Source organism: Bombina bombina, chromosome 2, assembly GCF_027579735.1.
Source record: "Bombina bombina isolate aBomBom1 chromosome 2, aBomBom1.pri, whole genome shotgun sequence".
Classification (NCBI taxonomy): domain Eukaryota; kingdom Metazoa; phylum Chordata; class Amphibia; order Anura; family Bombinatoridae; genus Bombina; species Bombina bombina.
The window spans coordinates 3168653-3240741 of NC_069500.1; the positions used below are offsets into that span (position 1 = coordinate 3168653).

At 37.5% G+C, this 72089-nt stretch overlaps 1 long non-coding RNA gene across 1 annotated transcript; it reads right to left on the reverse strand.

The window, feature by feature from the left end:
* Positions 1-25270: 25270 nt before the first annotated feature.
* Positions 25271-31750, reverse strand: LOC128647626 (uncharacterized). The gene is made up of 2 exons (XR_008400366.1): positions 31700-31750; positions 25271-25444 (listed from the first exon to the last, which is right to left on the reverse strand). It is a non-coding gene; the product is annotated as an uncharacterized LOC128647626 (long non-coding RNA).
* Between the last annotated feature and the right edge of the window lie 40339 nt (positions 31751-72089).

Sequence of the window (72089 nt, forward strand, 5' to 3'; positions counted from 1 at the left end):
AAAGAAAGGTTTTATTCGGCCTTCTACATCTTCAGCTGGTGCAGGGATCTTTTTCGTGAAGAATAAAGATGACAGTCTCAGGCCTATAATTGACTATAGACAACTGAACAACTGTACAATAAAAAATAGATATCCTTTACCTCTTATTCGAGAACTCATAGAGAGGTTACAGGGTGCTACCATTTTCACCAAACTGGATTTAAGAGGTGCATATAATTTAATTAGAATTCGCAAAGGTGATGAATGGTTAACTGCCTTTCGTACTAGGTATGGTCTCTACGAGTATTGTGTCATGCCTTTTGGTTTGTGCAATGCACCTGCAACTTTTCAGTTTTTCATTAATGACGTTTTCAAAGATTTACTTGACACATACATTGTCATTTATTTGGACGATATTCTCATTTATTGAAATTCCAAAGAGGATCACATACAACATGTCAGAACAGTTCTTTCAAGATTAAGACAGAACAACTTATATGTTAAGGCAGAAAAATGTATATTCAATTCTGATACTATTTCTTTCCTGGGGTATCATATTTCACCAAAAGGAATATCCATGGAGGACAACAAAGTACAAGCTATCACTAACTGGCCTATTCCAAAAAATAAGAAAGAGCTCCAGAGGTTCTTAGGATTCTCAAATTTTTATAGAAAATTTATTAAAGGTTTCTCTACTATCGCAAAACCTCTCACACTACTCACCCGAAAGAACCACAAATACCACTGGAACCAACAGGCAGATGATTCTTTTAATGCTCTCAAACAAAGTTTCATTACTGCTCCAATCCTACAATTCCCAGATCCATCGAAACAATATACACTAGAAGTAGATGCATCCGAATTTGCAATAGGAGCCATTCTGTCTCAAAGAGATTCTTCTACCAACATGCTTCATCCTGTCGCATATTATTCTCGGGTTATGAATTCGGCCGAAATTAATTACCCAATTGGGGAAAAAGAACTTCTAGCCATCAAGGCTGCATTCGAATTTTGGAGACATCTACTAGAAGGGGCAAGATTTCCAATCATCATATTTACAGATCATCGTAATCTACAATATCTAAAAACGAATAAAAGTCTTTCTTCCAGACAAGTCAGATGGAGTTTATTCTTTACTAGATTTGATTTTCTAATCACTTATCGTCCAGGAGTAAGAAATACAAAGGCAGATGCTCTATCTAGATATTCAACTCCATTAACTGAGAGTTCTGAACTAAACTCAATAATACCACCAGAAAAATTCATTGGCCTCTTAGTGGGGAAAACATCTATTCTCAAAGAACAACAACAGAATGATCCATTGATTAATGATTCTAGGATTCATAAAGGTAATGATGGATTTTTCTACCATGGTCATGCACTGTATGTTCCAGAATCTCTTAGGAATGACATTCTAGCTATGGCACATGATATTCCACTATCAGGACATCCTGGTTTCAAGAAAACTCTTCATTTAATTCAAAGGGATTTCTGGTGGCCACATATGATTCAGTCTGTAAAACAATACATACAAGGGTGTGCTGTATGTACCAAATGTAAATCTCAAAGAATTCACCCTTATGGTTTACTTTTATCTCTTCCAATCGCTGACAGACCTTGGCAAGATATTGCCCTAGACTTCATTGTCGATCTACCTCCCTCTTCTAACAACACAGTCATCCTGGTTGTTGTGGATCTCTTTTCAAAAATGGCACATTTTATACCTATTCACACTTTGCCAACAGCTTCAGAAACAGCAGAATTGTTCATCAAACATATTGTCAGATTACATGGGTTACCTAAGTCTATTACGACTGACAGGGGTACACAATTTACCTCTCGATTTTGGACACAACTCTGTTCTAGTTTGCATATTGATCGCCGTTTGAGTTCAGCTTACCATCCTCAAACAAATGGTCAGACCGAAAGGACTAATCAGAGTTTAGAGCAATATCTAAGATGCTACTGTACATTTCAGCAAGACAACTGGTCTTCTATTCTACCTACTGCTGAATTCTCCTATAATAACACCATTAATTCATCTACCAATACAACTCCATTTTTTATTAACTATGGGTTTCATCCCTCTTATCATCTTCTTCAAAGATCAGAAAGTTCTTGTCCTTTGGTAAATGACACTGTGAATACGATTGCTGAAGGATTCATTCAACTAAAACAGATTTTACTACAATCTCAAGAAAAGCAAAAACGTTATTATGACTTAAGGAGAACGAAACCTCCTGATTATAAGGTGGGAGATCTAGTTTGGTTGTCTTCTAAACATTTGAAGCTTCACATTCCCAGTAAAAAGCTTGGTTCTCGGTTTATTGGTCCTTACAAAATTATTAGGATTGTTAATGCTAATGCTGTCACTTTACAACTACCAAATTCTTTTAAGATACATCCAACATTCCATGTATCCCTTTTGAAACCTTATGTTCCAGTCAGAGATCAAGCCTTGACAACTCAAGTTCTGACACTCATTGAGGATGAAGTATCATATGAAGTTGATTCCATTCTGGATTCTAGATTCTATAAGAATTCTCTACAGTATTTAGTCCGGTGGAAAAATTATACATCAGAAGAGGATTCTTGGGAACCATCCACTAACTTATCAGCCCCTAGATTGGTATCTCTGTTTCATCGCAGACATCCAGACCGTCCCAAACCCTGATCTGCGGAGCAGATCGTTAAGGGGGGTGTCCTGTCATATCACAGTAATTCTCAATCTCTATACTTCATGTTTTCCACGTTTGACTGTCCCTTTAAGCATAATATCACATGACCGTTATGCCTTTATAAGCCCTCCTCTCAATTTCAACTATGCTTGGTAATTTGATTCGCATGAGGAGTGATCATAACTTTCAAGAAGCTCTCTCTATTTTCATCAAGTTGTTTGCTAACCTTATATTTGTAAAGTTCTTTTCAATCACAGGACAGCATACCTTATTCTGAAACGCTAACTGACATACAGCGTGTCTGCAGTAGTTCGGCGTCTGACGTCATCAGCACTCCGGGAGTCAGTGTCGCAGCTCCTCTCTGTTGCCGGATTCTGCACTGCTTCTCAGGACAACTTATTGCTAGCTAGCAAAGACTCCACAAGTACACGCTGGTCATGAAGTGATGGGTATCGTACTTAACATAAAGTTATTGCCGAAGTTACGCTAATATCATATGTTCCAAAGACTGTATAGACTAACAATTCAATCTGATACATATACGTTACTAATGGAAAGTTTGCATGCTTAACATCTTCTGCATATAACCAGGTTATTTCTGCATACAATATAATGCCATAACAATCCTGCTATATTCATAAATAAGTTTGCATATGAACTATACTAACCTGAACATTCAAGCATTGTATCTGAGTGGTAATCTACATTCTATTTAAAGAGATACTAACAGAGCTTCAATTACATAAAGTTATAATATATTCAATCTCCAAAGAGATTATTTATTGTTTAGCAATAGCTATTATATTAATTAGGAGAGTATTAGCACATTGTGCATATCTCCAGCAACTAAAGTTAGTTGTAATTTACTTTTGACCTAAACAGGTCACCCTCAGTCAATGAGCAGAATAAGGTTCCTAGTTTATCAAGGTACCTAGGTTTGGTGTGAGACTGAGTGGAGTAGATACAACTGGGTTCACATTAATCATATAATAAATCCTCACAAATATCCCCAATTTTGAAATTCTGAGGTGAAATTGAATCTGTTGAGAAACATTGGAAACTGGATATCGATTGGTTTATTTTGTAAAGTATATAAGGTTATTGATAAGACTATAGTTAAATTATAAGTCACTACAGTTTAAAGTACAGTTGAAAGATTAAAGAAGCAGTTTGTATTTCATAAGCCTAGGTATTGTTTAAATTTGTATCTGGTAGACTAAGTAACTTATCTGTGCAAGTTCTGATATTTTAAATTAATATTGTATTGGGGTAAATTGCAGTTAAACAGCAGAATATATATATTATCCTATTGATTATAAGCACTGTTAGAATTGTATTGCTTGGATGTTAAAAGATAAAGATTTTAGTCTCATTGTGTAAACTGAATGAAAGGCTATTTGTAAATAAGGCTGGTTTTAAAGGTAAATGTGTATGAACTTTGCATAGCATATTTAAATAGTTTTCAAACGCATATAATATTGCGTCATATTCTGGTATTGCAAATATATTTCAAAATGTTCATGAATATTAACTAAATAAAAGAATGCAGGTATTTATATTAATTGTGTGGTTTCTAGTAGATGCATATCGATTGAGGGTTTATTTTAAAGGATAATTATTTAAATATATTGTGTTATAACCCTGCCATAAGCTGATATATTATTTGGAGAGCACTACTGAAAATTCTTATCATAAATACTGACAGGAGATTGGATGAATCTTTATTGAAACATACTCCCACACATCATAAAATCCTCCAAACTATCCAAGAATACTTTCAACACAATACCCTACTGGACATATCTCCCTTAACCCTCTGGGATGCACATACAACTGTAGTTAGAGGGGAATACATTAAACAAAGAGCCAGATTGAGGAAGATCTTTAATCAAGCTATATCACATGGCACAACCAAATTAAATACTCTCGAACTGCAACATAAACAACACCCTAACGACCGGAGGATCCAGTTTGATCTTCTCCAAGTCAGGAAATAATTAAATTCCCTTCTCACAAAAGAAGCCCAGAGAAAAGCCCTTCACTTAAAAAAAAGTATATTTTCAGGAAGGAAATCATGCAGGCTCGTTTCTGCCGAGAGCTCTCAGAGAGAAAACAGTCAAAACACATTTATAAATTAAAGAAAAACGATGGGACACTAACACACGATAGAAAACAAATAGCAGACCAATTCAGCAATTATTAAAATCAACTTTATAACCTCCCCAAAGATACGTCACCTACACATATGACACAAATGAGGGATTTCATCAAAGGGGCGCGGTTAAATACTCTGAGTACCTCACAAAAAATAAATTGGAAGAACCAATATCCCTGACAAAGATTTTACATGCCATTAATGACCTCCCTCATGGGTAAAGCCCTGGCCCAGATGGTTTTACTAACGGATACTATAAACAATACAAGACCTTATTGGTTCCTCACTTATTAAAAAACTTTCATTGTATGGATGATAACATTTCGTTGTCCCCCACAATGCAAGAAGCACATATAGAAGTAATCTTAAAGCCCAATAAGAACCCAGAGGACACTGGCAGTTATAGGCCAATCTCACTACTTAATTCTGATCTGAAAATATTATGGAAAATCCTGTCCAAGAGAGTGAATTCCATAATTCAAGACCTAATCCACACTGACCAAGTTGGTTTTGTCCCACGTCATGAGGCACGAGATAATACCATAAGAGCCCTACAATTGGCATCATATGCCAAATTCCATAAAATTAAGGCGGTATTTATCACAGTCGACGCGGAGAAAGCTTTTGACCGCATAAGTAAGAACTTTCTCAGAGCTACCCTGGAGTCGTTTGGCTTTGGAAAGAAAATTATATCCAGAATGTTTGGCCTTTATTCCTCTCCCTCCGCTCGCATCAAAGTCAATAACATTTTATCTAACCCCTTCCAAATTACCAACGGTATACGCCAAGGCTGCCCATTATCTTCACTTTTATTTATTTTATCTATGGCGGTTCTTGCCTCATATCCGAATGAACCAAAACATTAAAGGAATATCAATTGGCCCCCATGACCTCAAAATCGCTCTGTACGCGGATGATCTTCTCTTCTCAATAACTTCTCCAATTAACACAATTCCAATTCTTCTAGAGGTCCTTCAAACATTTGGCAATTATTCAAATTTCTCGATCGATCTTCAGAAATCAGAAATCTTAAACGTCTCTATGACTCCCACTGACTTCCAACAATTAGATGCAATTAGCCCCCTCAAACTTCAGAAAGAATCAGTTAAATACTTGTGTATTAACCTTTCGTCCAATCCCTCTATACTTTTTGATAGAAATTAAAAACTCTTATTACACAATACGCAAAAGGAATTATCAATGTAGTCCTCTAAAACTCTATCCTGGTGGGGTATGATTCAGTCTATTAAAATGACTCCACTTCCAAAAATTATTTATATTCTGCAAGCCATCCCAATATCCCTTCCTGGGTGGTATTTATCTCAATTACAAGCGATTATAAACCACTTTATTTGAGGTAAACACGAGCCACGTATAAACAAAAATATGCTTTATAGAGCTAATGATATCGGCGGATTGTGCCTTCCTAACATTAAAGATTATTATATCGCCGTTACTCTTCAAAGAGTTTTAGACTGGCATGGGTCAGCCGATACCAAAACCTGGGTTTCATTAGACTCCCACCTATTACGGATCCCAGAGGTGGGTACAGTTTGTTGGGTTCCTAGTTATTTGAGGCCACCCCAATGCACAACACTAGAAATACACAGACACCTTTTCCACATTTTGAACATGATTGTTTCTGCAAAAAATAACATTACCCACATCCGCTCACCTCTTTTTCCAGTTCCGCTAAATGCAGAATTAGTAGGCGGGTTGGATAACAAAATCTTGTGAATAGGACCACACCCTACCATTAGCTAGATTCACGGAACATGGGAAATTAATTGACAGAGACAGATTTAGTACTCTCTATGAGGGACGACCGAGGAATTGGTTGCGACATGCACAACTCTCAAGCTTTGTCTAGAGCTGAAGGGCACATGTAATGTTACTATATGTGTACGTGTTTTATCAGGACTTTGAATAAACTTTTCGTGTTTTAAGTTGCTGCCACTCCAAACTCTTTTTTATAATACCTATTCTCATGCCCTCACAAAACTGACTTATTAAGACCCACAACCCCCTTTGAAAAATTATGTTTAAACAACACTCCAATCCAACACCCACTATCAACAGCCCGTAAATTACTACAAGCATCAGTTTCTTTATCTCTTCAAAAATATGCTAAAAAATGGCAGCATGATCTACATTTAAATATTGACAAATAGGAATGGGCTAAACATTTTTGTAATACACGCAAATCTTCAACTTTCCCACAAATATTGGAACTAAACTAAAAAGTACTGATGAGGTGGTACCTAACCCTTACAAGGTTATACTCTATTTACCCGGGAGCCTCCCGGCTTTGCTGGAGAGTCTGCAGAGCTCATGGTTCCCTGTTACACATTTGGTGGCAATGCCCCAAAATTACCCCACTATGGCAAGTAGTAGAGTCACATTTTCGCACAAATATTTCACGTGATGCAGTTCTAACTCCAAGAATTGCATTACTCAATGATCTCTCCAAAATTAATTGCAGGTTACGTTTCCGCCTCATGCAAATATGCACCCTCCCTGACACCCTCTAAAACAGCCTGGGCAGACAGAGTATCTGAACTTTAAGATTTGGAGAACTACGGCTATTTGAAATATAATGCCTTCACTTCTTTCCCAGAAGTCAAATTTCTATAGGAAGAATCAATACATGCCTCTTAACATATTAATCTATCCTACAACACTAATGTTACAACAACAGCATCACCAAAGATCGATATCCCTCCTCCTTCTCAACTACTCTCTTCCTCCTCCTCTCTCCCTCCAATCCTCTACCCCCTCCTAGGTACCCTTCTCTTTTTTCCTCTAACTGGGTATGCTCTGCCTGGTAATCCCTTCAAGCACCAATGGTTGTCCATACCCGGGCCTCCTAAGGGAGGCATAATGTGGTCTTTTCTGTCTACTTTGCCGGAATTGATTCTATATACTTGTTTCAAGACGCCACAATGATCTTAATTCCTAGCTCCATAGAAGGGACCTTAGTCTATATGGACACACGGATACATGGTTTTCCAACGAAAAAGTGAACATGGTTAATGTTTCAATTGTTTTGTTAAGTTAGTTTTACTTTGTTATGAAAAATACAAAAATAGGAAAGTATCTGTAAACATTGGTATTTGTTTCGATCAGTCTCTGTATAATTTCATATTGCTGGCAAACGATATGTGTTAACGATTAATGTATGCAAACTTTCCTTAATAAATAAAAAAATGAAAAAAAAATAAAAAATTGGTAGCTGGACAGGTGAAGGGGAAAGCTGTGCCCACAGCAGGAGGGGAGTTGGTTCCTTTTAGACAGGTCAGGAGTGGGGGTTCTCCCACAAAGGGGGCATTCGCAGTAGGGAGGAAAGTAGCATCTCATGGTGATACATACCCATGTTTAGTGCATTCCTTGTACGCACATTTAAAAACAAAAGTCGTGAAAAAGATTCAGGATGGGCGCTATGTGAACATATGTGAACTTTCACCTGAGGCTTGTAGGGCAAAAGAGAGGGCAGCAAATGGGACGGGCCCAAAGAAAGTACAGCGGCCAGAGACCTAGGAGGAATGGCAGTGGTGCTTCAGGGTGATGGCGACATGCTATTTGGATAAATGGCAGTCTCAGGGGCACAATATGTTCAAATATGAATATACCATAGATGATATACATTCTAGGTACAAGGAGGGCACGTGGCAAGAGTGTCACATGGCCTTCCGCAGGAAAATGGTGGGCAACCCTCTACTCCATTTTGGGACTCAGGATTTACACCTTTGGTCCAAGCTGGGTTTGGAGGGTGCTTTGGTTAATCCTACCGTGCAATGACAAGGCACAGCATGTCCCTCGCCAGGTCCCAAGCGTTGTGGCCGGGAATGCTGGAAGTTCCAGGATAAGCAATGTGACAGGGGGGCCAGCTGCTCCTTTCTTCACATTTGCTGATACTGCAGCGGGCCACATGCAGGGGCCGATTGCAGTAAAAAAAGAGAGACAAAACTCCAGAAGGAGGGGTCCTGTCAACAAGGACGCCAATGGACTTCCGGTGGGCGGGGCTTTGGATAAGCAGCAAAAAAACGGAGCTCCGTAACTAGATCCTTAAAAAAGCTCCAAAAGCTGGTTTTTCAGTTTACCCCTGTGCCTTAATCTTGCCGAGTGAAGGATCGGACTCTTACCGCCACACTTTGGGCCGAAAATAGAGTTTAGCTCTTGCACGCAGGACTTTGCCATCAGTCCTGGCCCACGGAGGGAACAGAGAAGAGGCACTGACGGCGCCATATTAGGAGGAAGCACCACAGACCTCCCCGCATCCTGAACCCATATGAATCTGGCCTCTTCAGTTTTGCATAGTAGAAGCAAAGGCTCCGCTGGCACCCACAATTGCATCGGCAGGCCCTGCATATCCCACACTGGTTCAGGTGAGCTGCTACATAAACGGGGCATAATCTATGCGAGATACGCAGGATGACCTAATTTGGGAGCCTGAAATAGGGTCATTTCAGCTAAACATTTGCCATTGTCCACTCCACTATTGACTGCAAGCTTTATTGATGCTTCAAATTGTTCAGGCATCTTATGGATTGGTATTTACCGTGTACTTTTGAATAAATTGTGGACTGCTTTTTGCATACTATTCATGTGCGTAGTGCCTGCCAGTTTTCTACTCCTTTAAAGGGACAGTAAACCTTAAACTTAATGTTATATAATTCTGCACATAGCACTTTACTTGTTTGTCAAAATCACATAACTCGCTGTCAAGGATTGACTATTTCCTAACCTCTCAGACCCTCACTCCTCAGATCCCCCACACATCTATAGGCCAAGTAACAATCTCAGATCATGCTCCAATTGCCTTGATACTATAGCCAGCTCCTATTGTGGCCTTTGACAGAACGTGGAGATTTCCCTCTTACCTCTATGGTAATGTAGACTTTCACCAACACCTTAAATCCTCTTGGATACACTACACATCAGATAACACACAACACCTCAATGACCCTGATTTGTTTTGGCATGCCTCGAAGGCGGTGATGAGGGGGTGTATAACTTCCTTCACTGCTCATTATAATAGAAATCTCAAACGGATAGACAATGAATTTCTTTCTAAACTCACAGATGCTTACAACAGTTATCTATCTGACCCTACGCCCTTGACTAGAAGTCACTATTATGACCTCAAACTGGCCAGAGACACTTTCTTGACACAACGGGACTATAGAATCAATATATGTAGACAAGGTCGATATTTTCGACACAACAATAAATCAGGTAAGCTTTTGTCGAATATAGCTTATAAACCGAAATCCTACATCTCAGCCATTACTTCCCAGACCCAATTAATTTCAGACACTAAGGAAATTATGACAGAATTTGTGAATTATTACACTTCTCTCTTTTCTAGTCAGGAAGTAGACTTGGACAAAAAACAACAGTTCTGGAGTTCTACACAGCTCTCTAGTTTATCAGAAGAGCAAAAAGCATTTCTTAATGACAAAATAACTGTGCAGGAGGTCATTAGAGCTATACGCAATGTCAAGCTGGGGAAAATAGCAGGGCCATATGGCTTACCCTCAGAGTATTACAAACTTTTAGGTGAAGACATAGCGCCCATTCTACAAGGAACCACGTCAATAAATTGTAGATTTTCTGAAGCTAATATCTCTTCACTGCTCAAGTCTGACAGTGTCAGATATTCGCCTGAGTAGACGATACTTCCTATTTCCTAGAAGAGAGTGTCAGTATATTTATAAAATCTTAGCAGTATTCTCCAAACAATGTGTGAGTATATGGCAGGGAATATATTTAACAAACTTTCTTTAGACTGAACCCACAATCAATATACTTCTACTAAGACAACGAAATTAATATAAATATCTGAATTCTTTATTATTAGTAAATAACTATGAACATGTTGATACATAAATATTTGTGAGAATTAGAATATGAGTCGACACTATATGCGTTTAAAACCGTTCAAATAGGCTATGCAACATTCATAAAAATCTATCTTATTCACAGTAAAAGTTCACCGTTAGTACAATGAGATTTTAAGATCTTTAACAGCTAAATACCCAAGCAATACAATTCTAACAGCGCTAATTTAAACAATAGGACAGTCTATACTTTTTTACCAAGCTCATAAAAGTTTACCTTTAAAGCTCGCCTGATTTACAATATCCTTTCATTCAAAATTAACACAATGAGACTAAAATATCACAGCTACTAATCTCCAGCAATACAATTCTAATTAGGGTACTAAAGTACATATATTCTTACAGTGGACAAATGCTTTAAATGAATTCCTTAGCATACAAAAATAAACTTTTAATACTACACAGGCTTATGAAATACTAACTTGAAATACAAACTGCTTCTTTAAATCTGCTTAACTACAATTTGACTATGATATTATCAATAACCTTTGTTTAAAATATTAAAGTTAGAAATCATACATCACCAGTCTGAACCAAATTGTAATTCAATATTTTCCAAATATCTTAGATCTCTTCATTTGAAGGAAAAGTTATTTTGCATAGATCAGGGTTAGTATTTCAGCTCCTTGCTTGAATGACTGTGTCCCAAGTATGCTCGCCAGTTCTCAGTCACCAGGGTAAGCAAATCACCAAAAACTCTCCTCTCTTGCATTTAACCTTCCTGTTTTATAATCATTAGAGATCTGGTTTGGTTACGCCCACACGGAAACCTTGTCTCGGATTGGCCCTTTGAAATTTCATTTTTAAAACAGCCAAAAAGCCTTCTGGCTGTAGTTCTCACATTGCAACACCGGGGGGCAGTATGACAATACATACAGATTCACATTTAACCAACATTTCTAGCATTTAAAATATTTCCTTAAAATGAGTAATAACTGTCATAATTTCCTTACATTATTAAGTTATATGTTATATGTATTGTATTATATCACATTTTTTATTCTGATCAATTTGATATGAAACACAGTATGCCCTTAACATTATTATATTAAAGCAATTTAATACTGCTAATTATTTTGAAACTAGTGGCATTTAATATTTGTTATACATGCATTTACACATGTTTCCCATTTTACAATTTCTGCATATATGAATTGATGCCTTCAAAAGAAATGGAAACAATTGTTAGAAATGATTTAAGCATTTATATGTCTATTTGTAACATTATTAATGTAGTTAGTATTCAATACAACAATTAATTATTTAATATAATGTGTTTCAGTTCAACATATATATACATATATGGGTTATTTGGATTATTTCAAACATACTTGAAACTAGTATTGTTCTCTTTGCAAAAATGTATTTATTTTTATCTGTGTTACACAGGGGTTGTAAATGTTAATTCTTCAACCCACACTGCTCTCAGTAATTTTAAGTTTACACCATAGCATTTGTCTTTGTTGGCTAAGGTCTTCACTGCCCCACCCACATAGCATGGTTTATTTGCATTTGAAATGCACAGAGTTACTTTCTCACAAGATATGTCACCTGAGTCAGACTCTTAGGCACATTGTGAGGGGTAATAGATTTTATCTCACATTCCCAGGCAATCACACATATGGTTTCCTGAAATTGTTGTTAACTTTTAATTAAACCAAATGCTTTATTGTTCTCACTTGTATGCCCTTTTAACTTTTGCATCCTGAGTGGGGGAGAACTAAACATGATTGAAGTCAGCCCTTCTGAATGAAATGAATCATTTTCTACTGACCAGCCAAATATCTGATTAAATATATATATTTATTAACCTTAAAATATAAGATTAAAATATATATTTATTAACCTTATATATACCTTGACAAGAGAAATACTTATGTACTAGATTTGAATCCAACTGTAGGTATAGATACAAAGTATATATTGTTAGAAATGTTTTAACCCTTATCAAAGGTTTGTGGGAGATTTGTTGCTTTGATAGGAGATGGCACCATATGATACAGATGATCATATAATAAGCAACAAGTCTAGCTTTCATATAAGGTGTAAGAGGTGTTCAGGTACATCTATAGTCAAAAGGAGGCAGCAATTACAACAGATGTACTGTGAACACAACACCAGGATAGCGGAATGATAGTGCAGCACAAGGCAAACAGTATTAAGTAAATAACTAGCTTAAGATTTAGCAGGTAAAGGTTCAATTAAGTATGCATACATAACATGAGTTGTAACGATAAAAGTCCTTACTGTTTATAGTGTGATAGTTGGAGCTCCCAGCTGCTGCGATCCGTTTGGGAGATAGACTCGGTCTGTGTGCAGCTTCGGCGTGTGACGTCACCGCTGCGGTCCTGAGATGAAACAGGAAGTGACAGGCTGTCAGCTGTAGAGAGACCGCAACGAGAGGAGGAGACTTTGAAGTCTCTAGTGGATATCCTCCGGTGTTGAAGTAGAGATCCGGCAGGTAAATTACTTAGAAGTATGCAGGTGAAAAACATGAACGATATAGCTTGTAGGTACTGGATTAAGCTGGACGATTCAGGAACAGGAACCAGAATAACCAAGCACTGATAGAACTGTGGGAGGTACATTTATACCGGTGTGTGAAGATTAGGTACACCTCCTATTTAAAGGGGAAGTTGTTGTTATGAGGAGATTATACATGACAGACAGAGACCCTACTAACACCTCTTCTTACCGCCCAATCTCCTTATTAAATGGGGACTATAAGTTATTAACTAACATCCTGGCAGACAGACTATCTCAGGTTTTGCCTTCCATTGTACATTCAGAATGGGCCGTCTTTAATATTGACTGGACCCTGGGCAAAAAATTTCTTGGGCCCCCCCACGCAATTTCGCTCTCCACCCCAACATCCCAAAAAACAACTAAACCAATTTTTTTTTTAAATTATTAGCCCAGCGGTGGATCATCCACTGCTGGGCTAATCATTTAAAAAAAATGAAATAAATTGCAATATGTGAAACTGGACCTAAGCAGTACTAATAAGTAAATAAATATATAAATTCCTCCACTGTGGATTCATTTAATATTCTTTTGAATGTGATTCTGGTGTGAGGTTAGCTGGTTAAAGAGATTTAGGGCAGCCAACAGGAGCAAAGCAAGGTAAAGACTGAGGAGGAAGCATGGAGGTGCAGACAAATATAAGTTTACTGACTGGAACAGCAGAACTACTATCGGAAGTTGTAAAATCTGAGACAGAGAGAAAATAAAAACTATAAAAATAAACCTTACATTAATGTGTGAAGTATCAGCATGACACTATACATCAGCCACAGCAGCACATGTCTCTTCTTTGCTAGGAACAAGTTCCATCTCACTCTGCACTAGACAATGCTGCATGGGGAGGGGCGTGTGTGCACTCACTTATTCTTCCCACTGACACCTTTCTACAAAGCACTGTTCCCCTAGCAAACTTCAGTTAGTTGATCTTAGTGCCACAGCAGAAAGAGCAGGGCTAAGGGGACCAGTAGACTGGATGCTGTCTGTCCAAGGCTGCATGGATACAGTGTGAGATGAGTCACACAGCCTCAAGACTGAAGAGTGCAGTGTATGCAGCTGCACAGATGCTCAAATCCTCACGTGCCTGCCGCTCCAGCTTTCTGCTGCATGCGCCTACAGTCATCCCTACCCAGAAACAATCCCCACAACTAGAGCAGTTACCTGGTAACAGTGGTAACCCCAGTAGGACCTTTTCTGATGCAGTGGAGATGGCTGGATGCTGAGTTAGGGCTTTGCATTCAGTGCTGCACAGTGCACATCTAAAACAGCACATGGCAATAGCTTGGCATGTCACATGACACTGGCATGGTCTGGCACATTTAAAAAAAATATATAAGCAGAGTACTTTTGACTGTGACAGTATTAATACTGAATGTTTGTGTTCCTCATGTCACATCAGCAGTCTGGTATGAACTATAAAATAAATATAAGCAGAGTACTTTAGACTGTGACAGTATTAATACTGAATGTTTGTGTTCCTCATGTCACATCAGCAGTCTGGTATGAACTATTAAAAAAAAAAATTTTTTTTTTTTTTTTTAGGACTCTTGGGCCCCTCAAAAGAGACTGGGCCCTGAGCAGCTGCCCCTTTTGCCCAGTGTTAAAGACGGCCCTGATTCAGATCAAACGGGTTTTGTTAAAGACTGTACATCTGTAACTAATATACGTAAGACTTTAGCAATCACATCTCATTACTGGTATAACACTCATTCCTCTAAGCCATTTAACCTTCCTGATGTCTGCCTCTTAGCGCTTGATGCGGAGAAGGCTTTTGATAGGATTGAGTGGGATCACCTACATACTACTTTGGAGCGGTTTGGTTTTACAGGGCATTTTTCAGAGTTTCTTCAAAGACTGTATAGAGCTCCTAGGGCGGCTCTGATAGTTAATGGAGGGCTCTCTCCTTCCTTTATGTTACAGAGAGGTACGAGGCAGGGTTGCCCACTTTCCCCCCTGTTGTTCGATCTGGCTATAGAACCTCTGGCCTGTTACATTAGACAAAATTGTGAGGGTCTTAAATTGCTGGATCATACAGAACATCTGTCGTTGTATGCAGATGACTTGTTGCTTTTCATAGGTAACCCACACATTAATTTGAATAAACTCTTAAAACTTATTGAGGAATTTGGCACCTTCTCAGGCTATAAGGTGAACATTGATAAATCAGAGATCACCTGGCTACAAAACACACAAAATACTGTACTGCAACATAAAGACCTTAAAATTACAGATGGTTCTTTCAAGTATTTAGGTATCCGCGTACATGTCAACCCCAATAAAATATATAATCTTAATTATGGGGAAGTTATTAAACATATCAACCAGATGTTTGGGGGATGGGCGAAGTTGACGATCTCCCTCTCAGGCAGGGTTCATCGTTTTAAAATGGTGGCGTTGCCTAAACTTCTTTATCAGTTGCAGATGCTCCCCCTTCTCCTTTGACTGCCGGGCGTTAAATCTCTGCAAACAGCTTTGGGGCGCTTTATATGGAAGGGGAAAAAGCATAGAATAGGGAAATCCTTTCTTTTTATGCCAATGAACAGGGGAGGGCTTAGGCTCCCAAATATTGTATGGTACAATTGGGCGACTCTAGCTAAATTGATATTGGGCTGGTTGGTGGGGAACAATCATTTCATGATTCCTGCTCTCGAGGCATGTCTAGTCAATCCAATAAATATTGCGTTTCTCCCGCATTGCAGACTCTCTGGCTAGGTTTAAGTGGGATCAATTTAGACAGGCAGCTCCCAAGGCAGAACAGACAGGTCTAACCTGCTCACATTTTCTTTGGCAGATGGCGGAGGCTGGGAGAATATTATCCCCCTAGTCAGGGCATCTCTGGCTCCCAAGACGTGGAGAACCTACAAAAACCAGTGTAAGGGATGGGAAAGTTTTGCCAGGCAGAGGGGGTTATTGGTACATAATTTGGTTGGCATGCTTTCGAAAAGAGGGAGTTACTAGATTAGCAGCGCAGAGTAGGTTAGCCACAGTCTCATTCTTTAAGAAGACATTTGAATTGCAGATTTCTCAGGGACATTCCTGGTTAGGCAGGTCCTGAAAGGGTGGGGCCCCATGGACCCACCTTGTAGGGATCATAGAAAACCCATCACGCCTCTACGTTTACGTGAGCTAGTGGGGAAGTTGCAGGTAGTGTGCTCATCGAATCTCAAGGTCTTGCTATTCCACACTGCATTCTTATTTGCGTTCGCTGGAGCGCTGAGGCTTGGGGAACTAGCGGCTTCCTCCCGGGCTGGTGTTGTGGGTGGAATTAAGATTGAAAATGTAAGGCCTGCAGAGAACGGTCTTATGTAACTGATCAAGACAGTAGAGGGGCTTGGCTGCCATTATTCAGGCACAAAATTCCAGAATGTTGCCCGGTTAGGAATTTCAAGGATTACTGTAAAGTGAGGCCGGTTGGCTCGCAACAGTTGTTCATACATAAGGATAGCACCTCTTTGTCTGTGTTTAGGTTCCGCAAGGTTCTTACCAAGACCTTGGCTGAGTTGGGCTTTGACCCTTCAAAGATCACCCCTCACTCATTCAGAATAGGGGCGGCTACGAGCGCGGCGACAAGTGGGTCATCTAGCACAGAAATAAACGGCTAGATTACGAGTTGTGCGCTAGGGTAAAAAAGTAAGCGTTAAGAGGTCCTAACGCTGCTTTTTTAATGCCCGCTGCTATTATGAGTCTTGAAGGTTTAGGTGTACCACACACTTCTTGGCCTTACCGCAAAACGACTTACGTAAACTTGGTAAAGTCTTTTTTCTATGGGACTTCCATAGCGCTGATATTACGAGTCTGTCCTGGGAGGCCAAAAAGTGAGCGGTACAGCCTACCCCGTCAAGAGTCCTAACGCATTTAAAAGTCAGTTTTTATGGTACAACGCCGTAACATAAAACTCATAACTAAAGTGCTAAAAAGTACACTAACACCCATAAACTACCTATTAACCCCTAAACCGAGGCCCTCCCGCATCGCAAACACTAAAATAAAAATTTTAACCCCTAATCTGCCGCTCCGGACACCGCCGCCACCTACATTATATTTATGAACCCCTAATCTGCTGCCCCCAATATCGCCGACACCTACATTATATTTATTAACCCCTAATCTGCCGCCCCCAATGTCGCTGCAACCTACCTACACGTTTTAACCCCTAATCTGCCGCCCCCAACATCGCCGCCACTATAATAAACATATTAACCCCTAAACCGCCGCACTCCCGCCTCGCAAACATTAGTTAAATATTATTAACCCCTAATCTGCCGTCCCTAACATCACCGCGACCTACCTACATTTATTAAGCCCTAATCTGCTGCCCCCAACGTCGCTGCCACTATATTAGAATTATTAACCCCTAAACCTAAGTCTAACCCTAACACCCCCTAACTTAAATATAATTAAAATAAATATAAATAAAATTCCTATCATTAACTACATTATTCCTATTTAAAACTAAATACTTACCTATAAAATAAACCCTAAGCTAGCTACAATATAACTAATAGTTACATTGTAGCTAGCTTAGGGTTTATTTAGAGTTTACAGGCAAGTTTGTATTTATTTTAACTAGGTGCAATAGTTATTAACTATTTAATAACTACCTAGCTACAATAAAGACAAATTTACCTGTAAAATAAAACCTAACCTAAGTTACAATAACACCTAACACTACAATATAATTAAATAAATTAACTAAATTAAAAACAATTAGCTAAATTAAATTAAATTAGCTAAAGTACAAAAAAAACCCACACTAAATTACAGAAAATAATAAACAAATTACAAGATCTTTAAACTAATTACACCTAATATAATAGCCCTATTAAAATAAAAAAAGCCCCACCAAAATAAAAAAAAACCCTAGCCTAAACTAAACTACCAATATCCCTTAAAAGGGCCTTTTGTGGGACATTGCCCCAAAGTAATCAGCTCTTTTACCTGTAAAAAAAAATACAAACAACCCCCCCAACAGTAAAACCCACGACCCACACAACCAACCCCCCAAATAAAATACTATCTAAAAAACCTAAGCTCCCCATTGTCCAGAAAAGGGCATGTCGCTCTTTTGCCGCCCAAACCCTAACCTAAAAATAAAACCCACCCAATACACCCTTAAAAAAACCTAACACTAACCCCCTGAAGATCGACTTACCGGGAGACGTCTTCATCCAAGCCGGGCCGAAGTCCTCAACGAAGCCGGGAGAAGTCTTCATCCAAGCCGGGCCAAGTGGTCCTCCAGCCGGGCAGAAGTCTTCATCCAGACGGCATCTTCTATCTTCATCCATCCGGCGCGGAGCAGGTCCATCTTCAAGACATCCGACGCGGAGCATCCTCTTCATCCGGAGTCTTCTTACTGAATGAAGGTACCTTTAAGTGACGTCATCCAAGATTCCGAATCGGAATTAAGGTAGAAAAAATCCTATTGGCTGATGCAATCAGCCAATAGGATTGAACTTCAATCCTATTGGCTGATCCAATCAGCCAATAGGATTGAGCTTGCATTCTATAGGCTGTTCCAATCAGCCAATAGAATGCGAGCTCAATCCTATTGGCTGATTGGATAAGCCAATAGGAATTTTTTTTAGACTTGTGCATGGCCGAAAAATTTGTTTCGGTTCGGTTCGGATCGATTCGGATGTTTTCGAATTTCGGTTTGGATCGATTCGAGTTTGGGAAAATTCTAATGAATTCATTTCGGATTCGTTTCGGATTAATTCAGATTTGAATAAATTTGGCTGGATTCGGTTCGGTTCGATTCGGAAATTCAGAATTTTGGTATGTGTTAGGTGGGATGTGCTGTGTATTAGACTAGTATTATGTACTGTATATTAGGTGTAACCCATAGCAGAGTGATATAACCTAATATACTGTACAATACTAGTGTAATCCATGGCCATCCGAATGTAACGAATAAATCCAAATTAATTCGGATTTATTCAGTAGATTCGGTACTACCGTAATTCGGAAATTCGAATCGATCCGTATCTCCGAATTTAACAAATTCGTCCGAATTTCAATTCGGAACAAATCGAAACGTTTTTTTTAATTTTTGTAATTTTAGGTTTTAGTGTAAGGCAGCTTAGGTTTTACTTCACAGGTAATTTTGTATGTATTTTAACTAGGTAATTAGTAAATAGTTAATAATTATTAACTAACTAGTCTACCTAGTTAAAATACATACAAACTTACCTGTGAAATAAAAATAAAACCTATGCTAGCCACATTATAACTTCTTAGTTATATTGTAGCTAGCTTAAGTTTTATTTAACAGGTATTATTTAGTTAATAATTGTAAATTTAATTTAGATCTATTTTAATTATGTTAAAGTTAGGGGGTTTTAGGATTAGGTTTAGGGGTAGGTGTAAGGGTTAATAGTATAATTTAGGTTGTTGCGATGTGGGGGGCTGGCGGTTTAGGGGTTAATAGGTTTATTTAGTGGTAGTGATGTGTGAGGCGAGAGGTTTAGGGGTTTATAACTTTATTTAGTTGCGGCGATGTCGGGGAGTGGCGGAATAGGGGTTAATAACTTTAATATAGTGGCAGTGATGTTGGGGTGCGGCGGAATAGGGGTTAATAACTTTAGTATAGTGGCGGCGAAATCTGAAGCGACAGATTAGGGGTTAATGCCTTTATTTAGGAGGCAGCGATATAGGGAGCGGCAGATTAGGGGTTAATAACTGTAGGCAGGCGTCGGTGAAGTCGGGGGCAGATTAGGGGTGTTTAGACGTAGGGTTTATGTTAGGTTTAAACGTTATTTTCTTTTTCCCCATAGACATAAATTGGGCTGCGTTACAGAGCTTTTGTTTCCGTCAGCGCAGGTGTTAGACTTTTTTCTGACCCGCTCTCCCCATTGATGGCTATGGGGAAAGTGTGCACGAGCACGTCAAAACAGTGCTTGTTTTTGGTGCGGTATGGAGCTTAAAAGCATCATATCGCCCGCACATGCTGGGTTTTGAAAAACTTGTAATGACAGCGCTATAGGGGATTAAATAACTCCAGTTTTGTTGCGTTCGTTAATTTCCCTATAGCGCTCAAAACTTGTAATCTAGCTGTAAGTTATCTTATATAAAATTAAATTCTTTCAAATTGAATTCTGTTCTATACACTCTTATATCGAATCACAGAAAACACTCAAATCAAAGTCAAGATTTAACCCTTTGCAACTCAAAAATTCATGTTGCCTCTAATTTGAGCAGTTCCCTATGAGTGTCTGGTTTAACCTGATCAATAATTGTAGATTTCCCTTATTGAAACTTTTAAAATGACTGGGAACAGGAAGCTCTTTATTTCTATCACTATCCATATTCTCAATTGAATTTAAATCCTCTCTCTGACTGGCCTTTCTGATTCCCCAATGTATTGAACCCTGCATAAACATTCTATCAGATACACTACATTTAAATCTGAGCATCTATAAGTAACTTTATTTTCCTTTCCTGTTGTTTTTGAAGAGAAAACTTTCAGTTTTTTCAAATATTTACCAGCTTTACAGCTTAAACTTGGATAAAAGCCACTCAAAGCATTTCCTGCAATGTCTGTATCTTTCTTTATATTGTTATCCCTCCTCTATTCATGTCAGTAGGTGCTAGGATTGTTCTTACACTTTTTATATACCACTTCAGGATGGGAGGGTATTAGTGGCCCAAGAATGTAATCTGCTTTTAAAATATGCCAGTGCTTTTTTAAAACCTTTTCTAACTTATATTTTTCATCATTATATTGAGTAACAAAAGGCACATATAGTTCCCCTTCCTTATATTTCTTTCCTTTTTTGCTGGATTTTGGTACCACCAATAGGTCTTTTCTATCCACTTTAAATACGTCATCTTTAGCCTTTTGAATTAAATCCTGTTTATATCCTCTCTCCAAAAATGTTTTCTCTAATATATCAGAAAGATTAAAGAAGTCAGAATCTGTTTTGCAATTTGTACTGATCCGCATAAATTGACTCTTGGGGATATTTTTCTTCCATTTGTCCAATCGGCAACTACTAGCGTGAATGTAACTGTTAGCGTCCACAGGCTTAAAAAAGGTCCTATTTAGTATTTCACCCTTTTCTATTGATTGTCATGGATACCAGGCTGCCAAGGCTACCCCATCCGCTACTACATGGCTCACTCCTTTTTACTGCAGATTTGGCCCTTTATGCAATCTCCCAGACTCTTCCTTTTGCTTGTTTTGTGGTTTGTACATCCTCACAGAAGAGCTGATCTCTTACCGCCTAACCCCACTCCGGCTGGCCGGGCTCCTGGAACTGCAGGTCAGCCGCATCACCCCGGACACCTGCTAACCTATACCCCAGGTTGCTTCAGCTGTCCTTTGCCCCAGAGCTCTGCTCTTTTGGGGATTGGTACCCCCTAGGGAGGGCAAGAGGTGGGGTGATTGGGAGCTCCCTTGGGAACTTGGGGTTTTGGACCCCCCTACAACCCCTACTTCCCCTGGCTTTCCCGGTGTACTTTGATCACCTGCAGCTCCAGCAATGGATCATCCAGCTTTTTGGACTGTGGCATCTGGGGACTGTGGGATTTCCAACGGAGTGCTTCCGCTACCCCGGAATCACCACCTCTGTACTACTGGGACTCTATGGGCTATGGACACTATGGGGGGGCGCCAGTCTGTCTGGAGGGGTGGGAATGGCGGGAGATCTGGGGGTCAGATAATACCTTTATCAAGATGAGCGGAGTGTATATAAATGTGTGTTTCACAATAAAGTTGTTCTTGTTCCACCTGAATACTGGTCCTGTCTGGTTATTTGGGTGGGCTCCGGCTTTAATCACTTCTCTCAGCTCTATAGCTGTAAGTTCCAGGGACATGAAGTACCCTCTTGGCGGAGCTACCCAGTCGGGGTAGCCGGAGTCAGTCACAACTGGTGGCAGCATCGGGATGCTTCCGTCTACCTAGAACATCCAAACCACCAACTGAAGCTCTCTTCGGATGGAGCAGCAGTACTCTGAGCTCAGGAAGAGTACGCTCAAAGACCTGTTGGAAGCTCTTGGGCAAGTCGCCGGCAACAAGTCAAAGGCAGTGCTCCCCCCTGAAAAGTCCGGCAGACCCGGCTAGATCCATACATGGGTCGGCCTGGTGCTGTCCGGGAAGCTATTCCAATTCGGTTTACCGGAAAGTCTATCAGCATTACCATTGCCCTTTCCCGGCCGGTATTGGATAGTGAAGTTGAAGGGCTGCAAGGCTAACCTTCACCGCAACAAGCATCTATTGTCCGTAGAAACCCGGTTAAGCCAGACTAGAGGTTTGTGATCCATGAGGACAGTGAAGGGCCTTCCATAGAGGTACGGTTGAAGCTTCTTAAGGGCCCATACCAGTGCCAAGCACTCTTTTTCCACCACTGCATAGCCTACTTCTCTGGGCAATAGCTTCCTGCTGATGTAGGCTACGGGGTGCTCATGGCACTCCTCATCCACCTGGCTTAGTACTGCTCCCAACCCGAACATGGAGTCATCTGTATGGACACAAAAAGGCTGTTTCACACTCTGGGGACCACAGAACTTGTTTGGCTAACTGTTTGCGGGTCAGGTTGGTCAAGGGTTTGGCCAGGGTGCTATAATTAGGGATGAACTTGCAGTAGTACCCTGCTGTCCCTAGAAAAGCTTTGACCTGGGTCTTGATCGTGGGGGTTGGCCAGTTGGCAACTGCCTCATTCATGGGTGGCTCCGGCCGCTGCACCCCGCAGCCTACCCGGTGCCCAAGATACTGGACCTCCGAGCACCCTACCATATATGGCCAAATGGGGTGATGAAGGCCAACTTCGGAATAGATTCTGGCTCCAGGGGGATTTGCCAGTACCCCTTGCAGAGGTCTAGGGTGGTCAGGAAGTTGCCATGGTCGATGCGATCTAGGAGGTCATCCACCCAGGGCATGAGGTAGGCATCAGTCATGGTTCTGTCATTGAGCCTACAATAGACTACACAGAACTGGGTGGTTCCGTCCCACTTGGGGACCAGGACCACTGGGGATGCCCAGGGACTTTTGGATGACTCAATAATGCCTAGGTCCAACATTTCCCTGACCTCACTGTGCATACTTTCCCTAACTTACTCGGGGACCCGGTACGCCGGCTGCCGGAGGGATGCCTGCCCCAGGGTATCCACTTGGTGCATCCCCAGATAGCAAGGATAACTTGGCACAAACTTGTAGCACATTTTCACTTTAAGTCTGCTTAACTTGCTGCAAATTTGCACTGGCAAGTGTGTTTACTTGCAGCATAATTACTGCACAAATTCTAGTTGACACTTTTTCAACTTGCAGCAATTTTGTGTGGAAAGTCTCTAGCAAGAGGTATTTTGTAATTTTTAGACAAGTTAGCAGCAAGAGCTCTACAAGTCTCCTGCAAATATTTGTGAAGTCAACATCAAGAGCTCTGCATGTATGCAGCAATTTTCTGGCAAGTAAACAGCAAGAGCTCTCCAAGTCTCTTGCAAATGTTTGACAAGTCAACAGCAAAAGCTCTGCAAGTCTCCTGCAATTTTCTGACAAGTCAACATCAATAGCTCTGCAAGTCTCCTGTAATATGTTGACAAGTTGATAGCAAGGGCTCTGCAATTCTGTTGCAAATCTCAGACAAGTCAATATTAAGAGTGCTGTAAGTCTGTGGCAAATTTCTGGCATGTATGTCACAATTAAGTGCAGTGTATGTTACAAGTGTATGCCACAAGAGCACTGCAAGTTTACTGTTATATGTGTAAATTATAATTACAAATAATGAATACCTTAATATTAAATTGTTTTTTCTTCAAAAGTTAGTTTATGCAAGTTATTTATATGAATTTAATTAATTTCAGAGTTGTAGCTATATATTATCTGAGAGAATATACTATGTCAGGTAATATATTACTTGAAGTATTCTAATATTAGTTTTATAACACAAATATCAGTTACAGTAGGATAGGCCTTAAGTCATTCTGCTTGTCAGTTCTGCCCATGTTCGATATGTTAAATGCTTGCACCTCTATTTCAGTGGTTTATGACAGCAATCTGTGTACTGTATGTGTATAAGGCCTAGTTTTATTGTGCACATATTATATGAAAATGCAAACATCTCATTGTCGGCAATATTACAAGTTGCGCGCTCGATATGGTTTCTGTTTAGGCTCCCTCAAGGATCTTCAGCCTCGCTAGCCTCACCAGTCCTTATGTTATTAAATTACATAAGGACTGGTGAGGCTAGCGAGGCTGAAGACCTTTGAGGTAGCCTAAGAGAAACCATATCTCGCACGCACTGACTTGTAATATTGCCGTATGTTTTTATATTAATTTACAAATAAAAAGTCTATGGGGCAGATTTACTACATATTACAGATCATGTCCGCCACACATCGGTAAATGCCGACAGCGTATGCTGTCGGCATTTATAATTTCACCAGCAGTTCTTGTGAACTGCTGGTGCAATGCCACCCCCTGCAGATTCGCGGTCAATCGGCCGCTAGCAGGGGTTGTAAATCAACCCGGTCGTATTCAATCGGGTGATGTCTGTCCGCCTCCTCAGAGCATGCCGACAGGTTATGGAGCAGCGGTCTTTAGACCGCTGCTTCATAACTTGTGTTTCTGGCGAGCCTGAAGGCTCTCCAGAAACACAGGGCTTCAAGCTCAGTTCGGAGCTTAATAAATGGGCACCTATGTTTCTGTGTTCCACTTACAGCGATTTTCCTTTATGGTTGGGGTCTGGAATCTAACCTGCTATATGAGTTGGGCCCTGCTTTAATATATTAAAACTTGGAAAATAATGTTTTTACCTTATTTGTTTTACTTCTTTTTGAATATTAGTTTTGCAATTTTTTCCTTATCTATTTCTGTTACAGTTATATAAAAAAAAATTTATCATTGTATACAACTATTGAAGTAGTCTGGAAATCACCTAACCAGAATGTAAACTTTGACAATCATATACATTTTTTCTTATTCAGAATTGAATTCATTTTGCCTTTCTGGTTAATGTGAGGGGGTACCCTTAATACTATATGAAGATAAAACATATTAATGAAAAAGGGTTTTAAAAATCACTAAAAAAAAACAGCATTAACTCTTACACAAGTAATTCAAAAACATTTATTAATTGAACATTTACCAATGATTATAAAATTTTAAACATGGCATTATCAAAAAACAAAATAACGGCTTAGGTTACAAGCCAAACAATTTTAACTGATCAAAAATAGAAGATGATGTCCTCTGCTATGATGTTTCATTTTGCACCGGCCTGTAAAATAAAAAAATATATACATATAAATGTGAGCACTTTGTCTTGATTGTTTATCCTAAAGCAGAACTAGAATTTCTATATCTAAAAAAGTGAATTTGACAGATGGTACAACACATAGCAGTATTTCAATTTCATGGTTGTGAAGAATAATAAAAAAATTTATTTTTATGTATGGTCAGATTTATATCTCACGTTAATTAAATTTTCCACAGTTACAAACTTTATTTTTTTATAAACTTTAATTTAAATTGAATGTCAACTTTCAAGAATGAGTGCCCGGTTTTTAAAAATACAATTAAAAACAGGGGCACTTTTATTTATGAAAGTTTAAATTTCCCCAGTTTTGTTAAAATACTTACCTTTTCTTCTTAAAGCCGGATAAGCGATTCCCCCTCCTGCTGCTCGTCACTTCATACGTCAGCAATGACGAATCCAGTAAGTATTTTAACAAAACCGGTGAAATGAAGTAAACTTTCATGAATGAAAGTGCCGCTGTTTTTAATAGTATTTTTAAAAACCAGGCACTCATTCTTGAAAGTTGACATTCACTTTAATAAAATGTATATTTTACTTCTCTATGAATCAATTTTTACTGGTTTGCTGCACTCTGTTGTGATTTAGATTTTCATTTTTTTTTTCTTAATTTTTAAAGCAGTAAGTGGGAAAGTCACAGTGTGATGTTTATTTCCTTTTATTTATTTATTTTGCAAAAAATAAAGCAATGTACTATCCTGCATTGCCATGCATGAAAAAAAGGTCTTCATTTGACCAATTTCCTTCCCAAAGATATCTGATATATTAGAGTACCATTTTCGAAGAGAGTGTTTTATTCACTTCCACAATGTGGTTGCTTATTTAAAGGGACAGTCAATTTTTGTTGTTTAAAAAGATAATCTCTTTATTACCCATTCCCCAGTTTTGCAAAACCAACACTGTTATATTAATACACTTTTTACTTCTGTGACTAACTTGTATCTAAGCATCTTCTGACCGCCCCTAATCACATGACTTTTAGTTATTATCTATTGACTTGCAGTTTAGCCAATTAGTGCAGTGTCTGCCATTAGCCACGGGCCTGATCACAATGCTACCTATGTGGCCTACAAGAGCTTGCTCTCCCCTGCTGTGAAAAGTAAATAAAATAGAGGCGGCCTTCAAGGGCTTAGAAATTATCATATGAGCCTTCCTAGGTTTGCTTTCAACTAGAATACCAAGAGAACAAAGCAAAATTGTTGATAAAAGTAAATTGGAAAGTTGTTTAAAATTACATGCCCTATTTGAAAAATGAAAGTTTTTTTGGACTTGCCTGTCCCTTTAAAAAAATATATAGGGCTAGATAACAAGTGGAGTGATAAATTATTATAAGTGGCTAACAATTAGTGCTCAGTAAATTAACCCCAAATGCACTCAAAATAAAGGGCTTTTTATTTTTTATTTAAAAAATATATATACATTTTTAAAAAAAAATAAAAAATAACTGCATTAGGCGGTTTTAGGGCTTTAAAGTTGGTGGGAGCATAGTATTAGAAAAAAAACGACACTGAAAAGTGCCTTTACATTGTGGTTTATAGGAACTGTGTGTTCTTATAGACAGCAATGTAAATATATATGTACAGGTACTGTATATGCTTATATACATATATATTTATGTGTTAGTATGTGTATATAAGCATATACAAATATGGGCTTGCATTCAAGTGATATTTAGCGCTCCCCTTGCAAACTAGCCCTAATTGTTTAATCTTTAGTTGCATGTTATTGAAGAACTGAAAATACCAAAGGGGACAGTCATGTTTAGTACCACTTATTGTTCTTTTGACAGGGATGCTTCTTTTTTACAGGATTTCCCATTCATTAAAATTTTAATTGACATTACTTGATAATTCAATAAAATCCAACCATCCTCCAGGATCAATTATGTCACAAAGGAGTACCCCTGTTTAGATAGAACATTCTTGTCAAAAGGTCAACTCTATCCAAGCACAGAGATAACTTCAACATGGCTGCTCTCTTTATGATCTCCAGTGCTGTAGCAAAAAGCATCTACAATATGTTTTTAAGTGAAAAGACCAACATGTCACACAGCACGAGGAGTATTCAGGAAGTGAAAAAAACACTCTGCTGTATAATATCCATATTAATTTGTTGTATAAGCAGAAATAAAATAAATTTGAAAATACATTACTAAGACCTAGATTTGGAGTCACTCAAAATAGGGTCTAACGCTCACTTTTCAGCCGCGACTTTTCCATACCGCAGATCCCCTTACGTAAATTGCGTATCCTATCTTTTCAATGGGATTTTTCTAACTCCGGTATTTCGAGTCGTTTCTGAAGTGAGCGTTAGACATCTAACGACAAAACTCCAGCCGCAGGAAAAAAGTCAGTAGTTAAGAGCTTTCTGGGCTAATGCCGGTTTATAAAGCTCTTAACTACTGTACTCTTAAGTACACTAACACCCATAAACTACCTATGTACCCCAAAACCGAGGTCCCCCCACATCGCCGCAACTCGATTAAATTTTTTAACCCCTAATCTGCCGACCGCCACCTACGTTATACTTATGTACCCCTAATCTGCTGTCCCTAACACCGCCGACCCCTGTATTATATTTATTAACCCCTAATCTGCCCCCCTCAATGTCGCCTCCACCTGCCTACACTTATTAACCCCTAATCTGCCGACCGCAAAGCGCCGCCACCTACGTTATCCTTATGTACCCCTAATCTGCTGCCCCTAACACCGCAGACCCCTATATTATATTTATTAACCCCTAATCTGCCCCCCTCAACGTCGCCTCCACCTGCCTACACTTATTAACCCCTAATCTGCCGACCGGACCTGAACGCTACTATAATAAAGTTATTACCCCCTAATCCGCCTCACTAACCCTATAATAAATAGTATTAACCCCTAATCTGCCCTCCCTAACATCGCCGACACCTAACTTCAATTATTAACCCCTAATCTGCCGACCGGAGCTCACCGCTACTCTAATAAATGTATTCACCCCTAAAGCTAAGTATAACCTTAACACTAACACCCCCCTAAGTTAAATATAATTTACATCTAACGAAATTAATTATCTCTTATTAAATAAATTTTTCCTATTTAAAGCTAAATACTTACCTGTAAAATAAATACTAACCTAAGTTACAATTAAACCTAACACTACACTATCAATAAATTAATTAAATAAACTACCTACAATTGCCTACAATTAACCTAACACTACACTATCAATAAATTAATTAAATACAATTCCTACAAATAAATACAATTAAATAAACTAGCTAAAGTACAAAAAATAAAAAAGAACTAAGTTACAAAAAATAAAAAAATATTTACAAACATAAGAAAAATATTACAACAATTTTAAACTAATTACACCTACTCTAAGCCCCCTAATAAAACAACAAAGCCCCCCAAAATAAAAAATGCCCTACCCTATTCTAAATTAATAAAGTTAAAAGCTCTTTTACCTTACCAGCCCTGAACAGGGCCCTTTGCGGGGCATGCCCCAAAGAATTCAGCTCTTTTGCCTGTAAAAAAAAACATACAATACTTCCCCCCCCCAACATTACAATCCACCACCCACATACCCCTAATCTAACCCAAACCCCCCTTAAATAAACCTAACACTAAGCCCCTGAAGATCATCCTACCTTGTCTTCACCTCACCAGGTATCACTGATCCGTCCTGGCTCCAAAATCTTCATCCAACCCAAGCGGGGGTTGGCGATCCATCATCCGGTGGCTGAAGAGGTCCAGAAGAGGCTCCAAAGTCTTCATCCTATCCGGGAAGAAGAGGCGATCTGGACTGGCACCCATCTTGATCCAAGCGGCATCTTCTATCTTCATCCGATGACGACCGGCTCCATCCTGAAGACCTCCACCGCTGACCCATCTTCTTCCGGCGACGTCCAACTGAAGAATGACGGTTCCTTTAAGGGACGTCATCCAAGATGGCGTCCCTCGAATTCCGATTGGCTGATAGGATTCTATCAGCCAATCGGAATTAAGGTAGGAATATTCTGATTGGCTGATGGAATCAGCCAATCAGAATCAAGTTCAATCCGATTGGCTGATCCAATCAGCCAATCAGATTGAGCTCGCATTCTATTGGCTGATCGGAACAGCCAATAGAATGCGAGCTCAATCTGATTGGCTGATTGGATCAGCCAATCGGATTGAACTTGATTCTGATTGGCTGATTCCATCAGCCAATCAGAATATTCCTACCTTAATTCCGATTGGCTGATAGAATCCTATCAGCCAATCGGAATTCGAGGGACGCCATCTTGGATGACGTCCCTTAAAGGAACCGTCATTCTTCAGTTGGACGTCGCCGGAAGAAGAAGGGTCCGCGGTGGAGGTCTTCAGGATGGAGCCGGTCGTCATCGGATGAAGATAGAAGATGCCGCTTGGATCAAGATGGGTGCCGGTCCGGATCGCCTCTTCTTCCCGGATAGGATGAAGACTTTGGAGCCTCTTCTGGACCTCTTCAGCCACCGGATGATGGATCGCCAACCCCCGCTTGGGTTGGATGAAGATTTTGGAGCCAGGACGGATCGGTGATACCTGGTGAGGTGAAGACAAGGTAGGATGATCTTCAGGGGCTTAGTGTTAGGTTTATTTAAGGGGGGTTTGGGTTAGATTAGGGGTATGTGGGTGGTGGTTTGTAATGTTGGGGGGGGGTATTGTATGTTTTTTTTTTACAGGCAAAAGAGCTGAATTCTTTGGGGCATGCCCCGCAAAGGGCCCTGTTCAGGGCTGGTAAGGTAAAAGAGCTTTTAACTTTATTAATTTAGAATAGGGTAGGGCATTTTTTATTTTGGGGGGCTTTGTTGTTTTATTAGGGGGCTTAGATTAGGTGTAATTAGTTTAAAATTGTAATATTTTTCTTATGTTTGTAAATATTTTTTTATTTTTTGTAACTTAGTTCTTTTTTATTTTTTGTACTTTAGCTAGTTTATTTAATTGTATTTATTTGTAGGAATTGTATTTAATTAATTTATTGATAGTGTAGTGTTAGGTTAATTGTAGGTAATTGTAGGTAGTTTATTTAATTAATTTATTGATAGTGTAGTGTTAGGTTTAATTGTAACAGGTTAGTATTTATTTTACAGGTAATTTTGTAATTATTTTAACTATTTTAGCAATTAAATAGTTCTTAACTATCTAATAGCTATTGTACCTGGTTAAAATAAATACAAAGTTACCTGTAAAATAAATATAAATCCTAAAATAGCTATAATATAATTATAATTTATATTGTAGCTATATTAGGGTTTATTTTACAGGTAAGTATTTAGCTTTAAATAGGAATAATTTATTTAATAAGAGTTAATTAATTTCGTTACATGTAAATTATATTTAATTTAGGGGGGTGTTAGTGTTAGGGTTAGACTTAGCTTTAGGGGTTAATCCATTTATTAGAATAGCGGTGAGCTCCGGTCGGCAGATTAGGGGTTAATAATTGAAGTTAGGTGTCGGCGATGTTAGGGAGGGCAGATTAGGGGTTAATACTATTTATTATAGGGTTAGTGAGGCGGATTAGGGGTTAATAACTTTATTATAATAGCGGTGCGGTGCGGTCCGCTCGGCAGATTAGGGGTTAATAAGTGTAGGCAGGTGGAGGCGACGTTGAGGGGGGCAGATTAGGGGTTAACAAATATAATATAGGGGTTGGCGGTGTTAGGGGCAGCAGATTAGGGGTACAAAGGGATAATGTAAGTAGCGGCGGTTTACGGAGCGGCAAATTAGGGGTTAATAATAATATGCAGGGGTCAGCGATAGCGGGGCGGCAGATTAGGGGTTAATAAGTGTAAGGTTAGGGGTGTTTAGACTCGGGGTATATGTTAGAGTGTTAGGTGCAGACGTAGGAAGTGTTTCCCCATAGCAAACAATGGGGCTGCGTTAAGAGCTGAACGCGGCTTTTTTGCAGGTGTTAGGTTTTTTTTCAGCTCAAACAGCCCCATTGTTTCCTATGGGGGAATGGTGCACGAGCACGTTTTTGAGGCTGGCTGCTTGCGTAAGCAACTCTGGTATTGAGAGTTGAAGCTGCGTTAAAAATGCTCTACGCTCCTTTTTTGGAGCCTAACGCAGCCTTTATGTGGACTCTCAATACCAGAGTTATTTTTATGGTGCGGCCAGAAAAAAGCTGGCGTTAGTTTTTCGGGTCGTTACCGACAACACTCCAAATCTAGCCGTAAGTTAGGTAAATGAAACAAGAATAAACAATACTACACACCTTTGACAACGAACAACTCTTGTGTGCGCTTGGTTAAGCCAATCTCCAATGATTTTTCTCATTTGATGGTCGGTGATATCTTCATATATCTTTCGACAGGTTTCTGTAATGGAAAAAAAAAATCATCTTATAAATAAGTATAAGGTAGATATGAAGTATTTTCAGAAATTAGTGTCTCCCCTGTTAAAGTGACAAGATACACTTTGAGAATATAATGGCAATTGTTTAACTATACATAATATATATACTTTATTTGTATTTGTTTTGTTAAATTGTTTATGCAAACATTTTTCAGTGGCCTACCATTTTCCTTATTTGGAGGAGCTAATCCTGACATACTTAATGTGATAATCACTCTAGTCACTGTCAGAAACCCTTTTTTGTATGTTCTCACAAATCCACAGCTAAAGCCAATTAAAGTGATACTGATTGCTGGTCATGTGACATCTGAACCCTGTATTACCAATTCTTATCATAGTAAAAACACATAATATTCATAGTTAAAGGGACACTGTACCCAAAAAAATTATTTTGTGATTCAGATTGAGCATGAAATGTTAAGCAACTTTCTAATTTACTCCTATTATCAAATTTTCTTCATTCTCTTGGTATCTTTATTTGAAATGCAAGAATGTAAGTTTAGATGCCGGCCCATTTTTGGTGAACAACCTGGGTTGTCCTTGCTGATTGGTGGATAAATTCATCCACCAATAAAAAAGTGCTGTCCAGAGTACTGAAACCAAAAAAAAACTTAGATGCCTTCTTTTTCAAATAATGATAGCAAGAGAACGAAGAAAAATTGATAATAGGAGTAAACTAGAAAGTTGTTAAAAACTGCATGCTCTATCTGAATCACGAAACAAAAAATTTGGGTTCAGTGTCCCTTTAATAAATAACTCACAAAAATAATAAAATACTGAATGTTGGCTTAATTGTATAGTAGAACAATAAGATCACCAGACAGGCTCAGAGAATTAAATAAATATACAATGCTTGCCAATTCAACAGTAGTTATTAAAAAATAGGCATAGACTCTCAAAAATCTGAGAATTAAGACCTATTACACAATTCAATTTTAGATTACCTCCAAGATATGTGATGGATTAATAAGAGGGATAAAAAGGATGCTTAAAGGGCCACTAAACCCAAAATCTTTCTTTCATGATTCAGATAGAGAATAGAAATGTAAACAACATTACAATTTACTTCTATTATTTATTTTGCTTCATTTTTTAGATATCCTTAGTTGAAGAAAAAGCAATGCACATGGTGAGCCAATCACACGAGGCTTCTATGTGCAGCAACCAATCAGCAGCTGCTGAGCATATCTAGATATGCTTTTCTGCAAAGAATATCAAGAGAATAAAACAAATTAGATCATATAAGTAAATTAGAAAGATGTTTAAAATTACATTCTCTTTCTAAATCATGAAAGAAAAAATGTGGGTGTCATGTCCCTTTAAAGGGACATGAACCCTAATTTTTTTTCTTTCATGATTTAGAAAGAACATGCAATTTTAATCAACTTTCTTTTTTACTTTTATTATCTAATTAACTTTATTCTCTTGATATCCTTTGCTGAAAAGCATATCTAGATAGGCTCAATAGCTTTTGATTAGTGGCTGAACATAGATTCCTTGTGTGATTGGCTCACCCATGTACATTGCTATTTCTTTAACAAAGGATATCTAAAAAATGAAGCAACTTAGATAATAGAAGTAAATTGGAATGTTGCTTTAAATTGTATTCTCTACCTGAATTATGAAAGACAAATCTTGGGTTTAATGTCCCTTTAAATCAAATCTAAGTAATAGCTAAGTTAAAATATAAAATACTTTTAACTGCAAATTGCAATTGTCACAGCTTGAACAACAGTAAATAAAATGCTGTTACCTCTCAAAATCTGAAAATAAAGACACATGAGAAATTTTGGTTTGAAAAGTAAAAAAAAAAAAAAAAAAAAAACATTAAGTAATAATAACTTTTACAACACAGCACCAAATTAAACAAGCAAGGGTTAAATTATTAACCCTTCAACATCTGCAGGATATAGTTGCCATAAACTACAATAATAAATCACAGCAAGAACATAAAAATATTATACATTATTTTTTAATGACAATTGCAATTGCCACAGCTTGCACAACAGTCACTAAAATGTGTGTCACCTACAAATCTGAAAATAAGGAATGAGAAATGTTGGGTTGAAAAGTAAAAAGAAATAAAAATTCAAGTATATGAGAGTGACATTTAAATGTTAAAATGTTTGGGGGGTTTTCACAAAAAAACAAGTTACGGCAGAAAGTTCATATACACACTCATGGGCATAGGAACAAAAAAGTTTATTTTTCAACACTGGAACAACAATATTTTAAGAAACAAACAAAAATACATATTAAAATATACTCTTTTAACTGCAAACTCAAAGAATATCATTTGTATGTTCCTTTAACTCATATTCTATGCAATAGCCTCTTAAAATAGCTTTTAAACCCAAGATTAATCTGATCTGAGGTCAGATGTGAGTAAAGGGGGCCGATTTATTAAGGGCCGAATGGCCCTTAATGTACCTGTTTCTGCGCGAGCCTTCATGCTTGCTGGAAAAGGACCAGGAGTTAAGTAGCAGCGATCTTAAGACCGATGCTACTTAACTCGTCTGCCGCCTTTGATGCGGCGGACAGCAATACGCCCGATTACATACGTTCGGGTTGCTTGACACCCCCTGCTTGCTGCCAATTGGCAGCGAATCTGCAGGGGGCGGTAATGCACAATGATTGCTTGTGCAATGATAAATGCCGAAAGCATGTATTTATTTAGTTGATTTTGTTGGTTTAAAATCTAATTTTCTTGCTGCAAGTGTTTTAAATATAATTTAGAGACTTTGGGCCAGATTACAAGTGGATTGCTAATTAATGCTCACGTCTGAGCGTTAATTTTGCTCAAAGTAAGCTTTTTTATGCTCGTATTACGAGTTTAAAGTAAAATGTTTTGTTCGAGTGCTTACATATTGCGCGTGCGTTCACATATTCCCCCATAGAAGTCAAGGGGAAAAAAAAAAGGAAAAAAAAAAAAAAAAAACAGCATACTCTCGAGCAAACCTGATAGCTTATTCTCATGTGTGCTAACCTGACATGAAAATATAAATATTTCAAATTCCAATGTTCGTCACATAACAGAATATGTTCTATTGATTCATAAATAAATATTTCTACATATATCTGAAGTTTTTTGGGCAAAGTATATAATACCTATATATATATTAGGGCTGAGTTAGACTAGTCGACTAATTGATCGGTCTCTCATTAATCGACTAGTACGGCATTAGTTGATTACTGATATATTAAATTTTGCTATATTTTGATTGTCAAAAACATCCCGTAGCCAGACTATCAGCCTGTAGTTTTAGCTTAAGCCTACTACTGATCGCTGATTGTCTCACTTGCCGGCAGTTATGATGATGTGTTATTACTAGGTTTTAAAAGTAAATTAAAAAATAAGAAAAATGTTACAATTACATTAAATATATTTCGCATTTAATACCTATTTTCTGGCAAGAGGGGGTAATTTCGACTAGTTGATTGTAAAAATATTAGTCATGCACACCCCTAATATATGTATATATATATAGGTATATAAGGGCTCCAAAGTGCACACACACACACACACACATATATATATATATATATATATATATATATATATATAGACTGTGTACATATGTATTATATGTGTATATATATCTCCAAATACATATATACACATATAAATACATATGTACACTTATATAACCACACATACACACACACACATATATATATATATATATATATATATACACACATCTTTAGACATGTATGTTAAAGCCCTTTGCCTGACTTTTTTTCTAACACCTGAGACTACCTGTCTTTGAGCCCTTTTAACTTTTGTGTGCAATATTTTTTAAATTTTTTTTATTAGATAGTGTTATTATGAGTGTAACTGTACTTTGTAATGTATTTTTGTTGTATTTCGTGCAACTTTTTAGTTTTGCAAAACAGTTAAACAGAGTTCTGAAGTCATGGTAATCACTAGCGTAAATTGCAATTACGCTCAAGCTTACTTTCAACTCGTAATAAGAGCGGTAAGGCCGATGACAGCAAACTTATCGCTTGCACAAAAGTTTGCGCTCCACTTGTAATCTGGAACTTTTATTTGTATGACAGTGGAAACTTTTGAAAAAGTAAGTTAAAACACTTAGATTAAAATCCTTATTACTTGAAGATTATTATTTAATGCTGGTTAAATGAAGGTCCTCATCACCTCTCTCCTCTCAAGCATGTGACTAGCACAGGAATAATAAGTTTTACAACACAGCAACAAATTAAACAAGCAATGCTTACGTTATTAACCCTTCAACATCTGCATAGCAGGATATAGTTGCCATAAAATAATAAATCACAGCAAGAACAACACAAAAATATTATACCTGCCAGACTTCTGAACTGCGTGATATGTGAAAGTCATAGGGCAATGAATGCAGCAGAAGTGATTGCAAAAGTAGGGTAATAACTCCTGATCTTCTGCATAAGTTATGCTGCTGAGATTAGGAACCATGTGCTGGAGAACACAAATCACATGATTTCCCACAGGCACCTATGGATTCCTTTTCCCAGGCACATCACGGTGTCCTTCTCCTTTTTAAAAGAGGTCACTCTGTAAGCAGCTTTCTGAGCAGACAAATACGTTTTTTTACTGAGTGCAAATGCATCACTTACAGTAAAATCTCTCATTTAGTGATTTTATATAAGCTTATGTCTGTATATAATATAAAAATGTGCAAACAGAAATGTAAATATGCAGATTTTATTTTTAGCTGGATTACATTTAAGCTTGGCTAAGCACTTGTGTAACTGCTGTAATGGATAACAATAGACATAACTGAAATATTCAAGTAGGAAAGTATGAGATAAAGACATCCCCTGTATACTGAAGCATGAAAATGCACATGGTGAGACTGATGTTCTATCCCCTGCTAAACAAGGAATTAACATGTCACAAGCAGCTCTATAACTTGCTTTATCTTTCACACTTTTTTTTCTATATGGAATAGAATGGCTGATTCTTAACCTGATTTCAAATAGCTACAAACTTAAACTGTAAGTAGGAAAGAACACCACAAAATATCTGCACTCTGCATGGACAATCACAGAAAGCTTTCTCATGGAGCTGTGAGACTGGTAATGAGAAGACAGTGCAATCAAATGCCACAGCGCCCTCTGTGGTGGTATGACCATATTGCACACAATGGGCTAGATTACAAGTGGAGCGCTAATTTATCACACGCCGATAAATAATCAGCCATTACAAGTAGCTGGTGGTAGCAGTTAGTGCTTATAAAATTAACCCGAGATCTGGTTAATTTTATAAATGTGCCACAAATGCCCCCAAAATACAGTGGTGTATATTTAATTAAAAAATAAAAATTGTAGCATTTTTATTTATTTTATTTTTTTTAAACTGCAGCAGGCAGTTTTTGGGGGCTAAAGTTGGAAGGTGAGGGATGTTAGAGAAAAAAAAACGGCACTAAAAAGTGTCTTTACATTGCAGGCTATGAGAACATTGTGTCCCCAGTAAATATACTATGTATATTCTTATATATAGTACATATATTTATGTGTTAATATATGTATATTAAAACGTGTGTGTGGTAGACCGAGCGCTAGTATTTTACAGCCTTATGCTCACTGGCAAAAGTCCCCTAGTGGACTTGGGATGTGATTACAATTGTGTGATATAGTGAGCGCTGGGAAGCTTAAAAGGACTGTGAGGTATGGATATGTTAAAAATGGAATGTATTTATTACAGTTAATATACAATGAAAATACAATATAATACATACAAATTAAAAAGCTTCTAAAATTCTTCCTAAAATCTCTATGGATCCATGAGATATAAGTCTTAAGGATATAGTGTTACCTATATCTGTGGTGTTGGAACAAATATTACGTTAGCTCCGACAACAGTCTAAGACCATAGTATTATGGTCTATAAAGTGCAGTTTAAGCACAGATATTTACAAACAGCAGATGTGATGTAAATGGCCAAAATTGGCGTAGTACAATGTCAATAATACAGATGTCAACAATACAGATGCAGTATAAAAGTATAAGTGATAGAAATACAATATAAATAAAAGTGTAGGAGAAATCCAATTGTGTAAAAATGGAAATAAAATTTGTTGAAAAAATGAAGAAATTTATATCTCTCAAATAGTTTCTTAAAAAATGTCTCTTTGGAAAATCACAGTGTTCCAAAAAAAATATATATCAGAGTGTTCCACAAAAATTGCAAAAGTGTTCCACAAAAATTGTAAAAAATTAATCCACAAATAAATATCAAAGTGTTCAAAAAATATGGTGGGTAAGTGCGTTCAAAGAAATCCTAGATGATTAACTTCCAAAATAAACTCCAATAGCTGTGGTAGACGTGAAGGAGATTATAAGAATGCAGAATATAAAAAATATATAAAAAATGTAGAATATAAAAATGCAGAAGAAAAAAAAAAAAAAAAAAAGTACAATAATGTGGCGGGTAGGTCCAAAGTCGTCCTCCTAATCTGTGGGTGAAATAAAGTGCAATAGTGTAATAACGTCTAGATGTGGTATAATAAAATCAGAAATTTGCTCACCAGTATGTCGACGCGTTTCGGCCCTCCTAGGCCTTTCTCAAGACAATACTGGTCTGTATGTCTCTGGGAGCTTTATACCCTAATACCATAGGTGATTGGTTCTATTTTGGCGCCAAAAGTCGGGGTCTGCCCTTTCCTGTTTAGCCCAGTGTTACATGGGAAATGTAGTTTTTCTTTTCTTTTTTTTTTTTTTTTTTTTTTTTTGTGTTTTTTTGTTGTCTCTTATGTTTTAAAAGATATCTGTATTTGATTCACTTCATACGTATGAAGTGAATCAAATACAGATATCTTTTAAAACATAAGAGACAACAAAAAAACACAAAAAAAAAAAAAAAAAAAAGAAAAGAAAAACTACATTTCCCATGTAACACTGGGCTAAACAGGAAAGGGCAGACCCCGACTTTTGGCGCCAAAATAGAACCAATCACCTATGGTATTAGGGTATAAAGCTCCCAGAGACATACAGACCAGTATTGTCTTGAGAAAGGCCTAGGAGGGCCGAAACGCGTCGACATACTGGTGAGCAAATTTCTGATTTTATTATACCACATCTAGACGTTATTACACTATTGCACTTTATTTCACCCACAGATTAGGAGGACGACTTTGGACCTACCCGCCACATTATTGTACTTTTTTTTTTTTTTTTTTCTTCTGCATTTTTATATTCTACATTTTTTATATATTTTTTATATTCTGCATTCTTATAATCTCCTTCACGTCTACCACAGCTATTGGAGTTTATTTTGGAAGTTAATCATCTAGGATTTCTTTGAACGCACTTACCCACCATATTTTTTGAACACTTTGATATTTATTTGTGGATTAATTTTTTACAATTTTTGTGGAACACTTTTGCAATTTTTGTGGAACACTCTGATATATATTTTTTTTGGAACACTGTGATTTTCCAAAGAGACATTTTTTAAGAAACTATTTGAGAGACATAAATTTCTTCATTTTTTCAACAAATTTTATTTCCATTTTTACACAATTGGATTTCTCCTACACTTTTATTTATATTGTATTTCTATCACTTATACTTTTATACTGCATCTGTATTGTTGACATCTGTATTATTGACATTGTACTACGCCAATTTTGGCCATTTACATCACATCTGCTGTTTGTAAATATCTGTGCTTAAACTGCACTTTATAGACCATAATACTATGGTCTTAGACTGTTGTCGGAGCTAACGTAATATTTGTTCCAACACCACAGATATAGGTAACACTATATCCTTAAGACTTATATCTCATGGATCCATAGAGATTTTAGGAAGAATTTTAGAAGCTTTTTAATTTGTATGTATTATATTGTATTTTCATTGTATATTAACTGTAATAAATACATTCCATTTTTAACATATCCATACCTCACAGTCCTTTTAAGCTTCCCAGCGCTCACTATATCACACAATTAATATATGTATATACACATATTAACACAGATATATGTATAAAATTATATACCAGTGGTGTTGTGCATAACAGTTGCTGAGTCACACTGCCCATGCAATGTGTGCCATCACCAGTTCCCTGAGCAGATACACTGTTTTAAATGAGTCTTTATGTTGTATACTTAAAGCGACAGAAAAGTAAAATTTAAATTTGTATAATTCAGATAGTTGATGCTATTTTAAACAACTTACAAATTTACTTTTGCTTTATTCGCTCAGTATACTTTGTTGAAAAGCATACTGAGATAGGCTCATGAGCAGCAATGCACTACTGATAGTTGTTGATTGGTGGCTGCACATATATACCTCTAGTCTTTGGCTCACCCAATGTGTTCATCTAGTTCCTAGTGCACTACTGCTCCTGAGTCTAGCTTTGCAGTTCAACAAAGGTAACCAAGAGAAAGAAGCAAATTTGATATTTGAAGTAAATTAGAAAGTTGTTAAAAACTTTATGCTAAATCTGAATCATAAAAAAAGGTTTCATATCTCTTTATGTATGTTTCACATGCACACTGTTTATGTTGTGTACTTAAAGGGACAGTATACACTAATTGTCATATAACTGCATGTAACAGACACTACTATACAGAATAATATGCACAGATATTGATATAAAAATCCAGTATAAAATGGTTTAAAAACTTACTTAGAAGCTGTCAGTTTGGCTCTGTTGAAAAGGTAGCTGGAAAGCCCACTGCAAGTGGCAAATAAGACACTCCCCCCTCCCCCTTCTTTTGCATATGAAAAGACCCTTTACACAAACAGGAGCAAGCTGGAGTAGGTAGCGACAGTATTCACATAAAACTTTGGGGCTTGGTTAGGAGTCTGAAAATCAGAGCAATGTTATTTAAAAATAAGCAAAAATATACATTAATTAAAAAAAAAAAACTTTATGGGCTATATAAATAGATTATCTACAAAACATTTATGCAAAGAAAAAATAAGTGTATAATGTCCCTTTAAAGGGAAATCTTTTTTTCATGATTCAGATAAGATGCCATTTTAAACAACTTTATAATTGACTTATATTATCTATTTTGCTTCATTCTCTTGGTATCTTTTGTTGAAAAGGTAGCAATACAGTACTGGGAGATAGGTGAACACATTGGATGAGCCAATGACAACAAGCATATATATGCAGCCACCAATCAGCAGCTACTGAGCCTACCTAGGTATCATTTATAAAAAAGGAAACCAAGAGAACAAAACAAAAAAGCTAATAGAAGTAAATTGGAAAGTTGTTTAAAATCACATGCTCTAAATCGTGAAGAAAAACATTTTGGATTCATGTCCCTTTAATGATGCTTCACATGCATGTTCACAAAAACTCTCAAAGGGACAGTTAAAGGGACAGTCTAGGCCAAAATAAACTTTCATGATTCAGATAGAGCATGTAATTTTAAACAATTTTCCAGTTTTATCACCAATTTTGCTTTGTTTCTTGGTATTCTTTGTTGAAAGCTTAACCTAGGAGGTTCATATGCTAATTTCTTAGACCTTGAAGGCCACCTCTTTTCAGATTGCATTTAACAGTTTTTCACCACTAGAGGGTGTTAGTTCACGTATTTCATATAGATAACACTGTGCTCGTGCACGAGAAGTTATCTGGGAGCAGGCACTGATTGGCTAGACTGCAAGTCTATCAAAAGAACTGAAATAAAGGGGCAGTTTGCAGAGGCTTAGATACAAGATAATCACAGAGGTTAAAAGTATATTAATATAACTGTGTTGGTTATGCAAAACTGGGGAATGGGTAATAAAGGGATTATCTATCTTTTAAAACAATAAAAATTCTGGTGTAGACTGTCCCTTTAATGATAATTTCAAGTAATAGGTTTCACCTACCTTTATTTAGTAGCTTTCATTGTGTTTAATCTTGTTTGCTGCATGTTCTCACTTCTTGAAAAGCTTCTCTTATCATGCCAATTATCATTTTTAACCCTCACACTTGCCACCGTTTCAGCTGTCTCTTCAAATATGTGCACTTAGACACAGTTGTACCTTCAATTAACAGTTTTTATGTATTAAAAGGACAGGTACCTAAAAAAAAAGTTAGCATTCAGGATTATTTCAATCATATTAAAAAGATATATTTCCATATTGAATCCTTACCTTTTTTATCCATAAACACAAGCGTAGCACTAATTAGATGAGGTCCAATGGGCTGAAATATAAAGTGCGATATCTCAGAAACCAAACCGGTGCAATTGTTCATTTTTGTAGCGCAAATCAGCACTAATGTAGCACTAACAAACTGTATCTTTTTTTCGTGATTTAATTACATGGGGTGTAAAGTTGGGCGGAGATTGAGATCACATTGGCTAAAATATAATGTGAAATATCTCAGAAACGAAACCGGCACTAAAATTTGTTGCAGGTTCGATCCCGGCAAGGTCCACTCAGTCTTTCATCCTTCCAAGGTCAATAAAATGAGCAGTGCCTTGAGACCCTTACGGGTGATTAGCTGTGCTTTACAAGTACCAAATACATACGTATCCGCCCAAGGTAAGGCCAGACAGCAGGGGTATCTAGACAAGATGAACATGAATAATTTCCTGACCTGATCATGCACCTTATTATATTTACGACATAGACCCTAGTAACAGTTTTGGGAATCAAGAGTGTTCTTATTATTTGTAATATTTTACATGCAAGAGAGAACTTCAGTGGCAGATGTGGGTATTATGCCCTGCCTTTGTTAAAAAGTAGGAAAAAAGTGCACAAAAAGTGCACAAAGTACAGAAGCAGGCAGTAGTTGTGTATGAATATTTCGGCACACAAAACCCTACACGCCTATTGGAGTCGGAGGCTCTCATTATACAGTTACATCGTTTTTACAGTTACATTGTTTGTGACACTCATTTTGTACGCACACCTTACTTATTGTTGCATGTGCACTAAATCATTAAATAATGGACATCCTTTAATATGTCGTGCTAACGATGTAATCAATCATGAGCATGATTTATTAAAACTACATTTTCCATTTTTTTCTTCTTCCTGACACCAGGGGGCTGTGTTCATAATATATTTCCATCTTAAGGTTAAAAAAATGCTAAAGTGGGCAGCAAATTTCCAATTGCCTATGGATATACGGTACATTAATACTAAATTTAACACTGGTAATGGGGCCTACATAAATCTGCTTATAAAAGAGGGCAGAGAAGTTTAAAGTGATGGTAAACTTCATTGATCTCAATATTATTGGAATAAAAGTTCAAAATAAACTTCCTTTTGTCTTGTCTCGCTATATTAATCTTAACCTCAGCTTTTTTCATGACGTATCTTCCTTTGTCCAATTAATATATTTCGGCCGATAGGTTACCAGTTCCGAATTCAATACGCCCCCTTGATGCTATACGCTTGTGCTTCCTTTTGTGCCTGTTCCGTGCGCATTCATGTAAAATGCATGCACTGTCAGAGCACAGGGAATCATAAATCATACAGCTCGTTCAGTCAAGGGGGATAATGATCACATCCACTGAGTACCGCAACACCGCTGCCTGCTCCATCAGTAAAGAATGAATCTTGTGATTGTTTACATCTGAGCAGAAAGTGGAGAATTGAGCATGGGCACCTTTGCTGACCTCGTGAACGAGTCCGGATGCCTACGTAGAGAGTGGGTGGGATGGCTCTTTACGTGACTGAGTTTACAAACCAGGAAAAAGAAGGAGGTCTGAAGGAAGGAGTGGTAAGCAGAGATAAATAAAATAAAATGTATACATTTTTAGGAATAAATACAAAAAAATTAAAAATATCAACTATATATATATATATATATATATATATATATATATATATATATATATATATATATATATATATATATATATATATATATATATATATAATATAGCCTATATGTATTTGGGATAGGTTTAGCAAACACCTCAACTTTACCATCACTATAACATAGCAAGTATTACTGATAACATCTCTTTATACTAACTATATAAAACTTCAATGTTATTATAGCAGTTTAATATGTATTCTGTAGGCCTCCACTCATCAACATTTTAATCTATTTCACATAGCACACAATTCAAAATGTAATAGTAATTTCAAACAATCTATTGTAAATGTAAAACCTATTTACATAATAAAAAAAAATGAAGTATAAGTCAATTAGCCTTGCATTTTTTTTTAATACATTCAAATTTTGCATTTGTCTCTTTATTTGAGAGTAAATAAAAAATACTCAGAGGAAGCTAGAACATAAAATCCTCGCCGCTCAGTATGGCAAGGCCCAAAAAAAAAATTTAGAAACACAAATTTTACTTTGAGAAATCTTTATATTGCTATGTAGTGTTCTTTTTGTGAAACAGAGACTCCTACATTACAATACAAGGTCTAAAAAAAATCCAAAATAGAGTTTGTGTGATTTCACTTCATGCCGGCGCGGTTTTGAATATGAGTCACGTAGTAAGAAACCTATTCATGCTTTTCGGTCTTACAGTTGTAGTTGTCAGAGCAGACAAGTTTTATTGCTTAAAAGCTTGTGTGAGATATGCATATAGGGAAACAAAATAGATATGTTTAAGTGAGATGATAAAGGTATATATTGTACACCTGATGGATGGTAGGGGTACAATAGCAAGATTACAACTTTTTCTGTTTAGTATTGAAAGGATGGTTATTACAGACAATTCACCTTACTAACACATATAGTGCCAGATTAGAAGTGGCACGCTAATTTTTTTCCTATTGCGCACAATCTTTGCTAGAAGTAATATTTTAACAGGGGCGGGTTATTATAAGTTGAATGTAAAAATGCTTTTGAGTGAGCGAAGACTGATGTGCGCGAGTCAAAAAAATATTACATCAACATCATGGGGCCAATTTATGATAGTGCGGATGTAAATGATCCGATATTGCGGATCATGTCCGCCGCACATCGATAAATGCCGACAGCATACACTGTCCGCATTTATCATTGCACCAGCAGTTCTTGTGAACTGCTGGTGCAACGCCGCCCCCTGCAGATTCACGGCCAATCGGCCGCTAGCAGGGGGTGTCAATCAACCCGATCGTATTCGATCAGGTTGATTTCATGCGATGTCTGTCCGCCACCTCAGAGCAGGTGGACAGGTTATGGAGCAGCGGTCTTTAGACCGCTGCTTCATAACTTGTGTTTCTGGCGAGTCTAAAGGCTCGCCAGAAACACGGGGCTTCAAGCTACACACGGAGCTTGATAAATATGCCCCTATGACTTCAATGTAAGTTTAATTAATGAAAAATTTACTTGAATAATATAGCTAAAAATAATTGATCACTTTGATAATCAGTATCTTGAAATCAATAATCAATCAATCAATAATTATGAAAAATCAAGGAAGTGAATTATTAGGTGCATAATTTTAATTTAGAGCAGCTATTAACTACTCATGATATATAGATATATATAGGCCAGCTTACAAGTGCAGCGGTATTTAATGCTCCTGTGAGAGTAAACTCTGGTAGAATTAAGTTTTTTTGCGCATTGGGTTGCGCTCGTATTACGAGTTGAAAGTAAGCTGTTTTCACTTGCGCGCTAACCCGACGATCGTAAAAAGCCAAACTTACAATATCATAATAATCTATTCACCCATAGGCATCAATGGAGCAAAAAAAAACACATTACTTGAACATAAACACGATCGCATATTCTCAAGTGCGCTAACCTGACATGAAAATATAAATATATTTCACATTCCAATGTTCTTCACATAGAAAAATATGTTATATTTATTCATATGCATTTCTATATATATCTGATAGTATTTTGCTAAAATAAATATTTATACCTATATAGGGAGTGCAGAATTATTAGGCAAATGAGTATTTTGACCACATCATCCTCTTTATGCATGTTGTCTTACTCCAAGCTGTATAGGCTCGAAAGCCTACTACCAATTAAGCATATTAGGTGATGTGCATCTCTGTAATGAGAAGGGGTGTGGTCTAATGACATCAACACCCTATATCAGGAGTGCATAATTATTAGGCAACTTCCTTTCCTTTGGCAAAATGGGTCAAAAGAAGGACTTGACAGGCTCAGAAAAGTCAAAAATAGTGAGATATATTGCACAGGGATGCAGCACTCTTAAAATTGCAAAGCTTCTGAAGCGTGATCATCGAACAATCAAGCGTTTCATTCAAAATAGTCAACAGGGTCGCAAGAAGCGTGTGGAAAAACCAAGGCGCAAAATAACTGCCCATGAACTGAGAAAAGTCAAGCGTGCAGCTGCCAAGATGCCACTTGCCACCAGTTTGGCCATATTTCAGAGCTGCAACATCACTGGAGTGCCCAAAAGCACAAGGTGTGCAATACTCAGAGACATGGCCAAGGTAAGAAAGGCTGAAAGACGACCACCACTGAACAAGACACACAAGCTGAAACGTCAAAACTGGGCCAAGAAATATCTCAAGACTGATTTTTCTAAGGTTTTATGGACTGATGAAATGAGAGTGAGTCTTGATGGGCCAGATGGATGGGCCGTGGCTGGATTGGTAAAGGGCAGAGAGCTCCAGTCCGACTCAGACGCCAGCAAGGTGGAGGTGGAGTACTGGTTTGGGCTGGTATCACCAAAGATGAGCTTGTGGGGCCTTTTCGGGTTGAGGATGGAGTCAAGCTCAACTCCCAGTCCCACTGCCAGTTTCTGGAAGACACCTTCTTCAAGCAGTGGTACAGGAAGAAGTCTGCATCCTTCAAGAAAAACATGATTTTCATGCAGGACAATGCTCCATCACACGCGTCCAAGTACTCCACAGCGTGGCTGGCAAGAAAGGGTATAAAAAAAGAAAATCTAATGACATGGCCTCCTTGTTCACCTGATCTGAACCCCATTGAGAACCTGTGGTCCATCATCAAATGTGAGATTTACAAGGAGGGAAAACAGTACACCTCTCTGAACAGTGTCTGGGAGGCTGTGGTTGCTGCTGCACGCAATGTTGATGGTGAACAGATCAAAACACTGACAGAATCCATGGATGGCAGGCTTTTGAGTGTCCTTGCAAAGAAAGGTGGCTATATTGGTCACTGATTTGTTTTTGTTTTGTTTTTGAATGTCAGAAATGTATATTTGTGAATGTTGAGATGTTATATTGGTTTCACTGGTAAAATAAATAATTGAAATGGGTATATATTTGTTTTTTGTTAAGTTGCCTAATAATTATGCACAGTAATAGTCACCTGCACACACAGATATCCCCCTAAAATAGCTATAACTAAAAACAAACTAAAAACTACTTCCAAAACTATTCAGCTTTGATATTAATGAGTTTTATGAGTTCATTGAGAACATGGTTGTTGTTCAATAATAAAATTAATCCTCAAAAATACAACTTGCCTAATAATTCTGCACTCCCTGTATATATATATATATATATATATATATATATATATATATATATATATATATATATATATATATATATATATATATATATATATATATATATATATATATATGTATATGTATAAATATTTATTTTAGCAAAATACCATCAGATATATATAGAAATATGTATATGAATAAATATAACATTATATATTATATATAGGCATCATACTGTATATTATATATAGGCATAGATATATGAGTATTGCATAAATATGTTTCACATGTTTTCATCTACTTAACTGCAAAGGGGCAAAGGGCTCAAATGCACATATATATATATATATATATATATATATATATATATATATATATATATATATATATATATATAATGTCCATAGGTGTGTACATATGTATTTATGTGTATATATGTATGTAAATACACATATACACATATAAATACATAAATACACATGTATAAACATACCACATACATATCCATCTTTAGACCTGTATATATATATCTCTATGTTAAAGCCCTTTGCCTGTTTTGTTTTTTTGTAACACCTGAGACCTCATATATTTGAGCACTTATAACTTTTTTATGCAATAATTTATTTTAAAAATTATTATTAGATGGTGTTATTATGAGTACAACTGTAAGATTCTAAAGACTTCCTACGCAGACTGTCATCAAATGTGCAGCAAACTTTTGAAGCTTGGAAAGTCTAGCAAGACATTAGCAACTCATTTTTAAACTTGCAGCAAATATACATGCTATCTGGGTCGCTACCGTGGTGTACCCAAGGTCGGTGGAGAAAATGTCTTCTCGTCTAGCTTTATGTCCTTTACACCTGTGGGCGTCCTACTCCATCTGGGTAGCTCCGGCATGGGGAGGTTCTCTGAGTCTTCTATGGCCGTAGTGCATATGGCGGCTACGTTCTCCTGCCTCTCCTGGTATGCCTTCAGCATGTTTACATGAAAGGTCCGGCGGACCCGTTCATCTGAACATTTGGCTACCAGGTAGGTCGTATTGCAAAGTTGCTCTACCACTCGGTAGGGTCCCTGCCAGGAAGCCATTAGCTTGTTTGTTTTGACAGGGTTCAGGGCCAGGACCTTTTGCCCTATATCTAAAGTGCGGTCATGGACATTTCGGTCGTACCACCGCTTCTGCCTACGTTGGGCGACCTGAAGGTTCTCTCGTACCCTAGTGGCGAGGTCCTTCAGTCGGTCCCTGAACTCCAGGACATACCTTTTATGGAGTGTTCTTCTTTCCCAACAAACCCTTCCCAGTGGGCTCTAAGCAAGTCTAGGGGCCCCCTCACCCTCCGGCCATACACTAACTCAAAGGGGGAGAACCCAGTAGATTCCTGGGGCACCTCCCTGTAAGCTAACAGGAGGTGCGGCAGGTATTTTCCCAGTCTTTGTGAGAGGCCGAGAATGTTTATTGCAACTTCTTCAGGGTCCTGTTAAACCTCTCGCATAGCCTTTAGTCTGGGGGTGGTATGGAGAGCTGGGCAGGGGTTTTATCCCGCAAAGCCTCCATAGCTGCTCAGTGAGCTCAGCAGTGAACTGGGTTCCCTGGTCAGAGATGATCATCCAGGGGGAAACCCACTCAGGCAAATATCCAGAGCAGCGCATCAGCTACTGTATCTGCCTGGATATTAGCCAGGGGAATGGCCTCCTGGTATTGGGTGGCATAGTCTAGCACAGTCAGGATATACTTCTTACCGGAGGGGTTGGGGTGGGGCAAGGGGCCAACAATGTCTACAGCTATGCAGAGGAGGTTAAAACCAACAAAGAATTGTGTAACTGAAAAGCACTCATAACCTCTATGCTAGCCACAATGAACGCTGAATGTATATATATGTGACAACATGTGAGGTGGAAAAACACTAAAAAGGTTCCCTTAAGGGGAAAGCAGCGGTTAAAATGTCAAAACTTTATTATTTGCAGATTAAAATGGGACGAAAAACATTAAAAACAAAAGGTGGTGTAATTCAATCCTATAAATAATCCAATTAGGTCGTTTCCTGCGTAGTAGAAATCAGTAGTGTGCAAAAATATATAATCGCACTAGTCTATAATGTATATAACAATTCACACTAAAAAGAACAAAGTCTGTGTGATATTAATTGTCACTAGAAGACACAGTGTCAATGTTATTATTATGGTTGTCTAATGACGCTAGGATGGTGCAGATGTGTGAGGTAGTCCTACGAACTATTCATATATAATATTTGTGTCTTACTAATAAAGCCGTTTAGAATAGGCTAATTGGGAGACAAGATATCAGCATATTTCAATGATTGTAGTTGCGTTGGGTTAAACTGGTACCGTTGGAATTAAATAGGAATATATCTCCCCTGATAGATATTAGATGCCATATAATGAAAGCGGTGCCAGTGTCATTAGTGTACAACAAAGCACAGTTTGAGTCGGTCTAAATTGAAAACCAGGCTATCAGTAGGTTTAAATGGTTATCGTTTCATTTAAGTTAAGCTGGTACTGTTGGAATTACATTTTCCTGATAGGTATTTGTTGTTGCAGATGAAAGGTTATGCCAGTACCGTTAAATAACAGCAAAGCACAGTTTGTATTAGGTGAATTTTACTGATCTCAGTGTATGGCATATTATGATATACTGCTCCTTTTAGTTTTATATTTTTACATATATTCTTGGCTTATCCTTATGTAACAAATAAACATCTCCCATGAAAGGTATTGATTGCTAATTAGCAAGTGTTGTGTCAGTACCATTTGATAACAACTAAGCTCAGTTTATATTAGATACACTGTTATTGATCTCAGTGTATAGTGACATTTGTCGCCTTTTGGTTTTCATATGCTCCTGGCTTTATCTTATGTGACAAATAAAATTGTTACCTATTGGGTGATACTATATGATCAACCCCACAGAACTATTGATCACAATGTGAATTATATCATATAGCATTGACTACATTTTGTAAAGACAAAGTTAGGGAATTACATATAGTGTAGATAGTGATACTGTGTAATCAGTTTAGAAATTTGTTTATTTTATTAGTAGGTAATGCTATCGAATTGATCAACAAGTGAAAAACGTTACTTTATAGTATTGAGATTTTCTAATAACTGTGCCAAGTAACATTGGCGTAATATAAATACTGATGGAAAGTCAACGTAATTTACTATGTATGTGTAGCCACTTAATGTTGTTGTATAATATCAACAGTTAGGTAAAAAATTGGCTCTCTTAGTAGGTAATGGTGTAAAATACATTTGCGAGTAGAAACACTAAGTTGCAATGTTAATATTGGATATAACAATACAAGTATTTAGACTTATTAATAGGAATGAACCTGCTAATATAAATATTTTCTATTAGAGATTAGCAACAACGTTGCAGTGATTACAACTAAATAGAAAGTTGTTCTTTAAAATAAATAATAATATGCGGTTCATCTACTAGTCAGAGCTCACGTAGCAGTATTGGTATTAGGTGTCCTCTAACGTTACACAGCAAAAAGCTGGTGCTAATTATCTCAGGTGTGCTAGCAACTTGTAGTATTAGATTACACCCCACGCTCTATTAGAATATAGGGCTACAAATTCCTCCCATAGTTATATAGCAAACAGGTGGAGATAGTGTAAGGTACATTAACAAGTAGAAGCACTAAGTTGCAATGTTGAAGTTAAATGTAATAATATAAGTGTTTAGAAATTCTAATAGGAGCGAACCTGCAAATATAAATATTTGTTTTCTGTTAGAGATTAGCAACTAAATAGAATGTTGCAGTGGTTACAACTAAATAGAACGTTGCAGTGGTTACAACTAAATAGAACGTTGCAGTGGTTACAACTAAATAGAACGTTGCAGTGGTTACAACTAAATAGAATGTTGCAGTGGTTACACCTAAATAGAATGTTGCAGTGGTTACAACTAAATAGAACGTTGCAGTGGTTACAACTAAATAGAATGTTGCAGTGGTTACAACTAAATAGAACGTTGCAGTGGTTACAACTAAATAGAATGTTGCAGTGGTTACACCTAAATAGAACGTTGCAGTGGTTACAACTAAATAGAATGTTGCAGTGGTTAAACCTAAATAGAATGTTGCAGTGGTTACAACTAAATAGAATGTTGCAGTGGTTACAACTAAATAGAATGTTGCAGTGGTTACAACTAAATAGAATGTTGCAGTGGTTACAACTAAATAGAACGTTGCAGTGGTTACAACTAAATAGAATGTTGCAGTGGTTACACCTAAATAGAACGTTGCAGTGGTTACAACTAAATAGAATGTTGCAGTGGTTACACCTAAATAGAATGTTGCAGTGGTTACAACTAAATAGAATGTTGCAGTGGTTACAACTAAATAGAACGTTGCAGTGGTTACAACTAAATAGAATGTTGCAGTGGTTACACCTAAATAGAATGTTGCAGTGGTTACACCTAAATAGAACGTTGCAGTGGTTACAACTAAATAGAACGTTGCAGTGGTTACAACTAAATAGAACGTTGCAGTGGTTACACCTAAATAGAACGTTGCAGTGATTACAACTAAATAGAATGTTGCAGTGGTTACAACTAAATAGAATGTTGCAGTGGTTACAACTAAATAGAATGTTGCAGTGATTACAACTAAACAGAATGTTGCAGTGGTTACAACTAAATAGAACGTTGCAATGATTACAACTAAATAGAATGTTGCAGTGGTTACAACTAAATAGAACGTTGCAGTGGTTACACCTAAATAGAATGTTGCAGTGGTTACACCTAAATAGAATGTTGCAGTGGTTACACCTAAATAGAACGTTGCAGTGGTTACAACTAAATAGAACGTTGCAGTGGTTACACCTAAATAGAACGTTGCAGTGATTACAACTAAATAGAATGTTGCAGTGGTTACAACTAAATAGAATGTTGCAGTGGTTACAACTAAATAGAATGTTGCAGTGATTACAACTAAACAGAATGTTGCAGTGGTTACAACTAAATAGAACGTTGCAATGATTACAACTAAATAGAATGTTGCAGTGGTTACAACTAAATAGAATGTTGCAGTGGTTACAACTAAATAGAATGTTGCAGTGGTTACAACTAAATAGAACGTTGCAATGATTACAACTAAATAGAATGTTGCAGTGGTTACAACTAAATAGAATGTTGCAGTGGTTACAACTAAATAGAATGTTGCAGTGGTTACAACTAAATAGAATGTTGCAGTGGTTACACCTAAATAGAATGTTGCAGTGATTACAACTAAACAGAATGTTGCAGTGGTTACAACTAAATAGAATGTTGCAGTGGTTACACCTAAATAGAACGTTGCAGTGGTTACACCTAAATAGAACGTTGCAGTGATTACAACTAAATAGAATGTTGCAGTGGTTACAACTAAATAGAATGTTGCAGTGGTTACAACTAAATAGAATGTTGCAGTGATTACAACTAAATAGAATGTTGCAGTGGTTACAATTAAATAGAACGTTGCAGTGATTACAACTAAATAGAATGTTGCAGTGGTTACAACTAAATAGAATGTTGCAGTGATTACAACTAAATAGAATGTTGCAGTGGTTACAACTAAATAGAACGTTGCAGTGGTTACAACTAAATAGAACGTTGCAGTGATTACAACTAAATAGAACGTTGCAGTGATTACAACTAAATAGAATGTTGCAGTGATTACAACTAAATAGAATGTTGCAGTGGTTACAACTAAATAGAATGTTGCAGTGGTTACACCTAAATAGAACGTTGCAGTGATTACAACTAAATAGAACGTTGCAGTGGTTACAACTAAATAGAATGTTGCAGTGGTTACACCTAAATAGAATGTTGCAGTGGTTACACCTAAATAGAACGTTGCAGTGATTACAACTAAATAGAATGTTGCAGTGGTTACAACTAAATAGAACGTTGCAGTGATTACAACTAAATAGAACGTTGCAGTGGTTACACCTAAATAGAACGTTGCAGTGGTTACAACTAAATAGAACGTTGCAGTGGTTACAACTAAATAGAACGTTGCAGTGGTTACAACTAAATAGAACGTTGCAGTGGTTACAACTAAATAGAATGTTGCAGTGGTTACACCTAAATAGAATGTTGCAGTGGTTACACCTAAATAGAACGTTGCAGTGGTTACAACTAAATAGAATGTTGCAGTGGTTACACCTAAATAGAATGTTGCAGTGGTTACAACTAAATAGAATGTTGCAGTGGTTACAACTAAATAGAATGTTGCAGTGGTTACAACTAAATAGAATGTTGCAGTGGTTACACCTAAATAGAACTTTGCAGTGGTTACAACTAAATAGAATGTTGCAGTGATTACACCTAAATAGAACGTTGCAGTGATTACAACTAAATAGAATGTTGCAGTGGTTACACCTAAATAGAACTTTGCAGTGGTTACAACTAAATAGAACGTTGCAGTGGTTACAACTAAATAGAATGTTGCAGTGGTTACAACTAAATAGAATGTTGCAGTGATTACAACTAAACAGAATGTTGCAGTGGTTACACCTAAATAGAACGTTGCAGTGGTTACACCTAAATAGAATGTTGCAGTGGTTACAACTAAATAGAATGTTGCAGTGGTTACAACTAAATAGAATGTTGCAGTGGTTACAACTAAATAGAACGTTGCAGTGATTACAACTAAATAGAATGTTGCAGTGGTTACAACTAAATAGAATGTTGCAGTGGTTACACCTAAATAGAATGTTGCAGTGGTTACACCTAAATAGAACGTTGCAGTGATTACACCTAAATAGAATGTTGCAGTGGTTACAACTAAATAGAATGTTGCAGTGGTTACAACTAAATAGAATGTTGCAGTGGTTACAACTAAATAGAATGTTGCAGTGGTTACAACTAAATAGAACGTTGCAGTGGTTACACCTAAATAGAACGTTGCAGTGGTTACACCTAAATAGAACGTTGCAGTGGTTACACCTAAATAGAACGTTGCAGTGGTTACACCTAAATAGAACGTTGCAGTGGTTACACCTAAATAGAATGTTGCAGTGGTTACATCTAAATAGAACGTTGCAGTGGTTACAACTAAATAGAACGTTGCAGTGATTACAACTAAATAGAATGTTGCAGTGGTTACACCTAAATAGAATGTTGCAGTGGTTACACCTAAATAGAATGTTGCAGTGGTTACACCTAAATAGAATGTTGCAGTGGTTACAACTAAATAGAATGTTGCAGTGGTTACACCTAAATAGAATGTTGCAGTGGTTACACCTAAATAGAATGTTGCAGTGGTTACACCTAAATAGAACGTTGCAGTGGTTACAACTAAATAGAACGTTGCAGTGATTACAACTAAATAGAATGTTGCAGTGGTTACAACTAAATAGAATGTTGCAGTGGTTACACCTAAATAGAATGTTGCAGTGGTTACAACTAAATAGAATGTTGCAGTGGTTACATCTAAATAGAATGTTGCAGTGGTTACAACTAAATAGAACGTTGCAGTGGTTACACCTAAATAGAACGTTGCAGTGGTTACACCTAAATAGAACGTTGCAGTGGTTACACCTAAATAGAACGTTGCAGTGGTTACACCTAAATAGAACGTTGCAGTGGTTACACCTAAATAGAATGTTGCAGTGGTTACACCTAAATAGAATGTTGCAGTGGTTACACCTAAATAGAATGTTGCAGTGGTTACAACTAAATAGAATGTTGCAGTGATTACACCTAAATAGAACGTTGCAGTGATTACAACTAAATAGAATGTTGCAGTGGTTACACCTAAATAGAACTTTGCAGTGGTTACAACTAAATAGAATGTTGCAGTGATTACACCTAAATAGAACGTTGCAGTGATTACAACTAAATAGAATGTTGCAGTGGTTACACTTAATTAGAACTTTGCAGTGGTTACAACTAAATAGAACGTTGCAGTGGTTACAACTAAATAGAATGTTGCAGTGGTTACAACTAAATAGAATGTTGCAGTGATTACAACTAAACAGAATGTTGCAGTGGTTACACCTAAATAGAACGTTGCAGTGGTTACACCTAAATAGAATGTTGCAGTGGTTACAACTAAATAGAATGTTGCAGTGGTTACAACTAAATAGAATGTTGCAGTGGTTACAACTAAATAGAACGTTGCAGTGATTACAACTAAATAGAATGTTGCAGTGGTTACAACTAAATAGAATGTTGCAGTGGTTACACCTAAATAGAATGTTGCAGTGGTTACACCTAAATAGAACGTTGCAGTGATTACACCTAAATAGAATGTTGCAGTGGTTACAACTAAATAGAATGTTGCAGTGGTTACAACTAAATAGAATGTTGCAGTGGTTACAACTAAATAGAATGTTGCAGTGGTTACAACTAAATAGAACGTTGCAGTGATTACAACTAAATAGAATGTTGCAGTGGTTACAACTAAACAGAATGTTGCAGTGGTTACAACTAAATAGAACGTTGCAATGATTACAACTAAATAGAATGTTGCAGTGGTTACAACTAAACAGAATGTTGCAGTGGTTACAACTAAATAGAACGTTGCAATGATTACAACTAAATAGAATGTTGCAGTGGTTACAACTAAACAGAATGTTGCAGTGGTTACAACTAAATAGAACGTTGCAATGATTACAACTAAATAGAATGTTGCAGTGGTTACAACTAAATAGAATGTTGCAGTGGTTACACCTAAATAGAACGTTGCAGTGATTACAACTAAATAGAATGTTGCAGTGGTTACAACTAAATTGAATGTTGCAGTGGTTACAACTAAATAGAATGTTGCAGTGGTTACACCTAAATAGAACGTTGCAGTGATTACAACTAAATAGAACGTTGCAGTGGTTACAACTAAATAGAATGTTGCAGTGGTTACAACTAAATAGAATGTTGCAGTGGTTACAACTAAATAGAATGTTGCAGTGGTTACACCTAAATAGAACGTTGCAGTGATTACAACTAAATAGAACGTTGCAGTGGTTACAACTAAATAGAATGTTGCAGTGGTTACAACTAAATAGAATGTTGCAGTGGTTACAACTAAATAGAATGTTGCAGTGGTTACAACTAAATAGAATGTTGCAGTGGTTACAACTAAATAGAATGTTGCAGTGGTTACACCTAAATAGAATGTTGCAGTGGTTACAACTAAATAGAACGTTGCAGTGGTTACACCTAAATAGAATGTTGCAGTGGTTACACCTAAATAGAATGTTGCAGTGGTTACAACTAAATAGAATGTTGCAGTGGTTACAACTAAATAGAATGTTGCAGTGATTACAACTAAACAGAATGTTGCAGTGGTTACAACTAAATAGAACTTTGCAGTGGTTACACCTAAATAGAACGTTGCAGTGATTACAACTAAATAGAATGTTGCAGTGGTTACACCTAAATAGAACTTTGCAGTGGTTACACCTAAATAGAACGTTGCAGTGATTACAACTAAATAGAATGTTGCAGTGGTTACACCTAAATAGAACTTTGCAGTGGTTACAACTAAATAGAACGTTGCAGTGGTTACAACTAAATAGAATGTTGCAGTGATTACACCTAAATAGAACGTTGCAGTGATTACAACTAAATAGAATGTTGCAGTGGTTACACCTAAATAGAACTTTGCAGTGGTTACACCTAAATAGAACGTTGCAGTGATTACAACTAAATAGAATGTTGCAGTGGTTACACCTAAATAGAACTTTGCAGTGGTTACAACTAAATAGAACGTTGCAGTGGTTACAACTAAATAGAATGTTGCAGTGGTTACAACTAAATAGAATGTTGCAGTGATTACAACTAAACAGAATGTTGCAGTGGTTACACCTAAATAGAACGTTGCAGTGGTTACACCTAAATAGAATGTTGCAGTGGTTACAACTAAATAGAATGTTGCAGTGATTACAACTAAATAGAACGTTGCAGTGGTTACAACTAAATAGAACGTTGCAGTGATTACAACTAAATAGAATGTTGCAGTGATTACAACTAAATAGAATGTTGCAGTGGTTACACCTAAATAGAATGTTGCAGTGGTTACATCTAAATAGAACGTTGCAGTGATTACAACTAAATAGAATGTTGCAGTGGTTACAACTAAATAGAACGTTGCAGTGATTACAACTAAATAGAATGTTGCAGTGGTTACAACTAAATAGAATGTTGCAGTGGTTACACCTAAATAGAATGTTGCAGTGGTTACACCTAAATAGAATGTTGCAGTGATTACAACTAAATAGAATGTTGCAGTGGTTACAACTAAATAGAACGTTGCAGTGGTTACAACTAAATAGAATGTTGCAGTGGTTACAACTAAATAGAACGTTGCAGTGATTACAACTAAATAGAATGTTGCAGTGATTACACCTAAATAGAACGTTGCAGTGATTACAACTAAATAGAATGTTGCAGTGGTTACACCTAAATAGAACTTTGCAGTGGTTACACCTAAATAGAACGTTGCAGTGATTACAACTAAATAGAATGTTGCAGTGGTTACACCTAAATAGAACTTTGCAGTGGTTACAACTAAATAGAACGTTGCAGTGGTTACAACTAAATAGAATGTTGCAGTGGTTACAACTAAATAGAATGTTGCAGTGATTACAACTAAACAGAATGTTGCAGTGGTTACACCTAAATAGAACGTTGCAGTGGTTACACCTAAATAGAATGTTGCAGTGGTTACAACTAAATAGAATGTTGCAGTGATTACAACTAAATAGAACGTTGCAGTGGTTACAACTAAATAGAACGTTGCAGTGATTACAACTAAATAGAATGTTGCAGTGATTACAACTAAATAGAATGTTGCAGTGGTTACACCTAAATAGAATGTTGCAGTGGTTACATCTAAATAGAACGTTGCAGTGATTACAACTAAATAGAATGTTGCAGTGGTTACAACTAAATAGAACGTTGCAGTGATTACAACTAAATAGAATGTTGCAGTGGTTACAACTAAATAGAATGTTGCAGTGGTTACACCTAAATAGAATGTTGCAGTGGTTACACCTAAATAGAATGTTGCAGTGATTACAACTAAATAGAATGTTGCAGTGGTTACAACTAAATAGAACGTTGCAGTGGTTACAACTAAATAGAATGTTGCAGTGGTTACAACTAAATAGAACGTTGCAGTGATTACAACTAAATAGAATGTTGCAGTGGTTACAACTAAATAGAATGTTGCAGTGGTTACACCTATATAGAATGTTGCAGTGGTTACACCTAAATAGAATGTTGCAGTGATTACAACTAAATAGAATGTTGCAGTGGTTACAACTAAATAGAACGTTGCAGTGGTTACAACTAAATAGAATGTTGCAGTGGTTACAACTAAATAGAACGTTGCAGTGGTTACACCTAAATAGAACGTTGCAGTGGTTACACCTAAATAGAACATTGCAGTGGTTACACCTAAATAGAACGTTGCAGTGGTTACAACTAAATAGAACGTTGCAGTGGTTACAACTAAATAGAACGTTGCAGTGGTTACACCTAAATAGAATGTTGCAGTGGTTACACCTAAATAGAACGTTGCAGTGGTTACACCTAAATAGAACGTTGCAGTGGTTACACCTAAATAGAACGTTGCAGTGGTTACACCTAAATAGAATGTTTCAGTGGTTACATCTAAATAGAACGTTGCAGTGGTTACAACTAAATAGAACGTTGCAGTGTTTACAACTAAATAGAATGTTGCAGTGATTACACCTAAATAGAATGTTGCAGTGGTTACACCTAAATAGAATGTTGCAGTGGTTACACCTAAATAGAATGTTGCAGTGGTTACAACTAAATAGAATGTTGCAGTGGTTACACCTAAATAGAATGTTGCAGTGGTTACACCTAAATAGAATGTTGCAGTGGTTACACCTAAATAGAACATTGCAGTGATTACAACTAAATAGAATGTTGCAGTGGTTACAACTAAATAGAATGTTGCAGTGGTTACACCTAAATAGAATGTTGCAGTGATTACATCTAAATAGAATGTTGCAGTGGTTACACCTAAATAGAATGTTGCAGTGGTTACAACTAAATAGAATGTTGCAGTGGTTACACCTAAATAGAATGTTGCAGTGGTTACACCTAAATAGAACTTTGCAGTGGTTACAACTAAATAGAACGTTGCAGTGATTACAACTAAATAGAATGTTGCAGTGGTTACAACTAAATAGAATGTTGCAGTGGTTACACCTAAATAGAATGTTGCAGTGGTTACAACTAAATAGAATGTTGCAGTGGTTACATCTAAATAGAATGTTGCAGTGGTTACAACTAAATAGAACGTTGCAGTGGTTACACCTAAATAGAACGTTGCAGTGGTTACACCTAAATAGAATGTTGCAGTGGTTACACCTAAATAGAATGTTGCAGTGGTTACAACTAAATAGAATGTTGCAGTGATTACACCTAAATAGAACGTTGCAGTGATTACAACTAAATAGAATGTTGCAGTGGTTACACCTAAATAGAACTTTGCAGTGGTTACAACTAAATAGAACGTTGCAGTGGTTACAACTAAATAGAATGTTGCAGTGGTTACAACTAAATAGAATGTTGCAGTGATTACAACTAAACAGAATGTTGCAGTGGTTACACCTAAATAGAACGTTGCAGTGGTTACACCTAAATAGAATGTTGCAGTGGTTACAACTAAATAGAATGTTGCAGTGGTTACAACTAAATAGAATGTTGCAGTGGTTACAACTAAATAGAACGTTGCAGTGATTACAACTAAATAGAATGTTGCAGTGGTTACAACTAAATAGAATGTTGCAGTGGTTACACCTAAATAGAATGTTGCAGTGGTTACACCTAAATAGAACGTTGCAGTGATTACACCTAAATAGAATGTTGCAGTGGTTACAACTAAATAGAATGTTGCAGTGGTTACAACTAAATAGAATGTTGCAGTGGTTACAACTAAATAGAATGTTGCAGTGGTTACAACTAAATAGAACGTTGCAGTGATTACAACTAAATAGAATGTTGCAGTGGTTACAACTAAATAGAATGTTGCTGTGGTTACAACTAAATAGAACGTTGCAGTGGTTACACCTAAATAGAATGTTGCAGTGGTTACAACTAAACAGAATGTTGCAGTGGTTACAACTAAATAGAACGTTGCAATGATTACAACTAAATAGAATGTTGCAGTGGTTACAACTAAACAGAATGTTGCAGTGGTTACAACTAAATAGAACGTTGCAATGATTACAACTAAATAGAATGTTGCAGTGGTTACAACTAAATAGAATGTTGCAGTGGTTACACCTAAATAGAACGTTGCAGTGGTTACAACTAAATAGAATGTTGCAGTGGTTACAACTAAATAGAATGTTGCAGTGGTTACACCTAAATATAACGTTGCAGTGATTACAACTAAATAGAATGTTGCAGTGGTTACAACTAAATTGAATGTTGCAGTGGTTACAACTAAATAGAATGTTGCAGTGGTTACACCTAAATAGAACGTTGCAGTGATTACAAATAAATAGAACGTTGCAGTGGTTACACCTAAATAGAATGTTGCAGTGGTTACAACTAAATAGAACGTTGCAGTGGTTACACCTAAATAGAATGTTGCAGTGGTTACACCTAAATAGAATGTTGCAGTGGTTACAACTAAATAGAATGTTGCAGTGGTTACAACTAAATAGAATGTTGCAGTGGTTACAACTAAATAGAATGTTGCAGTGATTACAACTAAACAGAATGTTGCAGTGGTTACAACTAAATAGAATGTTGCAGTGGTTACAACTAAATAGAATGTTGCAGTGATTACACCTAAATAGAACGTTGCAGTGATTACAACTAAATAGAATGTTGCAGTGGTTACACCTAAATAGAACTTTGCAGTGGTTACACCTAAATAGAACGTTGCAGTGATTACAACTAAATAGAATGTTGCAGTGGTTACACCTAAATAGAACGTTGCAGTGGTTACAACTAAATAGAATGTTGCAGTGGTTACAACTAAATAGAATGTTGCAGTGATTACAACTAAACAGAATGTTGCAGTGGTTACACCTAAATAGAACGTTGCAGTGGTTACACCTAAATAGAATGTTGCAGTGGTTACAACTAAATAGAATGTTGCAGTGGTTACAACTAAATAGAATGTTGCAGTGATTACAACTAAATAGAACATTGCAGTGGTTACAACTAAATAGAACGTTGCAGTGATTACAACTAAATAGAATGTTGCAGTGGTTACAACTAAATAGAATGTTGCAGTGATTACACCTAAATAGAATGTTGCAGTGGTTACACCTAAATAGAACGTTGCAGTGGTTACACCTAAATAGAACGTTGCAGTGGTTACAACTAAATAGAACGTTGCAGTGATTACAACTAAATAGAACGTTGCAGTGGTTACAACTAAATAGAACGTTGCAGTGGTTACAACTAAATAGAACGTTGCAGTGGTTACATCTAAATAGAATGTTGCAGTGATTACATCTAAATAGAACGTTGCAGTGGTTACAACTAAATAGAATGTTGCAGTGGTTACACCTAAATAGAACGTTGCAGTGGTTACAACTAAATAGAACGTTGCAGTGGTTACAATTAAATAGAATGTTGCAGTGGTTACACCTAAATAGAATGTTGCAGTGGTTACACCTAAATAGAACGTTGCAGTGGTTACAACTAAATAGAACGTTGCAGTGGTTACAACTAAATAGAATGTTGCAGTGGTTACAACTAAATAGAATGTTGCAGTGGTTACACCTAAATAGAACGTTGCAGTGGTTACAACTAAATAGAACGTTGCAGTGGTTACAACTAAATAGAATGTTGCAGTGGTTACAACTAAATAGAATGTTGCAGTGGTTACAACTAAATAGAACGTTGCAGTGGTTACAACTAAATAGAATGTTGCAGTGGTTACACCTAAATAGAATGTTGCAGAGGTTACAACTAAATAGAATGTTGCAGAGGTTACAACTAAATAGAACGTTGCAGTGGTTACAACTAAATAGAATGTTGCAGTGGTTACAACTAAATAGAACGTTGCAGTGATTACAACTAAATAGAATGTTGCAGTGGTTACACCTAAATAGAATGTTGCAGTGGTTACAACTAAATAGAATGTTGCAGTGGTTACACCTAAATAGAATGTTGCAGTGATTACAACTAAATAGAATGTTGCAGTGGTTACACCTAAATAGAATGTTGCAGTGATTACACCTAAATAGAATGTTGCAGTGGTTACACCTAAGTGGAAAGTTGCTCTTTAAAATAAATTATAATATGCGGTTCATCTATTAGTCAGAATTCACATAGCAATATTGGTATTTTGTGGCTTCTAACTTTACACAGCAAGAACTAGTGCTGATTAACCCCGGTGTGTGAGCGACATGTAGCATTAGATTTATTAGAATATAGGGCTATAAATTCCTCCCATAGTTATATAGCAAACGACTTTAAATAAGGTTAGATTTTTAAGGATACATTAACCACTTTAATTTAAAAAATGAGGATCCCAGGTCCTCCAACAACTCCCTAACATGTTTTGCACATGAACTGTGCTTTATCAAAGGCGGAGCCGCCGCTCCTTTTCTCCCTTTATTATTATGATTGGCCATAAAGTGGGAAGTGTCCCGTTTTCTGATTGGATCAAGTACACTTCGTTGCTATGGTGACCATAGTTGTTGTATTTGTGTGCGATCCTTGTTATATAGTTCCAGAAACGAATGACACAGAAATGTCAACATTAAAGGAACTGTCATATGATAAAATGTGTGTAATGTTTGTATTTGGGATAAATGAATTATCATAGTGTTCATTGTTAAACATTATGTTTTTGATTAATAAGCAATATGATTTGAAAAATAGTAATATAGTAGTCCTATTTTACCTATATATAGTATAACAATGATTACACAAAATACAAAGGTTAAAATTATTAATTTAACAAAATTAAACAAAATTAAACAAAAATAATAATAATAAAAATAAAACAAAAAAATATTGATAATATATCACAGTAAATATTACATATAATATCTTGATAACATATTGCTCTTATTATGACAATAGTGTAAAAACGTTGATGTCTAAACCATAATGTGATAAGGATTATATAATGTTGTGAAAATTGAATAAGTGATAAAAGTAGATGCGTAATATAGATATTGTGAAGAAATAAATAGTGCTGGTGTTCCTAGTGATTATGTGCTAAGACCTCTAGTGTTATGTGTGATGGTGTGTGATTGACAGTATGAGTGCATGGTGTGTGATTGACGGTATGTGTGATGGTGTGTGATTGACGGTATGTGTGATGGTGTGTGATTGACGGTATGAGTGCATGGTGTGTGATTGACGGTATGTGTGATGGTGTGTGATTGACGGTATGTGTGATGGTGTGTGATTGACGGTATGACTGCATGGTGTGTGATTGACGGTATGTGTGATGGTGTGTGATTGACGGTATGACTGCATGGTGTGTGATTGACGGTATGTGTGATGGTGTGTGATTGACGGTATGTGTGATGGTGTGTGATTGACGGTATGTGTGATGGTGTGTGATTGATGGTATGACTGCATGGTGTGTGATTGACGGTATGTGTGATGGTGTGTGATTGACGGTATGAGTGCATGGTGTGTGATTGACGGTATGTGTGATGGTGTGTGATTGACGGTATGACTGCATGGTGTGTGATTGACGGTATGTGTGATGGTGTGTGATTGACGGTATGTGTGATGGTGTGTGATTGACGGTATGTGTGATGGTGTGTGATTGATGGTATGACTGCATGGTGTGTGATTGACGGTATGTGTGATGGTGTGTGATTGACGGTATGACTGCATGGTGTGTGATTGACGGTATGTGTGATGGTGTGTGATTGACGGTATGACTGCATGGTGTGTGATTGACGGTATGTGTGATGGTGTGTGATTGACGGTATGTGTGATGGTGTGTGATTGATGGTATGACTGCATGGTGTGTGATTGACGGTATGTGTGATGGTGTGTGATTGACGGTATGTGTGATGGTGTGTGATTGACGGTATGTGTGATGGTGTGATTGACGGTATGTGTGATGGTGTGTGATTGACGGTATGTGTGATGGTGTGATTGACGGTATGTGTGATGGTGTGTGATTGACGGTATGTGTGATGGTGTGTGATTGACGGTATGACTGCATGGTGTGTGATTGACGGTATGTGTGATGGTGTGTGATTGACGGTATGTGTGATGGTGTGTGATTGACGGTATGACTGCATGGTGTGTGATTGACGGTATGTGTGATGGTGTGTGATTGACGGTATGAGTGCATGGTGTGTGATTGACGGTATGAGTGCATGGTGTGACACCTGTTGCCTGACTAAACCTGATCAAGGATAACTAGAGAACAATTTAATGATATAACAAATGGAGAAAAAAACCAAAAAGAGTGATGTGGAAATATTTCTAAGTATAAAAACTATAGTGACAAAGTGCTAAAAATAGGTGAAGTGATGTTGATGGATGTGTGGGGTTGAGTGGAAAATAAATGAGAGTAGTGCACTTTAAATATTTAAGTTCAGGGGATGCTTCCGGGCGGTGGCCATATTGGCTGCTTATTTTAGCTGCTGAAGCGTCGGGTGTTTAAATCTGTTGTTTATAGCTCGACTGTGGTGTCATTTCAGCTTTTATGTGAGATATTTCGCATATACATAATTTGCTCGTTACTTTGATCTTGTTTGCAAGACCAACTTCACTCCTAAAGTACCGGAACGATGAGGTGTTCAGCAGCGGCCTGAGAATTGGCCCGACCTCCATCTAACCCCCCCTGGTGATCAAGGGTAAATGGCTAGTAAAGCTGTCTGCAATTATATTAAAAAAAAGGGAACCATCTACTCTGCTAAAGTAACCGTAAGTTGGATCAGACAGGGGCACGTCTACATCTGCCATTAAACATGGAGGGTTTCGCCAGATGGGAAAACCAAATGGCCCAAATCATACGTGATTCTTTCCAGAGCCTAGAGGAAGAGCTGTGCAACCTCGTTACAGCCTGGCAGAATACGAATGTACCGCAATCGGGGTCCATGGATCAACCGACAAGTGAACAAAGTTACAGGTCTCCACCTTGCTTGCCGGGTTTAGATGGCAGAGAGACCATTTACTCTCATATCTGGACGGGTTTCCGACCTCCTGCACCTGTGGAGTCTCAGCCTAGCATAGGGTCGCAAGAGAGGAGATCTATGGCTTCCCGTCCTACCACAGAGAAACAGGACCATACTACACGCACAATGCTGAAGTCGCTGCGGGGTGAAAGAGGACTCAATCTTATTCATCTACCTCTGGCTATAGTGACTAGCGGTAGCGCAGAGGGAAGGAAAATTTGCTCGGCTTATGAAAAACGGAGATGTGTGACAGCAAGAGGCATACTAGGATCTGGGTGTCAGGGTTATCAATCTCTTCTCCCAAGGCCCTATAATCTACTGAGAGACCCTCATGCGGAGCCAAGCGGCATAGGATAACCAAAAGGTGAAGATTTAGACTATTGTGCTGGGTATTAGACTGGTGGTGATGAGGCGAGAGGATTTACAGTGAGTTGCTATTACTTCACAGCAACATTCTTATTAACTTGAGTCCTGTAATAGATATACCAGCGGTAGCATTTATGAGGACTTCCTGTCTGAGACTTTGCTATTGTGTACTATTGCCTGCCTAAATGTCACTATGTTATGTCCCTGGGGGACTCCTATACACTAGCAGCGGGAGGGGTACAATGTTATCTTAATTATATAAGAATAGCCCTATTCTCTGTTCAGTCTCAGTTAAAACTTGCTATAGATAGTAGATACCTATAATGTTTTGCTTTGTTGTGTATGTATATAGTAACCCTAATGACTGGCTGGAAAACACAGAATATCTGCTTATACTGTTAGTAGTTGAATATGCTACCCTACCATTACGTTGCAAGCTGCTTACTATACCCCTCTAACTGATATTTGGCTGGAGTAAGTTTATGCACAGGCAGATGTAGTACTAATCCACAATAGACATAGTTTAGCTAATGCCTTAATCTCATTTAGTTATTTAGCCTAAGCTACATTTGATATGAGTGGTAGACATCTTATGCTCTGATAACCCAATATGCTATATTCGTGCACACTAATTTCAAGGACTGCTTGGTTAACTCAAAACTCCTGTCTTCATTGCTGGTAGTTCACCCTACTCCCACAATGCATGCTGCTTACTGTATCCCTCTAATTGACATATCTCTTATGTGGGAGTGGGTTCTAACTTCGCCAGGGGATATATCATATATACACGGTAGTCATGGCTCAGTTAATGCTTTAACTCCTTTTCGCTTAAGTTGAACTTGCTATAGGTGACAGACATCATACGCTACTAACTCCCCTTTTTGCTAGGTTTTCAGCAATTCTACTGGCTGCTTGGAAAACTCAGAATATGTATCTAAGGGTTTCGTTGGTTTCGGTGCTACCCTGAAATCACAATATAGGCCGCTTACTATTTCCCTTAACCAAAATACCTCTTTTGTATAAATAGGTACAGACACAGTCAGAGGCTGTACTATCAATCCATAACAGTCACAGTTTAATTGCCTCTTATGTAGGAGTAAGTTCTTGTGTAGCCAGGTGTATTATTGTGTATATACTATATACAATAGTCATGGCTCAGTTAATGCTTTAACTCCTTTTAGCTTAAGTTGAACTTGCTATAGGTGACAGCAGGGCCGTCTTTAATATTGACTGGACCCTGATCAAAAATTTTCTTGGGCCCCCCCACGCAATTTCGCTCTCCACCCCAACATCCCAAAAAACAACTAAACCAATTTTTTTTTTAATTAGTAGCCCAGCGGTGGATCATCCACTACTGAGCTAATCATTTAAAAAAAAAATGAAATAAATTGCAATATGTGAAACTGGACCTAAGCAATACTAATAAGTAAATTAATATATAAATTCCTCCACTGTGGATTCATTTAATAATGTGATTCTGCTGTGAGGTTTGCTGGTTAAAGAGATTTATGGCAGCCAACAGGAGCAAAGCAAGGTAAAGACTGAGGAGGAAGCATGGAGGTGCAGACAAATATAAGTTTACTGACTGGAGCAGCAGAACTACTATGGGAAGCTGTAAAATCTGAGACAGAGAGAAAATAAAAACTATAAAAATAAACCTTACATTAATGTGTGAAGTATCAGCATGACACTATACATCAGCCACAGCAGCACATGTCTCTTCTTTGCTAGGAACAAGTTCCATCTCACCCTGCACTAGACAATGCTGCATGGGGAGGGGCGTGTGTGCACTCACTTATTCTTCCCACTGACACCTTTCTACAAAGCACTGTTCCCCTAACAAACTTCAGTTAGTTGATCTTAGGGCCACAGCAGAAAGATCAGGGCTAAGGGGACCAGTAGACTGGATGCTGTCTGCCCAAGGCTGCATGGATACAGTGAGAGATGAGTCACACAGCCTCAAGACTGAAGAGAGCAGTGTATGCAGCTGCACAGATGCTCAAATCCTCATGTGCCTGCCGCTCCAGATGCATGCGCCTACAGTCAGCCCTACCCAGAAACAATCCCCACCACCAGAGCAGTTACCTGGTAACAGTGGTAACCCCAGTAGGACCTTTTCTGATGCAGTGGGAATGGCTGGATGCCGAGTTAGAGCTTTGCATTCAGTGCTGCACAGTGCACATCTAAAACAGCATATGGCAATAGCTTGGCATGTCACATGACACCGGCGCGGTCTGGCACAGTTTTAAAAAAAAAAAATATAAGCAGAGTACTTTTGACTGTGACAGTATTAATACAGTATTAATACTGAATGTTTGTGTTCCCCATGTCACATCAGCAGTCTAGTAAAAATTTTTTTTTTTTTTAGGACTCTTGGGCTCCTCAACAGAGACTGGGCCCTGAGCAGCTGCCCCTTTTGCCCTGTGTTAAAGACGGCCCTGGGTGACAGACATCACACGCTACTAACTCCCCTTTTTGCTAGGTTTTCAGCAATTCTACTGGCTGCTTGGAAAACTCAGAATATGTATCTAAGGGTTTCGTTGGTTTCGGTGCTACCCTGAAATCACAATATAGGCCGCTTACTATTTCCCTTAACCAAAATACCTCTTTTGTATAAATAGGTACAGACACAGTCAGAGGCTGTACTATCAATCCATAACAGTCACAGTTTAATTGCCTCTTATGTAGGAGTAAGTTCTTGTGTAGCCAGGTGTATTATTGTGTATATACTATATACAATAGTCATAGCTCAGTTAATGCTTTAACTCCTTTTAGTTCAATTTGAACTTGTTATAAGTGACGTACATCTTACGCTACTAATACTCTCTTTACTATGTTTACAGCAATTTTAATAGTGGCTTGAAAAACTCAGAATATATATCTAAAAGTCTTGTAGGTATCTGTGCTATCCTAAAACAGCAATGCAAGCTACTTACTATCTCCCTTAACCAAAATATCTCTTTTGTATGTGTACTGTCCTAGTTAACTGATAACTAGACAGCTAGTTAACAAACCAGACAGAAATAGCTTTGTGTTTATTCCAAACTGATTTTACTTCTGAATAGTTATTTTGTAAAACTGCAATACAATAAGAAAAGTTGAAATTACAATATGTAGTTACACGTGGTGCTTGCAATACATACAATAAATAATACATGTTTCTAACACAGAGAGCTTACATTTAATCCTTACAGCAATAGCAATGCAATTCAAATGTACAATGAACTCTTAGCAAACAACAAATAACTTACAGGCATATGTATGTTTATAGGCAAATGTGAAGAGCTGATTTAAATGCTTCTAGAAGCTAAGATGGCTGCTGAGAAACTGAAAGTAATACTTTTTATTAACAAACTTTATTAACACAGGACAGGACACCTCCTGATTCATTCTTGAGAGGAACTAAGCTGTACAGAACACTCCCTGCCTGGTATAAAAATATACCACTATTACATTATCTATAAATTATTAGATACTTTAGCAGTCTCTTGTTTAATGATTTTGACCTCTACCATCACCACTAGGAATGGCTTTTACAATAAGACTCATTGTCCATCCATTGCACTTTACTTGAGAGTCTTTCAACAATACAAGATCTCCTTCTTGAACGTTTTGTTTCTCTTTCCATTTTCTATATTTCCATGTTTGAATACATTTGATAGTCACTGTTTCAGCTTGCAAGAAATCTAAGGAATGGCATAACCCTTTGCAGCAATGCCAGCCTGTACTCGACTCCTTTTGAGAGCTGCTGGAAAATGACTTGGCAATGTGAATAAGTGTTGCTATACCTCTCACAAGGGACTTTGAGAATCTGAGAAATCTATGTGAGTCTAACTGGTATTCATACACTTCAGTTATTAAAGCTGTCATTTCAGGTCTGATCTCACTGTCAGAATCTGGTTCAATGAGGTCAAATACTTCAGCTTCAGATTGATCTCCTGAATCTGCCTGATGTAAGAAGTTTGGGCCTGAGAACCAGTTGGTATGTTTTAGGTGAGCTGCCTGAATTGGTCTAGTACCATGATCTGCTGGATTCTGACTGGTGTTAATATAATGCCACTGATCTGGATTAGTAGATTTTCTAATACAAATTATTCTGTTTGAGACATATATATAAAATCTCCTACAAGTATTGTGAATATAACCTAACACAATTTTGCTATCAGTGTAATATTTAACTGCATAAAGTTCAATGTCCATTTCTTCAGTAATAAGTTCAGCTAGCTCAACTGACAAAACAGCTGCACATAATTCTAGACGTGGCACTGTATGGGCTGGTCTTGGAGCTAGTTTAGATTTGCCCATAATAAAGCCTACATGATATTGACCGCTACTGTCTATGACTCTGAGATATGCCACAGCTGCTATCGCTACAGTAGAAGCATCAGAAAAAACACATACCTCCTTTCTTACTCTGGACGATAGTGACACTGGCACATAGGGTCTGGGAATACTGAGATCTTCAAGATGGATCAGGTCTTCTGTCCATGCTCTCCATTGAGCTTCTCTATCTGGTAAGAGTGGGGAATCCCAGTCACATTGGTCTGTTGAGAGTTCTCTGACTAAAGATTTACCTTGCATAGTGATTGGAGATGCAAACCCAAGTGGGTCATAAAGACTGTTTACTGTAGCCAGGATACCTCTCCGTGTGAAAGGTTTTACCTCTTTGGACACTTGAAAAGTGAAACTGTCGGTCTGTAAGTTCCAACTTACTCCTAAGCTCCTTTGGAGGGGTAGAGGATAGACACCTAGAACAAGGTCCTTTAGATCTTTAGCTCTGTCATCTGCGGGAAATGCTTCCATTACTGGACTTCTGTTGGATGCCACTTTGTGTAGCATGAGATTCGATCCTGCGAGCATGTCCTTAGCCCTCTGCAGGAGACTAACTGCTTCAGCTTCAGTAGGCACAGATGCGAGTCCATCATCTACATAGAAATTCCTCAAGATAAACTGTTCTACATCTTCGCCATACTCACTCTTTCCTTGCTTTGCTATTTGTCTTAGACCATAAATGGCTATGGCTGGAGAAGGGCTGTTTCCAAAGACATGTACCTTCATCCTGAACTCTGTAATTTCTTTGTTAAGGTCATTGTCACGATACCAAAGAAATCTCAAATAGTTACGGTGATCTTCTCTAACCATGAAACAGTAAAACATTTGTTGTACATCAGTGGTAATTGCAACTTGCTCTTTGCAGAAACGTAAAAGGACACCTAGTAGTGTATTATTTAAATCAGGCCCACTGAGGAGTGTGTCATTCAGTGAGATGCCTTCAAACTGAGCACTTGAGTCAAAAACTACTCTGATCTGTCCTGGCTTCTGAGGGTGATAGACACCAAAGATTGGTAGGTACCAACACTCCTCACCTGCTTCCAATGGTGGGGCAGGTTCTGCTTGGTCATGGTCAAAGATCTTTTGCATAAAGTTAACAAAATGTTCTTTCATTTCAGGTTTTTTCACAAAAGGATGCTGTAGAGCAAGTAGTCTTTTCTGGGCTTGCTCTAAGTTGTTAGGTAGTCTAAGACGAAGTGAGCGAAATGGTAGGGGTGCTACCCAGTAATTTGCTTCATCAATAAACATCTCTTTTTCTACTACATCAAGGAACATACCATCTTGAATAGACATAGCAGGTTTGTCATCGTTTGGAGTAGTAACAAACACATTATCATCTAAACTGCCCACATTGTGAGTTGCAGTTCCTAAATAACACAATGAGGGGGTGTATGACTGTTGTTTACAAGCATTAAAAGTCTCTTTTACCTGTATATAGCTAGTGCATGGGCTGAACAGAGAAGTGCGCCCACTAGGCAACACATTTGTCTTGGAAGAGTTCACATCTGCTGGTCTATGAGCTCCTCCTAAGCATACTTCCCCAACTATGACCCAACCTAAGTCTAAATGTTGTGCATAAGGACTGTTGTGAGGCCCATTAATCTGCTCACGTACTTTGTACACCTTCAGAACGTCTCTTCCTAACAAGAGAAGTATTTGTACGTTAGGGTCAAGTGCTGGGATCTTGTCTGTTAAGGATTTCAGATGAGGGAAATGCTGTGTAATCTCAGGTGTTGGAATTTCTGACCTGTCATCAGGTATCATGTCACATTCAATGAGTGTGGGGAGTTTTATGTGTGCTTTCCCATCCATAGACTGAACAGTGAAGTTGGATACCCTACGCCCTGTTTTCTCTGTAATGCCTGAGCATGTTCTTAGAGTGTAGGAAAATGTTTCACCACTAATGTTAAACACATCAAAAAACTCTGATTTGGCTAAAGAACGGTTACTTTGATCATCTAACACTGCATACATCTTTACAGAACAGTCAGGTTTATTAGAGGGATATACAGTCACTAAACAAATCTTGGAACATGATCTAGGCCTTGTCCCTTTCCCGCATACCTCTGTACACTTGGATACAATAGTGGGTGGAGTAGCTTCCTCTTGCTCCCCGCCTTGCTCTCCCTTTGGTAA